Raw genomic sequence first — 72089 nt, 5'->3', positions numbered from 1 at the left:
CGGTATGTTACTTGCCCGAGATTCGATCGTCGGTATCTCAATACCTAGTTCAATCTCATTACCAGCAAGTCTCTTTACTCGTTTTGTAATGCAACATCCCGTAACTAACTCATTAGCTACATTGCTTGCAAGGCTTATAGTGATATACATTACCGAGAGGGCCCAGAGATACCTCTCCGACAATCGGACTGACAAATCCTTATCTTGATCCATGCTAACTCAACCAATACCATGGGAGACACCTGTAGAGCACCTTTATAATAACCCAGTTACGCTCTGACGTTTGGTAGCACACAAAGTGTTCCTCCGATATTCGGGAGTTGCATGATCTCATAGTCATAAGAACATCTATAGTTATGGAGAAAGCAATAGCAACAAACTAAACGATCATCGTGCTAAGCTAACGGATGGGTCAAGTCAATCACATCATTCTCTAATGGTGTGATCTCATTAATCAAATGACAACTCATGTCTATGGTTAGAAAACGTAACCATCATTGATTCAACGAGCTAGTCAAGTAGAGGCAAACTAGTGACACTCTGTTTGTCTATGTATTCACACATGTACTAAGTTTCCGGTTAATACAATTCTAGCATGAATAATAAACATTTATCATGATATAAGGAAATATAAATAACAACTTTATTATTGCCTCTAGGGCATATTTCCTTCAGTCTCCCACTTGCACTAGAGTCAATAATCTAGATTACATTGTAATGATTCTAACACCCATGGAGTCTTGGTGCTGATCATGTTTGGCTCGTGAGAGAGTCTTAGTCAACGGGTCTGCAACATTCAGATCTGTATGTATCTTGCAAATCTCTATGTCTCCCTCCTTGACTTGATCGCGGATGGAATTGAAGCGTCTCTTGATGTGCTTGGTTCTCTTGTGAAATCTGGATTCCTTTGCGAAGGCAATGGCACCAGTATTGTCACAAAAGATTTTCATTGGACCCGATGCACTAGGTATGACACCTAGATCGGATATGAACACCTTCATCCAGACTCCTTCATTTGCTGCTTCCGAAGCAGCTATGTATTCCGCTTCACACATAGATCCCGCCATGATGCTCTTCTTGGAACTGCACCAACTGACAGCTCCACCATTTAATAAAAACATGTATCCGGTTTGTGACTTAGAGTCATCCGGATCAGTGTTAAAGCTTGCATCGACGTAACCATTTACGACGAGCTCTTTGTCACCTCCATATAAGAGAAACATATCCTTAGTCCTTTTCAGGTATTTTAGGATGTTCTTGACCGCTGTCCAGTGATCCACTCCTGGATTACTTTGGTATCTCCCTGCTAAACTTATAGCAAGGCACACATCAGGTCTGGTACATAGCATTGCATACATGATAGAGCCTATGGCTGAAGCATAGGGAACACCTTTCATTTTCTCTCTATCTTCTGAAGTGGTCGGGCATTGAGTCTGACTCAACTTCACACCTTGTAATACATGCAAGAACCCTTTCTCTGCCTGATCCATTTTGAACTTCTTTAGAACTTTATCAAGGTATGTGCTTTGTGAAAGTCCAATTAAGCGTCGTGATCTATCTCTATAGATCTTGATGCCCGATATATAAGCAGCTTCACCGAGGTCTTCAATTGAAAAATTCTTATTCAAGTATCCTTTTATGCTATTCAGAAATCCAGTATCATTTCCGATCAACAATATGTCATCTACATATAATATCAGAAATGTTACGGAGCTCCCACTCACTTTCTTGTAAATACAGGCTTCTCCAAAAGTCTGTACAAAACCATATGCTTTGATCACACTATCAGAGCGTATATTCCAACTCCGGGAGGCTTGCACCAGTCCATAAATGGATCGCTGGAGCTTGCACACTTTGTTAGCAACTTTTCGATCGACAAAACCTTCTGGTTGCATCATATACAACTCTTCTTTAAGGTATCCATTAAGGAATTCACTTTTGACATCCATTTGCCAAATTTCATAATCATAAAATGCAGCAATTGCTAACATGATTCGGATGGACTTAAGCATCACTACCGGTGAGAATGTCTCATCATAGTCAACCACTTGAACTTGTCAAAAACCTTTTGCAACAAGTCGAGCATTGTAGACAGTAACATTACCGTCAGCGGAGTCTTCTTCTTGAAGATCCATTCATTCTCTATGGCCTGCCAATCATCAAGCAAGTCAATCAAAGTCCATACTTTGTTCTCATACATGGATCCTGATGTCTACTACACAACCTTCTTCTTGTAGACGTTGTTGGGCCTCCAAATGCAGAGGTTTGTAGGACAGTAGCAAATTTCCCTCAAGTGGATGACCTAAGGTTTATCAATCCGTGGGAGGCGTAGGATGAAGATGGTCTCTCTCAAACAACCCTGCAACCAAATAACAAAGAGTCTCTTGTGTCCCCAGCACACCCAATATAATGGTAAATTGTATAGGTGCACTAGTTCGGCGGAGAGATAGTGATACAATTGCAATATGGATGGTAGATATAAGTTTTTGTAATCTGAAAATATAAAAATAGCAAGGTAACTAATGATAAAAGTGAGCACAAACGGTATTGCAATGCGTTGAAACAAGGCCTAGGGTTCATACTTTCACTAGTGCAAGTTCTCTCAACAATAATAACATAATTGGATCATATAACTATCCCTCAACATGCAACAAAGAGTCACTCCAAAGTCAGTAATAGCGGAGAACAAACAAAGAGATTATTGTAGGGTATGAAACCACCTCAAAGTTATCCTTTCTGATCAATCTATTCAAGAGTTCGCAGTAAAATGACACAAAGCTATTCTTTCCATTCAATCTATCCTAGAGTTCGTACTAGAATAACACCTTAAGACACAAATCAACCAAAACCCTAATGTCACCTAGATACTCCAATGTCACCTCAAGTATCCGTTGGTATGATTATACGATATGCATCACACAATCTCAGATTCATCTATTCAAACAACACAAAGTACTTCAAAGAATGCCCCAAAGTTTCTACCGGAGAGTCAAGACGAAAACGTGCGCCAACCCCTATGCATAAGTTCATGAGGTCACGGAACTCGCAAGTTGATCACCAAAACATACATCAAGTGGATCACGTGATATCCCGTTGTCACCACAGATAAGCACATGCAAGACATACATCAAGTGTTCTCAAATCATTAAAGACTCAATCCGATAAGATAACTTCAAAGGGAAAACTCAATTCATCACAAGAGAGTATAGGGGGAGAAACATCATAAGATTCAACTATAATAGCAAATCTCGCGATACATCAAGATCGTACCACCTCAAGAACATGAGAGAGAGAGATCAAACACATAGCTGCTGGTACATACTCTCAGCCCCAAGGGTGAACTACTCCCTCCTCGTCATGGAGAGCGCCGGGATGATGAAGATGGCCACCGGAGAGGGATTCCCCCCTCCGGCAGGGTGCCAAAACGGGTCCAGATTGGTTTTCGGTGGCTACGGAGGCTTCTGGCAGCAGAACTCCCGATCTATACTGGTCCCTGATGTTTTTAGGGTATATTGATATATATAGGCGAAAGTAGTCAGTCAGGGGAGCCACGAGGGTGAGGGGTGCGCCCAAGGGGGGCAGGCGCGCCTCCCTGCCTCATGGCCACCTCGAAGCTTCCTTGACTTCAACTCCAAGTCTCCTAGATCACGTTCGTTCCAAAAATCATGCTCCCGAAGGTTTCATTCCGTTTGGACTCCGTTTGATATTCCTTTTTTGCGAAACACTGAAACAAAGGAAAAAACAAAAACTGGCACTGGGCTCTAGGTTAATAGGTTAGTCCCAAAAATAATACATAAAAGTGCATAATAAAGCCCATAAACATCCAAAATAGATAATATAATAGCATGGAACAATAAAAAATTATAGACACATTGGAGACGTATCAGCATCCCCAAGCTTAATTCCTGCTCGTCCTCGAGTAGGTAAATGATAAAAATAGATTTTTATGTGGAATGCTACCTAACATATTTCTCTTTATTGTGGCATGAATGTTCAGATCCATAAGATTCAAGACAAAAGTTTAATATTGACATAAAAATAATAATACTTCAAGCATACTAATAAAGCAATCATGTCTCCTCAAAATAACATGGCCCAAGAAAGCTATCCCTACAAAATCATATACACTAGTGCAGAACCGGGCAATAGCACCGGTTCGTAAGGGGCTTTAGTGCCGGTTCCGTAACAGGCACTAAAGTGTGGGCACTAAAGCCCCCCCCCTTTAGTACCGGTTCAGCACGAACTGGTGCTAAAGGGAAACCACGTGGCACGAGCCAGCTCCGGGGGCCGGGAGCCCTTTAGTACCGGTTGGTAACACCAACCGGTACTAAATGTTTGTGGGTTTTTGTTTTATTTTGTATTTTTCAATTAAATTTGTGTTATCAATTTAATTTAGGATTGTTTTACGTTATAATGAGTTGTAGTCGTCATCATCATCATCATCATCATCGCATATTAATAAATAAATAAACTCTAGCTAGCTAAAAATCATCGTAGTCGTCTAATTACCACTATTTAATCATCATAGTCATTACCGCTAGCTATCTAATCATCACCAACACTGGCTAGCTTAAAGAGGAAACATTCACTTTGTAACAGAAGCAAAGATATCATCGAGTTCAACATAATCATCACCAACATCGAAGTTCAGGACACGGACATGAGACACTAATTAAGTGCATGAACTAGTGTTGCTCCCTCTCAGGTAGAATAGCATAGAGCATGTATAGCTCTCCTGATTCATCATACTGGAGCATGCAGATGAATCTGTCTCCTAATCTTGGGTTGCGCTTCTCCTTGCTGCCCCCTAGTACTTCTCTGCGATCGTTAACAATTTTGCTCCAATCTTTCACTATTAAGCATTCTTCGCTTTCAGAAATCCTGAATGCACTCATGTGCACTGTAGGATATCTTGGCCGTAAGCTAACCATTGACATGTCACCTTTAGTCTCGATGCACTGAGGCACAACTGTCATCGGAAGTCCCTGTTGAAGAACATCGTATAGTAATTAATATACTAAGCAATGAAAGTTTAGCTTCAAAAATAATGTACGCAAAAGATGCACTAATTAAGGACAAATAGTTAAAATCTTACCATCTTTCGATTATAGATGTGACCGTAGTTCAATACGATCACCATTGGTCGCACGTTTTGAGTACTACCATTTCTAAGTTCAGGAAAAAAATTTGTCTTGACAGTATTAAGATTCTCAAGCCATGAAACATAATGACTTATCTCCTCACAGTTTAGTTGAGCCCCAGGGCAGTAGTAGGTCCTGTCTACCAAGCGCCGGACATGTTTGCTTGAACCGAAATAAGTTGACAATACAAATTAGTTGTCAACTATTTTTGAATAAACTGTATCAAAGACATAAACATATGCATGCATGGTTGAGAAAAACTCACATAATGGTAGAACTGGAGGCGTTTGCACATCGACCCAGATATCTATATTACCTTCAATATCATCTTCCGGACGAATATCAAAGGTGACAACCATACCAGGCTCAAATGCATAAGCCTTGCATAGTGCTTGCCAAGTTTTGCATTCAAAATGGGTGTATGTGTCTCCATTATATAATTTGACGTTGAAAGTATATCCATGCTCCGTCTTCAAGTAAACTCTCTTTACCTCCATATCATCTATAGCACTAAAACCTATCTTATCCAAGACAAAAAATCTTGCATGGAAGGGGATGCGCTAGTAGAATAGTGAAAATTTAAAATTATAAGTTGAAGCAAATGAAGCATAAGTTTTGCATTCAAATAATAATTGACAAAGTGACTTACTGTATCAACTTCGAATGTCTCATCCAGCTTGATGCTGAAGCGCCTACCATCAACAAGAAAATTTCTGTCGCACAGGCCGCGCTGGTCTTCACAGTGTTTGCACATAATGAAATCTTTTTTGTCGTCAGATGACATTTCCTATGTTCATATAGGTGAAACATTAAACACCTATTACTATCTAACATTAATTAATATCTATCCAAATATATATTCATCTAACATTTGACATTAATATATCTAACTATATTCATCTCTAACAATTGACATTACTATATATTTAACTTTTCTATCTAATTCATCTAACATTTGACATTAATCTAACATTTATATAAACTCAAAATATATAAAAAAATTAAATAAACAGAAAAACTCATTAACAAATAATATTTTAATTAGATCATCAAATCTCAGATACCTAAATTTTCTTACTAAAAATAAACTAGTTATATTAATTATTGAACTAGTTCAAATCTCATATACCTAAATAAACTAGTTATATTAATTATTGAACTAGTTCAAATCTCATATACCTAAATAAACTAGTTCGACAATTTTCTTACTAAAAATAAACTAGTTATATTAATTATTGAACTAGTTCAAATCTCATATACGTAAATAAACTAGTTCGATAATTTTCTTACTAAAAATAAACTAGTTATATTAATTATTCAACTAGTTCAAATCTCTAGTTCGACAATTTTCTATCTAGCTTATTCATCTAACATTCGACATTAATCAAACATTCGATCATTTAATTAACTTTTCTAAAAAACAGAAAATAAGTAAAAAAATGTGTGTGTGTGTATGTGTGTGTAGTGTGTACGTATATATGTGTGTGTATGTGTGTATGTGTGCGGCCCCGTACGCCGCCACCCCGTACGTACGGGCGGGGGCGCCGCCGTACGGGGCTGGGGCGGCGGCGTACGGGCCGGCGGCGCGGCGGGTATACGCGAGAGCGAGAGACGTACGGGACCGCGGCGGGACGAAGACGGACAGCGGCGCGCGGCGTTCGGGGCGGCGGTGCGAGACGGCGACGACGACGGGCGGCGGCGGGGACAGCGACGACGACGAGGACGACGGGCGGCGAGGACGGGTTCGAGCGGCGCGCGAGAGGTTGGAGACGAAAGAAGTGGGGAGATCTAACTGAATTTTCGTAAGTGTTGTATATATAGGAGAGGCCTTTAGTACCGGTTGGAGCCACCAACCGGTACTAAAGGCCAACTTTGGCCAGGCCAAGAGGCGGGAAGAGCAGGCCTTTAGTACCGGTTGGTGGTTCCAACCGGTACTAAAGGGTGGTCTTTAGTACCGGTTGGAGCCACCAACCGGTACTAAAGGCCTCGCGCTGCCACCCCAAAGTTTAGTCCCACCTCGCCGGGCGAAGGGCAGCCGCACTGGTTTATAAACCCAGCCGTGGCTACCTCTTCGAACCCCTCTATATAGCAGGCTTCTGGGCCTAATTAATTAGGGCGCGCTGCCCTGTGAGCTTGCTGGCCCTTCTGGACCTGCATTGGCACACCCTAGGTCTGGCAGGCCCACTGGGCAGTGCGCCAACAAAATTTTTATATAGTTTTTTCTTTTCTGCATTATTTATTTTCTTCTATTTATTTTTTAGTAGTTTTTTATATAGTTTTTTCTTTTCTGCATTATTTATTTTCTTCTATTTATTTATGAGTAATTTTTTTGTATAGTTTTTTTATTTTCTGCATTATTTCTTTTCTTCTATTTATTTTCTTCTAGAAATTGAATGCTGCATGCTGAACAATTAGGTAAATGACCGAAAACAACAAATGATGTCAGAACATGTTGGAAATTGATGACGTCGCTTTGAATGCTGCATACTGAACACAAAAGAAGTCCGGAGTTCAAATAAGTTTAAAAAACATTGAAGTGGCCGTGTAACAGATGAGTTCTCGTCCGAAACCCTGATACTCCGAAAGAGTATGTCCAGTTTGTACATGAAGTGCATCCAGTTTTTGCGGTGACCTCTCTACTCTTTCGCGTATGCTATGCGGGTGATATGATGATACCATGGCAAGTTTCAACATTTTCAGGATTCATTTTGTAGTGATTTTCAATTTCACGGTCATTTAGCTCTCTAAAACAATTAGGTAAATGACCGAAAAACAACAAATGATGTTAGAACATGTTGGAAATTGATGACGTTGCTTTGAATGCTACATACTGAACACAAAAGAAGTCCGGAGTTCAAATAAGTTTAAAAAACATTGAAGTGGCCGTGTAACAGATGAGTTCTTGTCCGAAACCCTGATACTCCGAAAGAGTATGTCCAGTTTGTACACGAAGGGCGTCCAGTTTTTGCCGTGACCCTCTCTACTCTTTCGCGCATGCTATGCGGGTGATATGATGATACCATGCCAAGTTTCAACATTTTCAGGATTCATTTTGTAGTGATTTTCAATTTCACGGTCATTTAGCTCTCTAAACAATTAGGTAAATGACCGAAAAACAACAAATGATGTCAGAATATGTTGGAAATTGATGACGTCGCTTTGAATGCTGCATACTGAACTCAAAAGAAGTCCGGAGTTCAAATAAGTTTAAAAAACATTGAAGTGGCCGTGTAACAGATGAGTTCTCGTCCGAAACCATGATACTCTGAAAGAGTTTGTCCAGTTTGTACACGAAGTGCGTCCAGTTTTTGCCGTGACCCTCTCTACTCTTTCGCGCATGCTATGCGGGTGATATGATGATACCATGCCAAGTTTCAACATTTTCAGGATTCATTTTGTAGTGATTTTCAATTTCACGGTCATTTAGCTCTCTAAATAATTAGGTAAATGACCGAAAAACAACAAATGATGTCAGAACATGTTGGAAATTGATGACGTCGCTTTGAATGCTGCATACTGAACACAAAAGAAGTCCGGAGTTCAAATAAGTTATTAAAAATAAAAAAGAGGTGCAATGCTGGTTAATTTGCTTCAAGCCATTCGGAATAGTGTAGACTGCACTGCACATAGCTCAGTGCAATCTATGCTATTCCGCAAGGCTTGAAGCTAATCAACATGTAGGTGAGCATTGCAACTCTTCGTCATTGTCTGTGCACTCATGGCTTATAAACCGCTCATACTGCCTCTCTCTTGGCGAGGTGGGACTAAAAATCAGCTTACAAAGAAACTCTAGTACCGGTTCATGGCATGAACCGGTACTAAAGGTCTTCATGGGGGCCCCAGACTGACCATAGCCTGACACAGCCTCATTAGTACCGGTTCGTGGCATGAACCGGTACTAAAGGTTACCCACGAACCGGTACTAATGATGCCCGCCCGCCTAGCCGCTGGAACCGGCACTAATGGTCACATTAGTGCCGGCTCAAATTCAAACCGGCACTAATGTGCTTCACATTTGACCCTTTTTCTACTTGTGATAGTCTGGCTATGCTCTATCTTCACCACACAAAATATTTAAATCATGCACAACCCCTATGACAAGCCAAGCAATTGTTTCATACTTTTGGTGTTCTCAAACTTTTTCAATCTTCACGCAATACATGAGCGTGAGCCATGGATATAGCACTATATGTGGAATAGAAGGGTGGTTGTGGAGAAGACAAAAAAGGAGAAGATAGTCTCACATCAACTAGGCGTATCAACGGGCTATGGAGATGCCCATCAATAGATATCAATGTGAGTGAGTAGGGATTGCCATGCAACGGATGCACTAGAGCTATAAGTGTATGAAAGCTCAACAAAAGAACTAAGTGGGTGTTCATCCAACTTGCTTGCTCATGAAGACCTAGGGCAATTTTGAGGAAGCCCATCATTGGAATATACAAGCCAAGTTCTATAATGTAAAATTCCCACTAGTGTATGAAAGTGATAACATAGGAGACTCTCTATCATGAAGATCATGGTGCTACTTTGAAGCACAAGTGTGGAAAAAGGATAGTAACATTGTCCCTTCTCTCTTTTGCTCTCATTTTTTGGGCCTTCTTTTTTTGGCCTTTTTTTTCAAGTCCGAAGTCTCTTCCCGACTTGTGGGGGAATCATAGTCTCCATCATCCTTTGCTCACTGGGACAATGCTCTAATAATGATGATCAACACACTTTAATTTACTTACAACTCAAGAATTACAACTCAATACTTAGAACAAAATATGACTCTATGTGAATGCCTCCGGCGGTGTACCGGGATGTGCAATGACTCATGAGTGACATGTATGAAAGGAATTACGAACGGTGGCTTTGCCAAAAATACGATGTCAACTACATGATCATGCATAGCAATATGACAATGATGAAGCGTGTCATAATAACGGAACGGTGGAAAGTTGCATGGTAATATATCTCGGAATGGCTATGGAAATGCCATAATAGGTAGGTATGGTGGCTGTTTTGAGGAAGGTATATGGTGGGTTTATGGTACCCGTGAAAGTTGCACGGTACTAGAGAGGCTAGCAATGGTGGAAGGGTGAGAGTGCGTATAATCCATGGACTCAACATTAGTCATAAAGAACTCACATACTTATTGCAAAAATCTATTAGTTATCTAAACAAAGTACTACGCGCATTCTCCTAGGGGGATAGATTGGTAGGAAAGACCATCGCTTGTCCCCGACCGCCACTCATAAGGAAGACAATCAATAAACAAATCATGCTCCGATTTCATCACATAATGGTTCACCATACGTGCATGCTATGGGAATCACAAACTTTAACACAAGTATCTCTCAAATTTACGACTACTCACTAGCATGACTCTAATATTACCATCCTCATATCTCAAAACAATCATCAAGTATCAAACTTCTCATAGTATCCAATGCACTTTATATGAAAGTTTTTATTATACCCATCTTGGATGCCCATCATATTAGGACTAGTTTCATAACCAAAGAAAATTACCATGCTGTTCTAAAGACTCTCAAAATTATATAAGTGAAGCACGAGAGTTCATCTATTTCTATAAAATAAAACCACCACCGTGCTCTAAAAAGATATAAGTGAAGCACTAGAGCAACAACAAACTACTCCGAAAGATATAAGTGAAGATCAATGAGTGGTCGAATAATTATGCAACTATATGAAGACTCTCTAACATTTAAGAATTTAAGATCTTGGTATTTTATTCAAACAGCAAGAAAAACAAAAGAAAATAAAATGACGCTCCAAGCAAAACACATATCATGTGGTGAATAAAAATATAGCTCCAAGTAAAGTTACCGATGAACGAAGACGAAAGAGGGGATGCCTTCCGGGGCATCCCCAAGCTTAGGCTCTTGGTTGTCCTTGAATATTACCTTGGGGTGCCTTGGGCATCCACAAGCTTAGGCTCTTGCCACTCCTTATTCCATAGTCCATTGAATCTTTACCCAAAACTTGAAAACTTCACAACACAAAACTTAACAGAAAACTCGTAAGCTCCGTTAGTATAAGAAAATAAATCACCACTTAGGTACTGTTGTGAACTCATTATAAATTCATAATGGTGTAATATATACTTTATTCCAACTTCTCTATGGTTCATACCCTCCGATACTACTCATAGATTCATCAAAATAAGCAAACAACACATAGAAAACAGAATCTATCAAAAACAGAACATGCTGTAGTAATCTGTAGGTTCCGAATTCTTCTGTAACTCCAACAATCCTGAGAAATTAGGAAGTCCTAGGCAATTTTTTTATTAATCTACTGCAAGTGGAATTCGTATTTTATCGCTCTCTGGTGAAAAATGAAAATTATTCTCATGAGCGCATAGTTTCTGTTTTTTACAACAAGATCAAATAACAATCACCCAAGAAGATCCTAAAGGCTTTACTTGGCACAAAAACTAATTAAAACATAAAAAACACAATCATAACAGAGGATAGATGATTTATTTATTACTAAAAAGGAACAAAAAGCAAGGAACAAAAATAAAATTGGGTTGCCCCCCAACAAGCGCTATCGTTTAACGCCCCTAGCTAGGCATGATGATTTCAATGATGCTCATATAAAAGATAAGAATTGAAACATAAAGAGAGCATCATGAAGAATATGACTAGCACATTTAAGCCTAACCCACTTCCTATGCATAGGGAGTTTGTGAGCAAACAACTTGTGGGAACAATAATCAACTAGCATAGGAAAGCAAAACAAGCATAACTTCAAGATTTTAAGCGCATAGAGAGGAAACTTGATATTATTGCAATTCCTACAAGCATATGTTCCTCCCTCATAATAATTTTCAGTAGCATCATGAATGAATTCAACAATATAACTATCACATAAAGCATTCTTTTCATGATCTACAAGCATAGAATTTTTATTACTCTCCGCGTAAGCAAATTTCTTCTCATGAATAGTAGTGGGAGCAAACTTAACAACATAACTATCATGTGAGGCATAATCCAATTGAAAGTTAAAATCATGATGACAAGTTTCATGGATATCATTATTCTTTATAGCATACGTGTCATCACAATAATCATCATAGATAGGAGGCATGCTTTCATCATAATAAATTTGCACATCTAAACTTGGGGGACTAAAAATATCATCTTCATCAAACATAGCATCCCCAAGCTTGTGGCTTTGCATATCATTAGCATCATGGATACTCAAAGAATTCATACTAAAAACATTACTATCATGCTCATCATCCAAAGATTTAGTGCCAAACATTCTAATGCATTCTTCTTCTAACACTTTGGCACAATTATCGGAATCCTTATTTTCATGAAAGATATTAAAAAGATGAAGCATATGAGGTACCCTTAGTTCCATTTTTTGTAGTTTTCTTTTATAAACTAAACTAGTGATAAAACAAGAAACTAATAGATTCGATTGCAAGATCTAAATATATACCTTCGAGCGCTAACCTCCCTGGCAACGGCGCCAGAAAAGAGCTTGATGTCTACTACACAACCTTCTTCTTGTAGATGTTGTTGGGCCTCCAAGTGCGGAGGTTTGTAGGACAGTAGCAAATTTCCCTCAAGTGGATGACCTAAGGGTTATCAATCCGTGGGAGGCGTAGGATGAAGATGGTCTCTCTCAAACAACCCTGCAACCAAATAACAAAGAGTCTCTTGTGTCCCCAACACACCCAATACAATGGTAAATTGTATAGGTGCACTAGTTCGGCAAAGAGATAGTGATACAAGTGTAATATGGATGGTAGATATAAGTTTTTGTAATCTGAAAATATGAAAACAGCAATGTAACTAATGATAAAAGTGAGCACAAACGGTATTGCAATGCGTTGAAACAAGGCCTAGGGTTCATACTTTCACTAGTGCAAGTTCTCTCAACAATAATAACATAATTGGATCATATAACTATCCCTCAACATGTAACAAAGAGTCACTCCAAAGTCACTAATAGCGGAGAACAAACAAAGAGATTATTGTAGGGTATGAAACCACCTCAAAGTTATCCTTTCTGATCGATATATTCAAGAGTTCGCAGTAAAATAACACGAAGCTATTCTTTCCGTTCAATCTATCCTAGAGTTCGTACTAGAATAACACCTTAAGACACAAATCAACCAAAACCCTAATGTCACCTAGATACTCCAATGTCACCTAAAGTATCTGTGGGTATGATTATACGATATGCATCACACAATCTCAGATTCATCTATTCAACCAACACAAAGTACTTCAAAGAGTGCCCCAAAGTTTCTACCGGAGAGTCAAGACGAAAACGTGCGCCAACCCCTATGCATAAGTTCATGAGGTCACGGAACTCACAAGTTGATCACCAAAACATACATCGAGTGAATCATTTGATATCCCATTGTCACCACAGATAAGCACATGCAAGACATACATCAAGTGGTCTCAAATCCTTAAAGACTCAATCCGATAAGATAACTTCAAAGGGAAAACTCAAATCATCACAAGAGAGTAGAGGGGAAGAAACATCATAAGATCCAACTATAATAGCAAAGCTCACGATACATCAAGATCATACCACCTCAAGAACACGAGAGAGAGAGAGATCAAACACATAGCTACTGGTACATACCCTCAGCCCCGAGGGTGAACTACTCCCTCCTCGTCATGGTGTAACGCCCGGGTAATTAAGCTACAGTAATCCCACGCTAATGGAGCCACGTTACCTACGTTACTGTTGCTAATCGGTCGTTAGATCAAAACCGGACCAAGATTCAAATTCAAACTTTGGTAAATAATAAAAGTTTTCAAACATTGAAATAAAAATGTTCGGTTTGTACTAAATATTACATAGATAATTATGGTGTAGGAGCCCCAGTTTTATAAAATGCATAAATATTTTAAACTGAATTGAGACACAAGAGAAAATAAATAAAAGAAAGAAAATACGAAAAGGGTCAAGGCAACAAAAAAAAAAGAGAAGAAGAGAAAAGCCCCCCCCCTCCCTGGGCCGTGGCCCAACTGAGCCAAGCCCACCTGGCCCAGCCGGCCAGCCCCTGGCCCGGCCCACCCCCTCACTCCCATAACCCCCCCCCCCCGCGGTCGGCGGAAACCCTAGCCGACCCCCATTCCCCCCCCGATCCCCTTCTCCTCCCTCCCCCGCCGATCTGGATCGGGATCCGCCCGATCCCGTCGCCCCCGACGCCGGCGCCCCACCCCACCGGCGCTCGTCCTCTATGTCCTAATGCAGGAGCGCAGAGTGATTGCTTATGCCTCTCGTCAATTGCGCCCTCACGAAGAAAACTACCCGGTTCACGACCTCGAGCTTGCTGCTGTCATTCATGCACTGAAGCAGTGGCGACATTACCTTCTCGGTAATCGTTGCGAGATCTTCACCGACCATCAAAGTCTGAAGTATCTGTTTACTCAGCCAGATTTGAATCTACGTCAGCAAAGATGGATGGAGACTGTTGCAGACTTTGACGTGGATATAACATATACCCCCGGCAGGGCTAATGTAATGGCTGATGCCCTGAGCCGCAAGTCTTACTGCAACCACCTCCAGGTCCACAAAGTTCAGCCCTCGCTTACCGAAGAATTTAGAAGGCTGAACCTCCATATTGTTCCTCCGGGATCACTCGCTCCCCCTCCCGAAGGTTTCCCCAAACAGAACCTCCATGTTGTTTCCAAGGGTTCTCTCAATACCCTGGTTGCGAAACCAGATCTTGTGGACACCATCAAATGGATACAGAAATGTGACGATGAAGTCCTCAAGATTAAGCGCGACCTCAAAAGGGGAAAGCCCTCATTCTTCACGATCGCCGACGATGGCGCCTTGTATTTCAAAGGCCGCTTAGTGGTACCATGTTCGAAGAAAACCCTAGATAAGACTAAAAGGGTTATGCAAGAAGCTCATGATACGCCTCTGTCCATCCATCCTGGTAGTACAAAGATGTATCAGGATATTCGTCAAAGATTCTGGTGGTCTAATATGAAGCAGGACATTGCTCGTTATGTTGCTGAGTGTGACATTTGTCGCCGAATCAAAGCAGAGCATCAAAGGCCTGCTGGGACTCTGCAACCTATCTCTATTCCTGAATGGAAATGGGACCATGTTGAAATGGACTTCGTCACTGGATTTCCCAAATCGCAGAAAGGTAATGATGCTATTCTTGTCGTCATTGACCGGCTTTCCAAAGTTGCCCATTTTCTGGCGGTCAAAGAGACAATCACTGCTAGTCAGCTTGCTACTCTCTACATGGCCAGAATTGTTTCACTTCACGGTATTCCACTGGTTATCAGTTCAGACCGTGGCAGTTTATTCACTTCAAGGTTTTGGGCGAGTTTCCAAGAAGCTATGGGGACTCATCTGTCATTCAGTACTGCGTTCCATCCTCAATCGCAAGGGCAAGTTGAACGTGTCAACCAAGTTCTCGAAGACATGCTTCGAGCTTGTGTAATCTCATTCGGCAAGAAATGGGAGGAATCTCTTCCATATGCCGAGTTCTCTTATAATAATAGCTATCAAGCTAGTCTGAAGATGTCCCCCTTCGAAGTGCTATATGGACGAAAGTGTCGAACCCCTCTGAACTGGTCAGAAACTGGGGAACGCCCATTCTTCGGTCCGGATATTATCCAACAGGCCGAAGAACAAGTTCGCATTATTCGCGAGAATCTCAAGACTGCTCAGTCACGTCAGAAAAGTCAGTATGACCGTCATCACCAAGACATGGTCTATCAACCTGGCGAAAAGGCTTATCTTCGAGTTACCCCAATGAAGGGTGCTCACCGCTTCGGGATCAAGGGCAAGCTAGCTCCTCGCTATATCGGTCCCTTCACTATTCTCGAAAGGCGTGGAAAGGTGGCATATCAACTGGAGCTTCCGCCGAACCTTTCTCAGGTTCACGATGTGTTCCATGTGTCACAACTCCGCCGTTGCTTCAAGGATCCAATCCGAGCGGTGGATCATGAAGTGCTCGAATTGCAGCAGGACCTCTCCTATAAAGAGCATCCGGTCCGCATTCTCGACCAAGCTGAACGCCGCACACGTCAGAAGGCGATCAAGTTCCTCAAAGTCCAGTGGTCGAATCACTCTGAAGACGAAGCCACTTGGGAACGCGAGGATCGCCTGCGTGAAGAATACCCCGCGTTGTTTCCTTCTACCTCCTAAATCTCGGGACGAGATTTCTTGTAGTGGAGGAGATTTGTAACGCCCGGGTAATTAAGCTACAGTAATCCCACGCTAATGGAGCCACGTTACCTACGTTACTGTTGCTAATCGGTCGTTAGATCAAAACCGGACCAAGATTCAAATTCAAACTTTGGTAAATAATAAAAGTTTTCAAACATTGAAATAAAAATGTTCGGTTTGTACTAAATATTACATAGATAATTGTGGTGTAGGAGCCCCAGTTTTATAAAATGCATAAATATTTTAAACTGAATTGAGACACAAGAGAAAATAAATAAAAGAAAGAAAATACGAAAAGGGTCAAGGCAACAAAAAAAAAGAGAAGAAGAGAAAAGCCCCCCCCCTCCCTGGGCCGTGGCCCAACTGAGCCAAGCCCACCTGGCCCAGCTGGCCAGCCCCTGGCCCGGCCCACCCCCTCACTCCCATAACCCCCCCCCGCGGTCGGCGGAAACCCTAGCCGACCCCCATTCCCCCCCCGATCCCCTTCTCCTCCCTCCCCCGCCGATCTGGATCGGGATCCGCCCGATCCCGTCGCCCCCGACGCCGGCGCCCCACCCCACCGGCGCTCGTCCTCCTCCCCTCCTCCCCGACCGGCCGCGCAGGACGCCCGAACCCCCCCCCCCTCGTCGCCTCGGGACCGTCCCCGACTCCCACCTCGCCGGATCCGCATCGCCGGACGGCCGCCGCCTCGACCTCCTCCCCGCCGGACGCCCCCGACCGCCCCGAGCCCGTTTCCGAGACCCCACGCGTCCCCCCCCCGTGAGCTCTTCCCTCCCCTGCTTCGCTCTGTAGCCGTAGGGGTCGATCCCCGCGCTCGGTCGCCATGGCCGGAGCTCGCTCCGGCGCCGCGCTCGTCGCGCTCCGGCTCGCGCCGGCTCACCGCGCCCCACGTACCCCCCTCCCCTCGCGCCTCCTCCGCTCGGTCAAGGCCCCCCCCTCCTCTTCCCCCTCGTTCCCCTCCGTACCCGAGCGCCCCCGTCGCGGATCTCGTCGCCGGCGCCCTTCCGGTGACCAAATGGTCACGGGGCCGAGCCCCTGGTGCTCAGCGCGTCGCGCAGCCCCCCTGGCCTTCCCGTTAGCCCCTAGCGCGATCCCGACGCGGTCCCGAATCCCACCGCCGCCTCCGCCGCTCGCCGGCGTCGTTTCCGGCCAAGTCCGGCCGTGCCTCTGCCACCGTTGGACGCGGCATCCCCTCCACGTTCGAACGCACCCGCCCGCGGCCATTTTTGCCGCCGGACGGCGAATCCCGGCGAGGTCCGGCGCCCCTCCGCCGCGGGAACGCTCCCCGGAGCTCCCCAACGCCGGCCGCCGATGTGGCCGACCTGCGGCCACCCCTGGGTCACTAACCCGTGGGCCCTAGGGGCCCGGCCGGCCTGTTGACCCGGTCAGCCTTGCTGACTGGACCGGCCATGCCACTGACCGCAGCCCCCCCCCAGAACGTTAAAAATAAAAATAAATGATAATTAAAATATTAATTAATTAATTAAGTAAATACTCAATTTAATTAATCCTGATTAATTAACCTAATGGCTAATTAACCTAATTAACTATTGTTAATTAACTAACAGAGTATGACGAACGGGACCCACCTGCCAGGTTGACCAAGTCAACCCTGTTGACTGCTGACGTCAGCATGACATCATGCTGACGTCATAAATTCATTTTTTGAATTAAATAATTAATTAATTAAATTCCAGAAATTAATAAAATCTTTAGAAAATCATATCTTTTAATCCGTAACTCGGATTAAAATATTTTCAACATGAAAGTTGCTCAGAACGACGAGACGAATCCGGTTTCGCAGTCCGTTCGTCCGCCACACACCCCTAACCTATCGAACCCGCAACCTTCCCCCTCCGGCTCCTCTGCCCGAAATCACGAAACACCGGGAATACTTTCCCGGATGTTTTTCCCCCTTAACCGGTACCACCTCATACCACGTTAGGGCACGCCTAGCATCGTTACTTGTCATGTCATGCTTCACTATGCATATGCTTGCATTATATTTATTGTTTCTTCCCCCTCGTCTCTCTCTAGACACCGAGACCGACGCCGCTGCTACCCCGTACGACTACGGTGTTGACGACCCCTCTCTCTTGCCAGAGCAACCAGGCAAGCCCCCCCCTTTGATCACCAGATATCGCCTACTCTTCTCTATACTGCTTGCATTAGAGTAGTGTAGCATGTTACTGCTTCCCGTTAATCCTATATTGATGCATAGCCTGTCCTTGCTACTACTGTTGTTACCTTTACCTGCAATCCTAATGCTTAGTATAGGATGCTAGTATTTTCATCAGTGGCCCTACATCCTTGTCCGTCTGCCATGCTATACTATCGGGCCGTGATCACTCGGGAGTTGATCACGGGTATATACTATATGCTTTATACATGATACATGTGGTGACTAAAGACGGGTCGGCTTGTGGAGCACCCGCGAGTGATTCACGGATTGGGGGCTGAAAGGACCTTTGTCCCAACGGCCCTCTGTGTGGATCTTTGAGGCGGAGCGACAGGGCAGGTTCCGACCACCTAGGAGAGAGGTGGGCCTGGCCCTGGTCGGCGTTCGCGGATACTTAACACGCTTAACGAGATCTGGGTATTTGATCTGAGTCTGGCCATTTGGTCTATACGCACTAACCATCTACGCGGGAGTAGTTATGGGTATCCCGGCGTCGTGGTATCAGCCGAAGCCTTCTTGACGTCAGCGACGGAGCGGCGCGCGCTGGATTGGACTGGAACGCCACTAGGCTAGGTCTGCTTCCGGCCGCCCACGCAACGTGCAGGTGTGCTAAGGGCGATGGGCCCAGACCCCTGGGCGCTTAGGTTTAGACCGGCGTGCTGACCTCTCTGTTGGTCTAGGTGGGGCTGCGACGTGTTGATCTTCCGAGGCCGGGCATGACCCAGGAAAGTGTGTCCGGCCAAATGGGATCGAGCGTGTTGGGGTATGTGGTGCACCCCTGCAGGGAAGTTAATCTATTCGAATAGCCGTGATCTTCGGTAACAGGACGACTTGGAGTTGTACCTTGACCTTATGACAACTAGAACCGGATACTTAATAAAACACACCCTTCCAAGTGCCAGATACAACCGGTGGTCGCTCTCTCACAGGGCGACGAGGGGAGGATCATCGGTTAGGATTATGCTATACGATGCTGCTTGGAGGACTTCAGTCTACTCTCTTCTACATGCTGCAAGACGGAGGCTGCCAGAAGCGTAGTCTTCGAAAGGACTAGCTATCCCCCCTCTTATTCCGGCTTTCTGCAGTCCAGCCCACATATAATAGCCTTATTCCAGTTGATACCAATGCATACATATGTAGTGTAGCTCCTTGCTTGCGAGTACTTTGGATGAGTACTCACGGTTGCTTTCTCCCCCTTTTTTCCCCTTTCCTTTCTTCCTGGTTGTCGCAACCAGATGATGGAGCCCAGGAGCCAGACGCCACCGTCGACGACGACTCCTACTACACCGGAGGTGCCTACTACTACGTGATGCCCGCTGACGACGACCAGGAGTAGTTAGGAGGATCCCAGGCAGGAGGCCTGCGCCTCTTTCGATCTGTATCCCAGTTTGTGCTAGCCTTCTTAAGGCAAACTTGTTTAACTTATGTCTGTACTCAGATATTGTTGCTTCCGCTGACTCGTCTATGATCGAGCTCTTGTATTCGAGCCCCCGAGGCCCCTGGCTTGTAATATGATGCTTGTATGACTTATTTTTATTTGTCGAGTTGTGTTGTGATATCTTCCCGTGAGTCCCTGATCTTGATCGTACACGTTTGCGTGTATGATTAGTGTATGATTGAATCGGGGGCGTCACAAGTTGGTATCAGAGCCGACTGCCTGTAGGAACTCCCCTTCCACACTCCTTGGCCGAAGTCGAGTCTAGACATTGTAAAAACTTTTACTAACTTGGCTGTGTGCCTTACGGGCCCACGTCGCCATCGGGTGGTACTAGGATCTTTTACTCCTCGACCTTTACTCTGGGACTCTGAACTCTCTTCTACTCGGGTTAAACGAATTTACTAACTCTGACACTAGGATCCCGTTACGACATTCACCCCAAAGTTGGATAAGCCCTAGTTATTCTTTAGGAATGTATTTGAACATTATCCACATTGTCATTTGACTCCAGTGAAAACATCTGTGTTTTCAGATGGAACCCACGAGGCAGGTCGTGCGCCACACGACGGCCATTGGTGCCTCAGGATCACCTGCTGTGTTGGCTGAGATGATGACCTATCTGGGTTATCGCTGGCACCCTGAGTACACCGTCTATGAGGAGTACCAGGACTTCAACCAGGAGCAGTACCGTGCCATCGTCCACCTCTACTCTCGAGAGTATGACTCCACTACCGTGCTGCACACTGCTCATGGTGTTGGAGTGACTATCGATATGGCGGTCCACGATGCTGCTTATGCTGCTCTGGCACGTCTCCGTGGCGAGTATCAGGAGTTGGACACCTCCCCCTTCAGGCACATTGCTATCGCATCCGATGATGGTGCGGAGGGATACTACACTGCTGCCTACTCCACTGTCACCCGAGAGCCCTTCTACCATCAGAACCTGGTTCTGCATGCTGATGGGCTGGATAGAGCTAACCGAGCTCTTCGCCACGAGTTGTACACCACTCGTCAGCACCTCTACCGTGCTCTGACACTGTTGCACCCCTCTGTCCGATCTGGTGATTTATCGCGCTCTGCGATCTACCCTGCCCGGACCGTGATGCCCCAGGGCGTCGGCTGGCCAGATGTGGGAGGCTACTCTCCTGCATTGGGCCCTCTCCTGCCACCTGCGCAACGGGTTCTGCACCAGAGTATCCGTGGACCCCAGGCTACTCGCGTGGAGGTCTTCCCTTCGCGTCACTACCAGCTGTCGGACTACACCTACCTCCGCAGTACCGCATGGGACTGACATAGACTTGCTTATTAGTGTTAGATGCATTCGCCGCGAGCCTGCGTGCCGCCTATGATGTCTTAGTCTATGTACTGAACACTGTGTAACGAACTCTATGCATGATCTCTTTTGTAAGATATGCCGACTACTATGTGGTATCTATCGTGCTGCTTTCGTTGTGCATGTTTCATCATGAATGATTCTTGTTTTTACAATTCCTCAATGCTGAACTACCCCTGTTAAATATTAGCAGGATGGTTAGACCAGGTGGTCGTGGTCGTGGTGGCAACGCCCCACCACCGCCTGAGTACATGGCTGGTATGATCCAACAGCTTGAGATGAATCGCCAGTTCATGGAGAATATGATGGCTCAGTTTCCTCGCCCCAATATGAACCAGCAGCCAACCCCAGTAACTCTGCAGGATTTCATGCGCCTGAACCCAACAGTGTACCGCAGCTCAACCCAGCCTCTGGATGCTGATGACTGGCTCCGTGACATCACCTATGAGATGGAGTCTGCTGATGTAGCCCCTGCCAGCTATGTCACCTTTGCTTCCTTCTTCCTGAAGGGACCCGCAGCTCAATGGTGGGACAGCCACAGGCGTACACTGCCAGCTGGAACAATCATCACCTGGCCAGACTTCCAAGCTGCCTTCCATGCTCGCTTCATTCCTCAGGGAGTTATGGACCGGAAGAAGCGTGAGTTCCGCAACCTCACCCAAGGCAATAAAACTGTGGAAGCTTACCAGCGGGAGTTTCTTGACTTGTCCCGCTATGCTGAAGAAGACATCGCAACTGATGCACGCAGACAGGAGAAGTTCCGGGATGGCCTTCAAGCTGACATCAAACTCGCACTTCTAGTGCATGATTTTGCTGATTTCGCCACTCTGGTGAACAAAGCCATCAATGTCGAAACTGGTCTGCAGGAATACCAGAGCTCTCACAGGCGCAACCATGACACGGGCTCATCTTCGGGCCCGTCCTCGCAGAAGCGCAAGATATGGATTCCCAATAGCTTGTACCAGCCGGATGCACCTATCCCAAGGCAGACCTATGCTGCACCTCGTCTGCCTACTCCTCCGACTAGGCGGCCAAGACTCCCAGCTCCACCACCACAAGCTCCTGTTCCCACTCCCAATAATGGATTGTGCTTCAGGTGTGGACAACCAGGGAATCGTGCTAGGGAATGCAACCAGAACCCGAATCAACTGGCCCTCCCAGCAACTGGCCGTGGAAGCAACCAGCCCCGCAGCAACAATGCCAAGTCTTATGGTCGTGTTCATGCCAACCACGTTGATCTGAGCGAAGCTCAAGACCAGCCTGCTACTGTGATGGGTACCCTCCTCGTAAATTCAGTACCAGCATCCGTTTTATTTGATACAGGTGCATCGCATTCATTCATGTCAGAAGGTTTTGCATGCTTGCACGACATTAAATGTGAGAACATGGATGCTTCACTATTAGTACACACCCCTGCGGGCCAATGTCGAACCTCCATGATTTGCAACGACGTCCCTGTAGAAATCGAAGGACTGGAATTCCTTGTCTCTCCCATCGTACTGAAGTCCTGTAGCATTGATCTCATTCTGGGAATGAATTGGTTAAAAGCGCATACTGCTTCTATAGTTTGCGCCACTAAGGTCGTCCATTTGCTACACCCTTCTGATGAAATAATAGCTTATCAAGCTCATCTAGTTCAGAACGCCGAGGCACGACTTTATGCCTTGAACGCGTTGAACGCTGCACCACTCGAGGGCATTGAAAACGTTCCCGTCGTTCGTGAATTCCAAGATGTATTCCCTGAAGAACTTCCAGGGATTCCCCCTGCTAGAGCTGTCGAATTCATCATCGACTTGAAACCCGGCACTACCCCTATAGCTAAGCGACCCTACAAGATGCCGCCGCATGAACTCCTTGAGCTTAAGGAGGAAATCGACAAATCTCTTGTCAAAGGTTTCATTCGCCCAAGTTGCTCTCCTTGGGGAGCACCTTCTCTCTTTGTTAGGAAGAAGGATGGAACAAACCGATTGGTCCAAGACTACCGTCCTATAAACCAAGCTACCATTCAGAATAAATACCCTCTTCCTCGGATCAATGATCTTTATGATCAACTGGCTGGTTCATCAGTGTTCTCCAAACTCGACTTGAGGTTGGGTTACCACCAGATCCGTGTTCGTGAAGAGGACATCCCAAAAACCGCCTTCGTGACTCGGTATGGATCATATGAGTACACAGTCATGTCATTTGGCTTAACGAATGCTCCCGCCACCTTCTCTCGTCTGATGAATTATATATTCATGGATTACCTCGACAAGTTCGTCGTGGTTTATCTGGACGATATCCTTGTATTTTCCAAGAACGAGGAAGAACATGCTGGACATCTGCGTCTTGTGCTAGAGAAGCTTCGAGAACATCAACTGTATGCTAAGTATTCCAAGTGTGAATTCTGGCTCCCCAAAGTAACCTATCTTGGGCATGTCATCTCCAAGGATGGTATTGCCGTCAACCCTGAACGAGTTCAAGCTATTCTCGATTGGACTCCTCCGAAGAACGTCAAGCAAGTCCGAAGTTTCCTCGGTCTCGCCAGCTACTGCCGTCGATTCGTCGAGAACTTCTCCAAGATTGCCAGGCCCCTGACTAATCTGTTGCATAAGGGTGTCAAGTTTGACTGGACAGACAAGTGTCAGGAAAGTTTCCAGGCGCTCAAAGACAAGTTGACTTCTGCCCCCGTGCTTGCACCACCTGATACTAAGAAGGACTTCGTCATTTACTGCGACGCTTCCCGCCAAGGATTAGGCTGTGTCCTAATGCAGGAGCGCAGAGTGATTGCTTATGCCTCTCGTCAATTGCGCCCTCACGAAGAAAACTACCCGGTTCACGACCTCGAGCTTGCTGCTGTCATTCATGCACTGAAGCAGTGGCGACATTACCTTCTCGGTAATCGTTGCGAGATCTTCACCGACCATCAAAGTCTGAAGTATCTGTTTACTCAGCCAGATTTGAATCTACGTCAGCAAAGATGGATGGAGACTGTTGCAGACTTTGACGTGGATATAACATATACCCCCGGCAGGGCTAATGTAATGGCTGATGCCCTGAGCCGCAAGTCTTACTGCAACCACCTCCAGGTCCACAAAGTTCAGCCCTCGCTTACCGAAGAATTTAGAAGGCTGAACCTCCATATTGTTCCTCCGGGATCACTCGCTCCCCCTCCCGAAGGTTTCCCCAAACAGAACCTCCATGTTGTTTCCAAGGGTTCTCTCAATACCCTGGTTGCGAAACCAGATCTTGTGGACACCATCAAATGGATACAGAAATGTGACGATGAAGTCCTCAAGATTAAGCGCGACCTCAAAAGGGGAAAGCCCTCATTCTTCACGATCGCCGACGATGGCGCCTTGTATTTCAAAGGCCGCTTAGTGGTACCATGTTCGAAGAAAACCCTAGATAAGACTAAAAGGGTTATGCAAGAAGCTCATGATACGCCTCTGTCCATCCATCCTGGTAGTACAAAGATGTATCAGGATATTCGTCAAAGATTCTGGTGGTCTAATATGAAGCAGGACATTGCTCGTTATGTTGCTGAGTGTGACATTTGTCGCCGAATCAAAGCAGAGCATCAAAGGCCTGCTGGGACTCTGCAACCTATCTCTATTCCTGAATGGAAATGGGACCATGTTGAAATGGACTTCGTCACTGGATTTCCCAAATCGCAGAAAGGTAATGATGCTATTCTTGTCGTCATTGACCGGCTTTCCAAAGTTGCCCATTTTCTGGCGGTCAAAGAGACAATCACTGCTAGTCAGCTTGCTACTCTCTACATGGCCAGAATTGTTTCACTTCACGGTATTCCACTGGTTATCAGTTCAGACCGTGGCAGTTTATTCACTTCAAGGTTTTGGGCGAGTTTCCAAGAAGCTATGGGGACTCATCTGTCATTCAGTACTGCGTTCCATCCTCAATCGCAAGGGCAAGTTGAACGTGTCAACCAAGTTCTCGAAGACATGCTTCGAGCTTGTGTAATCTCATTTGGCAAGAAATGGGAGGAATCTCTTCCATATGCCGAGTTCTCTTATAATAATAGCTATCAAGCTAGTCTGAAGATGTCCCCCTTCGAAGTGCTATATGGACGAAAGTGTCGAACCCCTCTGAACTGGTCAGAAACTGGGGAACGCCCATTCTTCGGTCCGGATATTATCCAACAGGCCGAAGAACAAGTTCGCATTATTCGCGAGAATCTCAAGACTGCTCAGTCACGTCAGAAAAGTCAGTATGACCGTCATCACCAAGACATGGTCTATCAACCTGGCGAAAAGGCTTATCTTCGAGTTACCCCAATGAAGGGTGCTCACCGCTTCGGGATCAAGGGCAAGCTAGCTCCTCGCTATATCGGTCCCTTCACTATTCTCGAAAGGCGTGGAAAGGTGGCATATCAACTGGAGCTTCCGCCGAACCTTTCTCAGGTTCACGATGTGTTCCATGTGTCACAACTCCGCCGTTGCTTCAAGGATCCAATCCGAGCGGTGGATCATGAAGTGCTCGAATTGCAGCAGGACCTCTCCTATAAAGAGCATCCGGTCCGCATTCTCGACCAAGCTGAACGCCGCACACGTCAGAAGGCGATCAAGTTCCTCAAAGTCCAGTGGTCGAATCACTCTGAAGACGAAGCCACTTGGGAACGCGAGGATCGCCTGCGTGAAGAATACCCCGCGTTGTTTCCTTCTACCTCCTAAATCTCGGGACGAGATTTCTTGTAGTGGAGGAGATTTGTAACGCCCGGGTAATTAAGCTACAGTAATCCCACGCTAATGGAGCCACGTTACCTACGTTACTGTTGCTAATCGGTCGTTAGATCAAAACCGGACCAAGATTCAAATTCAAACTTTGGTAAATAATAAAAGTTTTCAAACATTGAAATAAAAATGTTCGGTTTGTACTAAATATTACATAGATAATTGTGGTGTAGGAGCCCCAGTTTTATAAAATGCATAAATATTTTAAACTGAATTGAGACACAAGAGAAAATAAATAAAAGAAAGAAAATACGAAAAGGGTCAAGGCAACAAAAAAAAAGAGAAGAAGAGAAAAGCCCCCCCCCCTCCCTGGGCCGTGGCCCAACTGAGCCAAGCCCACCTGGCCCAGCCGGCCAGCCCCTGGCCCGGCCCACCCCCTCACTCCCATAACCCCCCCCGCGGTCGGCGGAAACCCTAGCCGACCCCCATTCCCCCCCCCGATCCCCTTCTCCTCCCTCCCCCGCCGATCTGGATCGGGATCCGCCCGATCCCGTCGCCCCCGACGCCGGCGCCCCACCCCACCGGCGCTCGTCCTCCTCCCCTCCTCCCCGACCGGCCGCGCAGGACGCCCGAACCCCCCCCCCCCCTCGTCGCCTCGGGACCGTCCCCGACTCCCACCTCGCCGGATCCGCATCGCCGGACGGCCGCCGCCTCGACCTCCTCCCCGCCGGACGCCCCCGACCGCCCCGAGCCCGTTTCCGAGACCCCACGCGTCCCCCCCCGTGAGCTCTTCCCTCCCCTGCTTCGCTCTGTAGCCGTAGGGGTCGACCCCCGCGCTCGGTCGCCATGGCCGGAGCTCGCTCCGGCGCCGCGCTCGTCGCGCTCCGGCTCGCGCCGGCTCACCGCGCCCCACGTACCCCCCTCCCCTCGCGCCTCCTCCGCTCGGTCAAGGCCCCCCCTCCTCTTCCCCCTCGTTCCCCTCCGTACCCGAGCGCCCCCGTCGCGGATCTCGTCGCCGGCGCCCTTCCGGTGACCAAATGGTCACGGGGCCGAGCCCCTGGTGCTCAGCGCGTCGCGCAGCCCCCCTGGCCTTCCCGTTAGCCCCTAGCGCGATCCCGACGCGGTCCCGAATCCCACCGCCGCCTCCGCCGCTCGCCGGCGTCGTTTCCGGCCAAGTCCGGCCGTGCCTCTGCCACCGTTGGATGCGGCATCCCCTCCACGTTCGAACGCACCCGCCCGCGGCCATTTTTGCCGCCGGACGGCGAATCCCGGCGAGGTCCGGCGCCCCTCCGCCGCGGGAACGCTCCCCGGAGCTCCCCAACGCCGGCCGCCGATGTGGCCGACCTGCGGCCACCCCTGGGTCACTAACCCGTGGGCCCTAGGGGCCCGGCCGGCCTGTTGACCCGGTCAGCCTTGCTGACTGGACCGGCCATGCCACTGACCGCAGCCCCCCCCCCCAGAACGTTAAAAATAAAAATAAATGATAATTAAAATATTAATTAATTAATTAAGTAAATACTCAATTTAATTAATCCTGATTAATTAACCTAATGGCTAATTAACCTAATTAACTATTGTTAATTAACTAACAGAGTATGACGAACGGGACCCACCTGCCAGGTTGACCAAGTCAACCCTGTTGACTGCTGACGTCAGCATGACATCATGCTGACGTCATAAATTCATTTTTTGAATTAAATAATTAATTAATTAAATTCCAGAAATTAATAAAATCTTTAGAAAATCATATCTTTTAATCCGTAACTCGGATTAAAATATTTTCAACATGAAAGTTGCTCAGAACGACGAGACGAATCCGGTTTCGCAGTCCGTTCGTCCGCCACACACCCCTAACCTATCGAACCCGCAACCTTCCCCCTCCGGCTCCTCTGCCCGAAATCACGAAACACCGGGAATACTTTCCCGGATGTTTTTCCCCCTTAACCGGTACCACCTCATACCACGTTAGGGCACGCCTAGCATCGTTACTTGTCATGTCATGCTTCACTATGCATATGCTTGCATTATATTTATTGTTTCTTCCCCCTCGTCTCTCTCTAGACACCGAGACCGACGCCGCTGCTACCCCGTACGACTACGGTGTTGACGACCCCTCTCTCTTGCCAGAGCAACCAGGCAAGCCCCCCCCTTTGATCACCAGATATCGCCTACTCTTCTCTATACTGCTTGCATTAGAGTAGTGTAGCATGTTACTGCTTCCCGTTAATCCTATATTGATGCATAGCCTGTCCTTGCTACTACTGTTGTTACCTTTACCTGCAATCCTAATGCTTAGTATAGGATGCTAGTATTTTCATCAGTGGCCCTACATCCTTGTCCGTCTGCCATGCTATACTATCGGGCCGTGATCACTCGGGAGTTGATCACGGGTATATACTATATGCTTTATACATGATACATGTGGTGACTAAAGACGGGTCGGCTTGTGGAGCACCCGCGAGTGATTCACGGATTGGGGGCTGAAAGGACCTTTGTCCCAACGGCCCTCTGTGTGGATCTTTGAGGCGGAGCGACAGGGCAGGTTCCGACCACCTAGGAGAGAGGTGGGCCTGGCCCTGGTCGGCGTTCGCGGATACTTAACACGCTTAACGAGATCTGGGTATTTGATCTGAGTCTGGCCATTTGGTCTATACGCACTAACCATCTACGCGGGAGTAGTTATGGGTATCCCGGCGTCGTGGTATCAGCCGAAGCCTTCTTGACGTCAGCGACGGAGCGGCGCGCGCTGGATTGGACTGGAACGCCACTAGGCTAGGTCTGCTTCCGGCCGCCCACGCAACGTGCAGGTGTGCTAAGGGCGATGGGCCCAGACCCCTGGGCGCTTAGGTTTAGACCGGCGTGCTGACCTCTCTGTTGGTCTAGGTGGGGCTGCGACGTGTTGATCTTCCGAGGCCGGGCATGACCCAGGAAAGTGTGTCCGGCCAAATGGGATCGAGCGTGTTGGGGTATGTGGTGCACCCCTGCAGGGAAGTTAATCTATTCGAATAGCCGTGATCTTCGGTAACAGGACGACTTGGAGTTGTACCTTGACCTTATGACAACTAGAACCGGATACTTAATAAAACACACCCTTCCAAGTGCCAGATACAACCGGTGGTCGCTCTCTCACAGGGCGACGAGGGGAGGATCATCGGTTAGGATTATGCTATACGATGCTGCTTGGAGGACTTCAGTCTACTCTCTTCTACATGCTGCAAGACGGAGGCTGCCAGAAGCGTAGTCTTCGAAAGGACTAGCTATCCCCCCTCTTATTCCGGCTTTCTGCAGTCCAGCCCACATATAATAGCCTTATTCCAGTTGATACCAATGCATACATATGTAGTGTAGCTCCTTGCTTGCGAGTACTTTGGATGAGTACTCACGGTTGCTTTCTCCCCCTTTTTTTCCCCTTTCCTTTCTTCCTGGTTGTCGCAACCAGATGATGGAGCCCAGGAGCCAGACGCCACCGTCGATGACGACTCCTACTACACCGGAGGTGCCTACTACTACGTGATGCCCGCTAACGACGACCAGGAGTAGTTAGGAGGATCCCAGGCAGGAGGCCTGCGCCTCTTTCGATCTGTATCCCAGTTTGTGCTAGCCTTCTTAAGGCAAACTTGTTTAACTTATGTCTGTACTCAGATATTGTTGCTTCCGCTGACTCGTCTATGATCGAGCTCTTGTATTCGAGCCCCCGAGGCCCCTGGCTTGTAATATGATGCTTGTATGACTTATTTTTATTTGTCGAGTTGTGTTGTGATATCTTCCCGTGAGTCCCTGATCTTGATCGTACACGTTTGCGTGTATGATTAGTGTACGATTGAATCGGGGGCGTCACACATGGAGAGCGCCGGGATGATGAAGGTGGCCACCGGAGAGGGATTCCCCCCTCCGACGGGGTTCCGGAATGGGACTAGATTGGTTTTCGGTGGCTACGGAGGCTTCTGGCGGCAAAACTCCCGATCTATTCTGGTCCCTGATGTTTTTAGGGTATATTGATATATATAGGCGAAAGAAGTCGGTCAAGGGAGCCACGAGGGGCCCACGAGGGTGGGGGCGCGCCCAGGGGGGCAGGCGTGCCTCCCTACCTCATGGCCTCCTCGAAGCTTCCTTGACTTCAACTCTAAGTCTCCTGGATCACGTTCGTTCCAAAAAATCACGCTCCCGAAGGTTTCATTCCGTTTGGACTCCGTTTGATATTCCTTTTTTGCGAAACATTGAAACAAAGGAAAAAACAGAAACTGGCACTGGGCTCTAGGTTAATAGGTAAATTCGAAAATAATATAGAAGTGCGTAATAAAGCCCATAAACATCCAAAACAGATAATATAATAGCATGGAAAAATCAAAAATTATAGATACGTTGGAGACGTATCAGATCCCATGTAAGATTTCATGGCCTCAAGCCATTTTGTGGAATCTGGGCTCATCATTGCTTCCTCATAGTTCGTAGGTTCGTCATTGTCAAGTATCATGACTTCCAGAACAGGATTACCGTACCACTCTGGTGCGGATCTTACTCTGGTTGACCTACGAGGTTCGGTAGTAACTTGATCAGAAGTTTCATGATCATCATCATTAGCTTCCTCACTTACTGGTGTAGGAATCACTGGAACTGATTTCAGTGATGAACTACTTTCCAATAAGGGAGAAGGTACAATTAGCTCGTCAAGTTCTACTTTCCTCCCACTCACTTCTTACAAGAGAAACTCCTTCTCTAGAAAGGATCCATTCTTAGCAACGAATATCTTGCCTTCGGATCTGTGATAAAAGGTGTACCCAACAGTCTCCTTTGGGTATCCTATGAAGACACATTTCTCCGATTTGGGTTCGAGCTTATCAGGTTGAAGCTTCTTCACATAAGCATCGCAGCCCCAAACTTTAAGAAACGACAACTTGGGTTTGTTGCCAAACCACAGTTCATAGGGTGTCGTCTCAACGGATCTAGATGGTGCCCTTTTTAACGTGAATGCAGCTGTATCTAAAGCGTAACCCCAAAACGATAGCGGTAAATTGATGAGAGACATCATAGATCGCACCATATCTAGTAAAGTATGATTACGACGTTCGGACACACCATTACGTTGTGGTGTTCCAGGTGGCGTGAGTTGCGAAACTATTCTGCATTGTTTCAAATGAAGTCCAAACTCATAACTCAAATATTCGCCTCCACGATCAGATCGTAGAAACTTGATTTTGTTGTTACGATGATTTTCCACTTCACTCTGAAATTCTTTGAACTTTTCAAATGTTACAGACTTATGTTTCATTAAGTAGATATACCCATATCTGCTCAAATCATCTGTGAAGGTGAGAAAATAACGATATCCACCGCGAGCTTCAATGTTCATCGGACCATATACATCAGTATGTATGATTTCCAATAACTCTGTTGCTCGCTCCATTGTTCCGGAGAACGGAGTTTTAGTCATCTTGCCCATGAGGCATGGTTCGCAAGTACCAAGTGATTCATAATCAAGTGATTCCAGAAGTCCATCAGAATGGAGTTTCTTCATGCGCTTTACACCAATATGACCTAAACGGCAGTGCCACAAATAAGTTGCACTATCATTATCAACTCTGCATCTTTTGGCTTCAATACTATGAAGTATGAACATGTGTATCACTACTATCAAGATTTAGTAAAAATAGACCACTCATCAGTGGTGCATGACCATAAAAGATATTACTCATATAAATAGAACAACCATTATTCTCTGATTTAAATGAATAACCATCTCGCATCAAACAAGATCCAGATATAATGTTCATGCTCAACGCTGGCACCAAATAACAATTATTTAGGTCTAATACTAATCCCGAAGGTAGATGTAGAGGTAGCGTGCTGACGGCGATCACATCGACTTTGGAACCATTTCCCATGCGCATCGTCACCTCGTCCTTAGCCAATCTTCGCTTAATCCGTAGCCCTTGTTTCGAGTTGCAAATGTTAGCAACTGAACCAGTATCAAATAGGCACTACTGCGAGCATTAGTAAGGTACACATCAATAACATGTATATCAAATATACCTTTCACTTTGCCATCCTTCTTCTCCGCCAAATACTTGGGGCAGTTCCGCTTCCAGTGACCAGTTCCTTTGCAGTAGAAGCACTCAGTCTCAGGCTTAGGTCCAGACTTGGGTTTCTTCACTTGAGTAGCAACTGGCTTGTTGTTCTTCTTGAAGTTCCCCTTCTTCCCTTTACCCTTTTTCTTGAAACTGGTGGTCTTGTTGACCATCAACACTTGATGCTCCTTCTTGATTTCTACCTCCGCAGCCTTTAGCATTGCGAAGAGCTCAGGAATCATCTTATCCATCCCTTGCATATTATAGTTCATCACGAAGCTCTTGGAGCTTGGTGGCAGTGATTGAAGAACTCTATCAATGACACTATCATCAGGAAGATTAAAGCATGACACCCTAAACTATTGAGTAGTCACCAGCTTTGCTCTGCCAGGTGTTCATAACATCTGGCATTGCTTCTGCAGCGGGTTTGTCACCTAGCGGTGCTTCCAGGATGTAATTCTTCTGTGCAGATTTGCAGATAATCCTCAAGTTACGGACCCAATCCGTGTAGTTCCTACCATCATCTTTCAACTTAGCTTTCTCTAGGAACGCATTAAAATTCAACAGAACAACAGCACGGGCCATCTATCTACAACAACATAGACATGCAAAATACTATCAGGTACTAAGTTCATGATAACTTAAAGTTCAATTAATCAAATTACTTAAGAACTCCCACTTAGATAGACATCTCTCTAATCATCTAAGTGATCACGTGATCCATATCAATTAAACCATGTCCGATCATCATGTGAGATGGAGTAGTTTTCAATGGTGAACATCACTATGTTGATCATATATACTATATGATTCACGCTCGGCCTTTTGGTCTCCAGTGTTCCGAGGCCATATCTGCATATGCTAGGCTCGTCAAGTTTAACCCGAGTATTCCGCGTGTGCAAAACTGGCTTGCAGCCATTGTATGTGAACGTAGAGCTTATCACACCCGATCATCACGTGGTGTCTCGGCACGATGAACTGTAGCAACGGTGCATACTCAGGGAGAACACTTATACCTTCAAATTTAGTGAGAGATCATCTTATAATGCTGCCGCCGAACTAAGCAAAATAAGATGCATAAAGGATAAACATCACATGCAATCAATATAAGTGATATGATATGGCCATCATCATCTTATGCCTTTGATCTCCATCTCCAAAGCACCGTCATGATCACCATCTTCACCGGCTTGACACCTTGATCTCCATCGAAACATCGTTGTCGTCTCGCCAACTATTGCTTCTACGCCTATCGCTACCGCTTAGTGATAAAGTAAAACAATTACATGTCGATTGCATTTCATACGATAAAGCGACAACCATATGGCTCCTGCCAATTGCCGATAACTGTGTTACAAAACATGATCATCTCATACAATAAAATTTAGCATCATGTCTTGACCATATCACATCACAACATGCCATGCAAAAACAAGTTATACGTCCTCTACTTTGTTCTGGCAAGTTTTACGTGGCTGCTATGGGCTGGGCAAGAACCGTTCTTACCCACGCATCAAAAAACCACAACGCGGTATAGTGATTGCTTTTTGATCTTCAGAAAGAACCCCGTTCATTGAATCTGATTCAACTAAAGTTGGAGAAACTGACACCCACCAGCCACCTGTGTGTGAAGCACGTCGGTAGAACCTGTCTCGCGTAAGCGTACGCGTAATGTCGGTCTGGGCCGCTGAATCAAGAATCAACTAGTGACGGCAAGCAATATGTATATACCCACGCCCACAACTCCTTTCTGTTCTACTCGTGCATATAACATCTACGCATACACCTGGCTCAGATGCCACTATTGGGGAACGCAGTAATTTCAAAAAAATCATACGCACACGCAAGATCATGGTGATGCATAGCAACGAGAGGTGAGAGTATTGTCTACGTACCCTCGTAGACCGTAAGCGGAAGCGTTATGACAACGCAGTTGATGTAGTCATACGTCTTCAGATCGACCGATCCCAGCACCAAAGGTACGTCACCTCCGTGATCTGCACACGTTCGGCTCGGTGACGTCCCGCGAACTCACGATCCAGTAGAGCTTCGAGGGAGAGCTTCGTCAGCACGACAGTGTAATGACGGCGATGATGTTGCTACCGGAACAGGGATTCACCTAAGCATCGCTATGATATGAACGAGGTGGATTATGGTGGAGTGGGGCACCGCACACGGCGTGGAACAATCAATTTGTGTGTCCTAGGGTTCCCCCCTGCCCCCATATATAAAGGAGCAAGGGGGGAGGCCGGCCGGCCCTAGTGGCGCCCAAGGAGAGGAGGAATCCTCCTCCTAGTAGGAGTAGGATTCATCCTTTCCTAGTCCTACTAGGAAGGAGGAAGGGGGAAGGAAAGAGAGGGAGAGGGAGAGGGAAAGAGGGGCCGCACCCCTCCCCTAGTCCTATTCGGACTCCCCTTAGGGGGGCGCGTCACCTCCTGGGCTGCTGCTCTCTCTCCCCTAAGGCCCACTAAGGCCCAATACTTCCCCGGGAGGTTCCGGTAACCCCTTCGGCACTCCGGTTTTCTCCGAAATCACCCGGAACACTTCTGGTGTCCGAATATAGCCGTCCTATATATCGATATTTATGTCTCGACCATTTCCAGACTCCTTGTCATGTCCGTGATCATTTCCAGGACTCCGAACTACTTTCGGTACATCAAAACACATAAACTCATAATACCAATCGTCACCGAACGTTAAGCGTGCGGACCCTACGGGTTCAAGAACTAAGTTGACATGACTGAGACTCATCTCCGGTCAATAACCAACAGCGGAACCTGGATGCTCATATTGGTTCCTACGTATTCTATGAAGATCTTTATCGGTCAAACCACATGACAATATACATTGTTCCCTTTGTCATCTGTATGTTACTTGCCAGAGATTCAATCGTCGGTATCTCAATACCTTGTTCAATCTCGTTACCGGCAAGTCTCTTTACTCGTTCCGTAATGCTACATCCCATAACTAACCCATTAGCTACATTGCTTGCAAGGCTTATAGTGATGTCCATTACCAAGAGGGCCCAGAGATACCTCTCCGACAATCGGAGTGACAAATCCTAATCTTGATCCATGCCAACTCAACCAATACCATCGGAGACACCTGTAGAGCACCTTTATAATCACTCAGTTACGTTGTGACGTTTGGTAGCACACAAAGTGTTCCTCTGGTATTCGGGAGTTGCATGATCTCATAGTCATAGGAACATGTATAGTTATGGAGAAAGGAATAACAACAAACTAAACGATCATCATGCTAAGCTAACGGATGGGTCAAGTCAATCACATCATTCTCTAAAGATGTGATCCCGTTAATAAAATGACAACTCATGTCTATGGTTAGGAAACGTAACCATCATTGATTCAACGAGCTAGTCAAGTAGAGGCAAACTAGTGACACTCCGTTTGTCTATGTATTCACACATGTACTATGTTTCCGGTTAATACAATTCTAGCATGAATAATAAACATTTATCATGATATAACGAAAGATAAATAACAAATTTATTATTGCCTCTAGGGAATATTTCCTTCAGCCCCCCGTTAGTTCAGATTGAGGCAATTCGCACACGATAGATCCTCGATGGGCGCCTTGCCGAGACCCGTGCGTGCCTTCAGGCCTCCACCTGTTCCTCTACTGAGGCCACCCCGAGCGCTCGGCCGCGTGCGGTGGCTGATCCCGCTGAGATCCGGGGCTGCACTCGCTCCTGCACTGCAGCCCTCCGCGCCCAGAACGCGTCCCGAGTCTTGGTGTCAAGCAGCCCCCCGATGATCTCGTGATGCAAACCCTCTTCTGGAACATCCGCGGCTTCGATGAAGATGGCCGGCGCCGCCAATTGATTGAGTACATGAGTAACAAGAGAATCGACATTCTGGCCATCCAAGAAACGATGCGTACGGAATTCTCCCTCTCGGAGCTCGAACATTTGAGCTCCGACCTATTTTCTTGGCATTGACTCCCATCTAGTGGCAGCACGGGCCACTCAGGTGGAATCCTTCTAGGTGTTAAGGATGCCACCTTTGAGGTAGGAAGCATGGACCGGGGCGAGTTCTTCGTTTGCATGGAGATTTTTGAGTGGGCCCTAAACTTCAAATGGGAGGTCATAGCGGTCTATGGACCGGCAGATCGCCGCCGCTATGAGGCCTTCCGCGCTGAGCTCTGTTGGAAAGTCGTGGTTGCCCAGCTGTCGGTGGTGGTGGGCGGCGACTTTAACCTCATCCGGTCGGAGGAAGATAAGAGCAATAATTTGGTCAACTTCCCCCAGATGCAGATGTTCAATGACTCCATCGCGGACATGGGGCTTCGCGAGCTAGATAGAGTTGGTGCCATGTTTACTTGGACCAATCGCCAATTGGATCCGACCCGCTCGGTCCTCGACCTGGTCTTCGTATCTATTGAGTGGGACATCCACTGTCCCCTAGCGTCGCTCCGGGTGATAACTCGGATTGGCTCCGATCACGTCCCCTTGTCCTCTCTTAGGATAATGAGCACCCCACAGCCACCCCGCTACCACTTCGAAACCTTCTGGCTGAATTAGCCAGGGTTTACTGCTGCGGTGGCCGCACGATGACACGAGGCTCGCGTGACCCCTCATCGCTCCCTCTTGGCCGTCGACTCCTGGCATTTCTGTGCCAAGTTGTTGCGACAATTCGTGAAAGGGTGGGATGCCAACCTGGGGCAGGACATTTGGGAGCGAAAGAAAGCTCTCTTGGTAGCCATCCAACCCTGGATCTCCGAGCAGACGCCACGGGCCTCTCGACCGAGGAATGGCTGCTTAGGTATGATCTGGAGGACGAGCTTACGGTTATTTACACGGACGAGGAGGCATAAGTGCGTCTGCGTGTTGGGAAACGTAGCATGCAATTTCAAAAAATTCCTACGCTCACGCAAGATCTATCTAGCAGATGCATACCAATGAGAGGGGGAGAGTGTGTCCACGTACCCTCGTAGACCGAAAGCGGAAGCGTTAGTTTAACATGGTTGATGTAGTCGAAGGTCTTCTCGATTCAACCGGTCAAGTACCAAACGTACGACACCTCTGAGTTCAGCACATGTTCAGCTCGATGATGTCCCTCGAACTCTTGATCCAGCAAAGTGTTGAGGGGAGAGTTTCGTCAGCACGACGGCGTGGTGATGGTGATGGTGAAGTGATCCACGCAGGGCTTCACCTAAGCACTACGACAATATGACTAGAGGAGCAAACGGTGGAGGGGGGCACCGCACAAGGCTAAGAACAATTGATGTGCTTAGAGGTGCCCCTTGCCCCCATATATAAAGGAGGGAGAGGGGAGGAGGCCGGCCTAGGGTGCACCAAGTGGGAGGAGTCCCACTTGGACCCCTAGTCCAATTCGGCCCTCTTTCCTTTTACCAAAAGAGGAAAGGGGGAAGGAGAGGGAGGAGAAGTAAAGGGGGTCCGCGCCCCCTCCCCTAGTCCAATTCGGACTCCCCATGGGGGGGCACCACCCCCTTGTGGGCTGCCTTGCCTCCCTCCTATGGCCCATATCTTTCCCCCGGGGGTTCCTGTAACCCCTCCGGTACTCCGATATGTACCCGATACATTCCGAAACACTTCCGGTGTCCGAATACTATCGTCCAATATATAAATCTTTACCTCTCAACCACTTCGAGACTCCTTTTCATGCCCGTGATCTCATTCGGGACTCCGAACAATCTTCAGTTACCAAAACACATAACTCATAATGCAAATCGTCAGCAAACGTTAAGCGTGCGGACCCTACGGGTTCAAGAACTATGTAGACATGACCGAGACACATCTCTAGTCAATAACCAACAATGGAACCTGGATGCTCATATTGGTTCCTACATATTCTACGAAGATCTTTATCGGTCAAACCGCAATGACAACATACGTAATTCCCTTTGTCATCGGCATGTTACTTGCCCGAGATTCGACCGTCAGTATCTTCATACCTAGTTCAATCTCGTTACCGGAAACTCTCTTTTCTCGTTCCATAATACATCATTCCGCAACTAACTCATTAGTCACATTGCTTGCAAGGCTTATCATGATGTGGATTACCGAGAGGGCCCGGAGATACCTCTCCGATACCCGGAGTGACAAATCCTAATCTCGATCTATGACAACCCAACAAACACCTTAGGAGACACATGTAGGGCATCTTTGTTATCACCCAGTTACGTTATGATGTTTGATAGCACACAATGTGTTCCTCCGGTATTTGGGAGTTGCATAATCTCATAGTCAAAGGAATATGTATAAGTCATGAAGAAAGCAATAGCAATAAAACTTAACGATCATTATGCTAAGCTAACGGATGGCTCTTGTCCATCACATCATTCTCCTAATGATGTGATCATGTTCATCAAATGACAACACATGTCTATGGTCAGGAAACTTAACCATCTTTGATTAACGAGCTAGTCTAGTAGAGGCATACTAGGGACACTATGTTTTGTCTACCTATTCACACATGTATCGAGTTTCCGGTTAATACAATTCTAGCATGAATAATAAACATTTATCATGATATAAGGAAATATAAATAACAATTTTATTATTGCCTCTAGGGCATATTTCCTTCAGTCTCCCACTTGCACTAGAGTCAATAATCTAGATTACATTGTAATGATTCTAACACCCATGAAGTCTTGGTGCTGATGATGTTTTGCTCATGGAAGAGGCTTAGTCAACGGGTCTGCCACATTCAGATCCGTATGTATTTTGTAAATCACTATGTCTCCCTCCGAGACTTAATCACGGATGGAGTTGAAGCGTCTCTTCATGTGTTTGGTTCTCTTGTGAAATATGGATTCCTTCGTAGGGCTTCACACACTTCATGAATCTACTTGAGAAGCCGTTCACATGCCCCGTGGCTAGTGGAGAAGGAGAAGGTAGGGAGGATGTGGAAGCAGCTCCGAACGAATAGGAGGAGGAACATAGTACCACCCTGAGCTGTACGCTCGTCCCCTTTGACTTTTTCCATAATCTCATAACTAGGGTTTTGCTAGACTTTGATGATAAGCTTGTGTCCTAGAGTAGTAGTGGATCTACACGACAAGTCAATGTAATGAGTTCATGTTAGACTCAATGGAAAGTATATGCCACTTTTTTGAGGATCAAATATATGCCACTTTAGTGAAGGATTTTGTAAATGTTTTGTTCGTGTCAATCACTTTGCCACTTCAGGAAGGCCTATTCTCCAGAAGCTCTTCAAGTTTGGGTCGAACACCATCTCTAAGTTAGACATTTTCTAGAATACATCTCTAAGTTAGACTTTTTTCTAGAATACATCTCTAAGATAGACTAGCTTTCCTTCATAATTAGAAATGTTCGGAGTTGCCATGTGTTTTTTTGAAATAAAACTTCAACTTTATTAATTAGAAATAATTGTTACATCATCCATAAGAAGAGGTATAATATCCTTCATCGGCTCCTCAAACCAATCCCTAGTGGCTGAAAATTTTGCTAACCTAGCTATTTCATGGGCCACTCTAGTTGCTTCCCTATTACAGTGTTCAAATTTAACTCTAGGAAAATCACAAGCCAAAAAGTAACAAGCATCAAAAACTGCAGCTGCCGCTCCCGCCGAGTGTCCTCCATTCTTGATTATGTTGATCACTTCCATGTTATCTGAGTTTACAACAAGGCGATTGCAGCCCGCCTTCTGTGCTAGGAATAAACTAAATTGAAGAGCCAGAACTTCAGCTGTTAATATACTATCACACCAGTCAATCCTCCAGTTTCCTCCAATGATGAACCTTCCCTTATCATCTCTTAGGACCGCACCAGTTGTACCTTGAAGGAGATCATGATCGAAAGAGGCATCAACATTCAGCTTCACAAATCCCCTAGGAGGGATACTCCATGCCCCTATTTTACGGTTGCCTTGTGTCCGTGCCACACGTGTGGCACTTATCAGACTCGTTCTACGGTTTCGGGTAACAAAAAAAGAATATTCTCTCATGTGAGGCAACACAAATTTCTTTCCATAAGTTCTTTTGTTTCTGTCTTTTGATATGTTTCAAATAGTACATGATCCAATGTATAGCATGTACATAAGAGCATCTCCAGCCGCACCCCAACAGGCCCCAGGCCATTTTTAGCGCCGGCGCCCAAAAAACGGCCCAGTCACGTCCTCAGGAGCCCATTTTTCGCCGGTTTGGGCCGAAACTGGCGCCGACGGACCCAGGCCAAACCCAGCGCGCTGGGGAAACTGATTTTGGCACGAACAGGAATGGGCCCGCCGAGTCAGCGACACGCCGCTTCATCGTCCTCATCACCTCGGTTCCCGCGGGAATAAATGCCTAGGATGTCATGCCGGTCAGCCTCCCATTGATGCCTCACGGGCGGCACAGTGAAGGCGCCGCGCCGCGCGTCCCGCCCGCTTCCGCCACGCGGCACCCGGCGAGCAGGTTCTCACCACCCCGCTTCGGCTATAAAAGCTGACCTCCCCACCGGTGAATGCCACAATCGCCACACCTCACCTCTTCTCTCGTCTCTTCTCGCCACAGAAGCCACTTGATACGTCTCCAACGTATCTATAATTTATGAAGTATTCATGCTATTTTATTATCAACCTTGGATGTTTTATATGCATTTATATGCTATTTTATATGGTTTTTGGGACGAACCTATTAACCTAGAGCCCAGTGCCACTTTCTGTTTTTTCCTTGTTTTTGAGTTTTACAGAAAAGGAATATCAAACGGAGTCCAATTGACGTGCCAATTTTTGACATTTTTTATGGACCAAAAGAAGACCCCGGAGTAAAAGAGTTGGGCCAGAAGAGTCCCGGGCTGTCCATGAGGGTGGGGGCGCGCCCACCCCCTGGGCGTGGGCCCCTGCCTCATGGACGCCTCGGGCAGCTCCTTGACGTGAGACCGACGCCAAAAATTCCAATAAATACAGAAACCTTGGAAAATTAACCTAGATCGGGAGTTCCGCCGCCAGAAGCCTCCGTAGCCACCTAAAACCAATCCAGGCCCTCTCTGGCGCCCTGCCGGAGGGGGCCATCATCACCGGAGGGCATGGAGGAGGATCCCAAAGGGGCCATCATCACCATGAAGGCCAAGGACCAGAGGGGGAACCTCTCTCCATCCAGGGGAGGCCATGGAGGAGGAAGCACAAGGGGGAGAACCTCTCCTCCTCTCTCTCGGTGGCACCGGAGTGCCATTCGGAGGGGAATTATCGCCGCGGTGATCGTCTTCATCAACATCACCATCATCATCACCATCCTCATCTCTTTTATGCGGTCCACTCTCCCGCACCCCGCTATAATCCCTACTTGAACATGGTGCTTTATGCCACATATTATGATCCAATGATGTGTTGCCATCCTATGATGTTTTGAGTAGATATCTTTTGTCTTTGGGTTGATTGATGATCTAGATTGGTATGAGTTGTATGTTTTACTTTGATGTTGCCCTATGGCGCCCGCCGTGTCGCGCAAGCGTGAGGGGTTCTCGCTGTAGGGTGTCGCAATACGTTCATGATTCGCTTATAGTGGGTTGGTGAGTGACTGAAACACAAACCCGACTAAGGGGGTTGTTGCCTATGGGAATAAAGAGGACTTGATGCTTTAATGCTATGGTTGGGTTTTACCTTAATGACCTTTAGTAGTTGCGGATGGTTGCTAGAGTTCCAATCATAAGTGCATATGATCCAAGTAGAGAAAGTATGTTAGCTTATGCCTCTCCCTCATATGAAACTGCAATAGTGATTACCGGTCTTGTTAACGATTGCCTAGGACAATTCCACACACCGATCCACCATTATTACACACTCGCTATTTATAATATTTACTAATATATTCTAACTTCATGATAACAACACCTACTTTTATATTTTAGCTCTCCGATATCATACAAATTTATCCTCTTCATACCCACAACCTAGTTTTATTTCTCGTTGCTAGTTGGAAGCAAACGTTCGGTGTATGTAGAGTCGTATCAGTGGCAGATAGGGCTTGAGAGAATATTGATCTTACCTTTAGCTCCTTGTGGGTTCGACACTCCATACTTATCACTTCCACCTTTGGAAATTGCTATGATGATTCCTTGCACATGGGGATTATCACCACTCTCCCCCCTCTTCTCCCCGCTGATGAGCAATGGTCAAGCGCTACCAAGGCGACGCCGCGGTGGTGAACTGCTTCGGCCGACGCCATCTTCGCGAGGATGAGGCGCGCCTCCTCTACGAGGCCGACTACCCAACACCCCCATACATGCGGGTGTCGTGCTTGTGGAGGCTGAGCGCTGGTGACGTCCAGGTGCCCCGGGTGCCCACCGGGGCTGAACGACGCGCCGAGATTGCCTGCATCCATTTGTCGTTGTCAAAGGCGCAGCAGAACGAGCCGAGGTACGCCGCCGACAGCCACATGCTGTGGACGATGTACTTCGACCGCCGCCACGAAGACCAGGTCGCCTCCACTAACGACACCATCTCCCGCGGCCGCCTCAACACCGACCGGCGGCGCAAATGGTGGGGCATGCCCGGCCGCACCCCTGAGGCCGTCCTTGACCACATTGAGACCGACAACACAGTGCGCCTCGAGTACCCGGCGCCCCCGCCCTTCTCTCACCGCCGCGGTAGTTCCTAGATGCCACGGCAAATGGAGGCGGCGACCTCCTCGTCGTTGGGTTCCGGTTCGCTCTCCTCCGGGTCGCCGATGCTCTGCCCCATCAAGTCGGAGCCGCAGGAGACGCCGCTTGGGTGCCACACCCGCAGTGGCGCCCTCGTCATCAATGAGGGCGGCCGCCCGTCCCCTCATTCCCTCCGCCTCGTTCGGCCAAAGACTGAGCCGGTGTTGCTCCCCGTCAAGAAGGAGCACACGGAGATGGCCGCCGCCGACGAGACCGCCCTCAAGTGGGCGACGGCGGACTACGTTCGCGAGTAGGTGGAGCGCCAGCACCAGGCCTACGAGGAGATCAAGGCCCGGCGCCGCGGACGTGACGAGGACGGTGTCGTCGTCCTCGACAGCGACGATGAGGATGCGCCCGGGTCATCCAACCCCGTGCGCGTCAGCAACCCTAGTCAGGGGTGCAACAGGGACGGTGGATGCTCCGGCGGGCTGCAGGGCGGTGACGACGATGACGACGACGGCGGCGACTACACCAGGTTCTACAAACTCCTCGGGATGTAGAAGGCGGGCGGCGGCAGCGGCGTAGTAGGCGTAGTTTGTTTTCTGTTTTTTTGTACAAATTTGAATGAAACCACCAAGTTTGTGCCGTGTTTGTACAAATTTGAATCAAATTGCCGAGTTTGTGCCGATTTGGGGGCGACCTGGGGGAGGCGACTGGGAATGCAATCACCCCCATGCCGAAATAAACGCTGGTTCGACCATAGACGTCGCTTTTTCGGCGTCCTGGGGGGGGGGGACGGCTGGAGATGCCCTAAGATTATAGGTTGAACGTATAGCTATGACAAGGTTGGCCTCCTATAAAACGACAACTTGAAGCTAGCAGAGATCGAGATGACGCCTCGAAGGATGCTCTCCATCAATTGTGGTTGCATCCCACTACAACGAGTAGGATGCCTGGTACAGTACGCAAGCGCACAACATGTGGTGGCTAGGTGCGTCTACATGGGATGAGGACGGTTGAGGGCTTGGTCCCCGTATCCACACACACAAAACGTTGCAACACCTTATTGAGCTGGTCCATGACCAGGTGGTGGCGAGGTGTGACTAGTAACCAATAATGTCAAATGACTTTAAAGAATTGATAGAGCGATTACCATGTCACGTCAAACTACACATGTATCATCCGAACTCCGAAATAAACAGTTCTTATTGCGCTAGAAAATCTAAGTCCACACTCGCTCTAATCCTTGCTCTCCCTCTAATCACCAAAATGATGCATACATACGTCAGTAGCTAGGTTCAACCGATTCCACATGACACATATGTGGTGAGCAACCTACAAGTTTTTTGGCAGTATAGTGATATGGCATATGTGGTGAGCAAGTTCAAAATAACCAACCGATCCAACTCTCAAAACATAGAAGGGGCATGCCACGTGCCACCGGCCGATCAGGTGGTGAGAAGATGGAGTCCACAAGTCATTGACCTGGATTTTTTTCATCTTCCCAAAGGGATCTAAAATAACGGCAAGACAACATGTAGGTGTCGTAAAATTAAGAGCGATAGCATGCATATCATGGGAATATGCGGGAGCAACTAGCCCTCAGTCGATGAAGAATTAACTAACTAAAGTTGTTCATAAATAACTAAAAACACATTCAGCAATATAAGAAATTGTTCATCTAGTGCAAAAACAAATTGTAGTGTTTATTTTTAGAGTTAAGAATTAAAATCTTCTAGGAATTTCAATGTTGGATCAAATGGTACTTGGTGTCAAATGATTTACTAAACCTTCACCATGCCATTGTGAAAACTCTAAACCAACGGACTATTACGGGATGTGTTCGTTAACTAGAGGCTGATTGGTTTGTTACCAATATTTGGCAAGCAACATTTGGCAAAATCAGAAGTTTTCAACATTTGACAACCTTTTGTGTGATTGGCAATGAAAATTGGTATGCAATAGATCTCTAGCCAACATTTAATAGTTGTCAAAATTTGACATGCCAATTTTTGGCATTAAACCAATTAGCCTCCTAATCGCCCCCTGAATTTTTGGCATCAAACTAATTAGACTCCTAATCTCCACCCCCTCCCCCCAACCTTTTGTGTGATTGGCAACGAAAATTGTTATGCAACCATCTCTAAACATTTAACACTTGCCAAAATTTGGCATGCTAATTTTGGGCATCAAACTAATTAGCCTCCTAATCTTCACCCCTAAGTTTTTGTGTGATTGACAACGAAAATTGGTATGCAACCATTCTCTTGCCAACATTTAACAGTTGCCAAAATTTGGCATGTCAATTTTTTGGCATCAAACCAATTAGCCTCCTAATCTCTGCCCCCAACCTGTTGTGTGATTGGCAACGAAAATGGGTATGCAACCAATCTCTAGCCAACATTTAACAATTGCCAAAATTTGGCATTACCCTCCTAATCTTCACCTCTAACTTTTTGTGTGATTGGCAACGAAAATTGGTATGCAACCATTCTCTTGCCAACATTTAACAGTTGCCAAAATTTGGCATGCCAATTTTTGGCATCAAACCAATTAGCCTCCTAATCTCCACCCAACCTGTTGTATGATTGACAACGAAAATGGGTATGCAACCAATCTCTAGCCAACATTTAACAATTGCCAAAATTTGGCATTCCAATTTTTGGCATCAAACCAATTAGCATCCTAATCTCTACCCCAAATTGTTTGTGTGGTTGACAATGAAAATTAATATGAAACGAATCTGTAACCAACATTTAATAGTTGCCAAAATTTGACACTATCAATTTTTGACATCAAACCAATTAGCTTCCTAATCTCCACCCGCCTCCCAATTTTCAGGGGGGATATGGGCCCCTCGTCATTCTTTCTTCCAATCAATGGCTTCCAATCATAAGGTCCTTGCCAGTCACTTTATAAACCCCCGACGACCGTCCACGAGCAGCAGCACCTCGTCAGTGAGCGAGCTAGCTAAACCTCCGGCCAAGACGATGGATATCTCACTACCCCTCCTCCTCCTAGCTGGCATCCTCATCCCCGTCGTCTCGTACCTGCTGGTGACGAAGCGCATCACCGAGGAAGGGCGGCTGAAGCTGCCGCCGGGCCCGAAGCGGGTGCCGGTGCTCGGCAACCTGCACCAACTGGGCCCTCTACCGCATCGCAACCTGCGCGACCTGGCCGGGCGGCACGGCCCCGTCATGCTACTCCGCCTCGGCGCGATGACGACGGTGGTGGTCTCGTCCGCGGCTGCGGCGCGCGACGTCATGAAGGCCCACGACGCCGACTGTTGCAACCGCCCCGCGTCTCCGGGACCCGCGCGGCTCTCCTACGGGCGCAAGAGCATCTCCTTCTCGCCATACGGCGCCTACTGGCGCGACATGCGCGGACTCTTCGCCGCGGAGCTCCTCGGCGCGCGCGGCGTCGGAGCCGCCTGGGCTGCACGGCGGGAGCAGGTGGACAGGCTCATGGCCGCCCTGGGCGACGCTGCAGGGCCGGTGTCGTTGGACGAGCACGTGTTCCGTGTCGCCGACGGCGTGATCGCCACGGTGGCGTACGGGAGCGTGTACGGCGCGGAGGCGTTCGGGGGCAAGTACGAGCGGTTCCAGCACGTGCTACAGGAGGCCGTGGACATGTCGGCCAGCTTCTCCGCCGAGGACTTCTTCCCCAACACCGCCGGCCGCCTCCTTGACCGGCTCGCCGGCATCGTCGCGCGCCGGGAGAGGATCTTTAGAGACCTTGATGACTTCTTTGAGGAAGTGCTGGAGCAGCATCAAGACCCCGCGCGCCCCAGGCCGGAGAGCGGCGGCGGCGACCTGGTGGATGCCCTCGTCAGAATCTGCGAGGAGCACGGCTTCACGAGGGACCACGTCAAGGCTGTCCTCCTAGACGCGTTCATCGGCGGCGTCGACACGAGCTCTGTGACGATCCTGTGGGCGATGTCGGAGCTGATCCGGAAGCCGCAGGTGCTGAAGAAAGCGCAGGAGGAGATCAGGGCCGTGGTCGCCGGCAACGAGCAGCGGGTGCAGCCGGACGACCTGCCGAAGCTGACCTACCTGAAGATGGTCGTCAAAGAGACCCTGCGGCTGCACCCGCCGATTACGCTGCTTCTGCCGCGGGAGACGCTGCAGAGGGTGGAGATCGGCGGCTACGATGTGCCGGCGGGGTCGCGGGTTCTCGTGAACGCGTGGGCCATCGGGAGGGACCCCGTGAGCTGGGGGCAGGACGCGGAGGAGTTCAAGCCGGAGAGGTTCGAGGCCGGCGGGAGGCACGGCAAGGTGGACTTCCGTGGCGCTCACTTGGAACTGATGCCATTCGGCGCCGGCCGGCGAATCTGCCCCGCACTGGTCATGGGGGTGGCGAACGTGGAGTTCACGTTGGCCAACATGCTGTACGGCTTTGAGTGGGAGCTGCCGGAGGGGACGTTGGCCGAGGAGGTGAGCTTGGAGGAGGCCGGTAGGCTGACCTTCCACCGCAAGACACCGCTGGTGCTCGTGCCTACCCCATACGTAGTGTGACAAGCTCTGCTGCTCTGGTAGTGGTATATCGAGTTATACATCAAATATATCTTGACTGAAGTTAGTTGAACAAATGAATAAAATTGATACATGCGCGTGTCTTGGGCTGGTAACATGAATCACTCTTTTTTATGTTTTGAGTTCCAGCACAAATTTGCTCCGAGTTTATACATCGGGTCTTGTGACATTATGGCCAGAACTTGACCTTACACCGTCATTTGGGAGAAAAATTGAAGTGATAATTACACTGTCATTACAGTGTACTAACGATGATATCTTGAGAGTTACAGTCTAGATACATACAATTCAGAGTTAAAATTAGCACTGAAACTTCTAAAATTACAGTGTATTTTACATACGTACTATTTGTAAATTACACTTATAGATAATCTGTGATTACAGTGTATTTACGCAGAACTTACACTGATACTGTGTAAATATTAGAGTGGCATTACTGGACTTCCAAAAAATACAGTGAAAATATTACAATGGCCAAACCGATTGCACTCATGACCCACTTCCAAAACAACAAAACAGTGGTACATGAAAACAAAGTAGATCAACTGTAGAACAAAAATGGCACTGTGATTACATGAGTACGCTTTCAAATTATGAAAAAACTGCTGCATATTAGCACGGTAAGAACTGCAGATTGCCACTGTAAAAGAACTGTAGAGTACCACTGTAAATTAGTGTAATTTTGTCAAGCCTTATTTGTAATTTATAGTAGTACATTTACAGTTTTACGGTGGAATTACAGTGTAAATGTGCAGTTGAATTATGCTGTAAATCTGTAGGTTTGCAGTTTTCACACTAAGAGAGTGCTATCACCTAACTTTGACAAACCCCAAAACTATATAGAAAAATGATGTTACCCAACAAAGACAAACCAACCTAACAAAAAACAAAATTGCCCTGAAAAATACGTTGTAACTGCTGCGACTTACAGTGAGTTGCACAAGAATCACAGTGTAATTTCCTTGTGATTTACACAATAATCCCCCCGCGAATTACACTCAATGTTGCACATGAATTACAGTAGTAATTTCCCTAAATTTATACAGTAAAATCGCTCAAACCACAGTGCAAATACACTGAAATTACACTTAATTTCCATTGGCATTGACTTGAATTTACAGTGTTGATTGACCCTAAAACTATACATATAATGAAATTGCAAGTTAAGCAATAACTACGAAAATGTTCTAGAAATGAATGGTATATACATCAAACATAGCAGCAATCAACTTGACAAACCTAAGAGGGACCTCAGTTCTGAAAAAATTAAGAACACAATCCATCCCATATCTCTGAATAACATTCTTATACCAGGAGACAAACCATCAACAAAAGCAGGCAAGAACTTCCCAGAATATCCAGTAAAGGTTGAACAAAAAAAATCACTATTTCTTTTGACTCTACATGAAACAAAACACTATTTTCGGCAACGGTCCTCATTGGAATTAGTGGACTTGATGGAACCCGCGAGCTGCTCCTGCGACCCCGACGGTGCCGCGCCGCCCGCACCCTTGTCCCCGGCAGCCCTGGCTCCGACGTGCCCCGCCTCGGCCGCGGCCGCCACTAACGCCTTGCCCGGCGGCCTCCTCCCGCCCTACGCGGCCTCCCCGGTGGCTCCGGCGTTGCGTTGGGCCGACGTTGCAGAGGACGACGATGTCGATGCTGGCCGGCCAGTCGTCCGCCGGGAGCCCCGGGGCGCTAGGCCGTGACCTGCGCGGAGAAAGGGCTGTCACCCCGGCGTGGCTGCCCGGCCCTCCAGCAGTCGCGCCGGCGGGCCGCGGCACCCCTCCCGCCGACGCCACGCCAAAAGGCCGCCTTGGGATCGAGGGCCGCTCGCCGTCGCCGCGCTCAGGGTGGGGCATCGCGGGGCGGTCCGACCAAGGTTGTGCCCGCCGTTCATGGCGCTCCGCCGCCCCCTCCGCTGGTGTCATCACGCCTTGCGCGCCGCCCCAGCCGCCGGCCATGGCGCCGGCATGCCCTCTGGTCTCTCTCCGCCGCTCCCCCTTCCGTCCATTCATCGCCACGTTCGGTTCCTCCGCCCTGCAATTCTCACCCAGCGGCCCCTCGCGCCGCTCCTGGCTCGCCGTGGCATCCGCGCCGGCGCCGGCACCGGCCGCAGCGGTGGTCACGGCGTCAGGGGAAACCCTGACCGCTGGTTCCCCGCCCCGCTGGCTGGGCCGTGCGCCCGTGGGCGGCGCTCTCGTGAGCCGCGTGCTGTCTGGGCCTTGGCCACTCCCACAGGCCGTGCCATCTGCAAGCCAGCCTAGTCCGGGGAGGCCACTTTCTGGGCCGGCCCGTCCTTCCGGTCGACCGATTTGGCCTCCTCCATCGAGTCCTCTCCTCCCCAATCCAACCCTTACCCTCGTTCGCTCCTCCCTCCCCACTTCCAACTCCCTCTGTTCCCTCCCTGCGCCGCTGCCCCTGGCCGGCATGCCGTGCGAATGTGGCGATGCGGGGGCCCGCCCGAAATGTCGCGCCGACGACCGGCGTGACCCTGCCGGCAACTCTCATCCCGCGATGGCCGCCGGTCCACTCCTCGCGACGACCGTCGCTCTCCGCCGTGCCGGTCTCCTGGTCGCGCGGACCACAGGGGGCGTTCTCGCTCCCGCTCCCCGCTCCCGGCGACGGACTGGCGCAGCCAGTGCCGCCGCTCCCCTGCTCGCGGTGGCCGCTCCCGGTCCCCTCCTCGACCCCAGCAACAGCCCATAGAGCGCGCCCCTTGCGCCATCCCGCCAGTATCAGCCCCCGCGTGGCGAACCGAGCTTCCCCTCCTCCGACATGGTGCGGGTCGGGGCCGTTAGGGGGCCATGTGGAAGAAGAAGAGAGGGCTGGGCCGCGACAATGGCTCGACCCTGCCCGCTGGTCCTCCTCGTGATCCGGAAGCCTCTGCTTCGACCGCAATGCTCCCCGAAGACCACTCCTCCGACCTCGCGAAATGCTTCAACTACGGCATCGCCGAGCACTCTCAGGTGGCATGTACGCGTCCTCAGTGCTGCTACATGTGCTCGGACCCGGTCATCTGGCGTTCCTATGCCCAGATGGCCCGGTGTCGGAAGAGTTGATGATGTATGGGCATGGGATCGATGGCCTCGGCTACTTCCACATCGAGGTGCCTGACATCCCTCCACCCTCCCCTTCGCTCCTGGCGATGGTCACCATGCGTGATGGGGTGGCTTCTCCGGAGATGATCGAGGCAGAGTTCAACCACCTCTACCACTGCACCTGGGATTGGCAGGTCACCCTGTTGGCTGGCAACTAGTTCTCGGTGGTGTTCCCCAATGCGGTTAGCCATGGCTATGGCACCCGTAGCGGCGACATCACCCTAGCTCTCAACAAGCTAGTGGTGGACATCTCTGTGCCTATCCGGGACCCCTTGGCGGTAGCCGTGCTGGACACGGCATGGATCCTCATCGCGGCCTCCCCGGCATTGCTCGTTCGGAGAGGGTCATTCGGAACATGTCCCGCATTATCGGCAAGGTGGTCGTGGTCGACGAGCTCTCTCTCCGCAAGGAGGAGGAGGAGGTGCGAGTAAAGGTAAAATCCCTTGACTCGTCCAAGCTGCGAGCCACGGTTCGAGTGTTCTTCAACGACCAGGGTTTCGACCTCCGGATCTTCCCCGAGCCGCCCAACCACATTGGCCGCCCCCGCATCCCCGATGACAGCTTCTTGGGGGGGGGGGGTGGCCCCGATGGTGGTGGCATGGGGGGCCATCGCAGTGACTGAGACCCCCGCCACGGCCACAACTACAGCTCGGAGGAGGACGATGATGATTCCGAGGACAGTCGCCACCACGACTAGCCTACCGCCTCGGCTGCCAGGGTTGGTGCAGGGGCCAGCCGATCCCACTCCTCGGCCCCTCCGCCTCCCACTGACGGCAGCGACGCGTCTGATGCGAGCCTTCAGGTCTTCCCGGCATCGTCCCCTCGCTCCCCCGACGGTACCCCCTCCGGCATCCTCGCTACTCTCTCCGTCGAGGCCAACTCGACCCTTGCTGCCCAGCTCCCGCCCACAGCGGCCGCGCCCTCTGGGGTGGTGGGGATTGACTTGGACCTGCTCCTCTCGGCTCCTCTCGATGAGCCGGTCCCGCCGGACCTGGGGGTGACCGATCCCCCTGGTGCCACCATGACCCCGACTCTGCTGGCTCTCGTCGCAGTCCGGATCATGTCTGCACCGGTCCTGCCCCTGGCCTCCTCGTGCATCGCCTCCGGTGGGTCGTCGGCAGTGGTGACCACTCCTATGGCCGCCCCCACTTCCTCCTCGGACTGCGGCATACTCCAGGCAGGGCAGATCAACCTCGACTCCGGTGATGTCCTCTCGCCGCAGTGCACTGATCAAGGTGGCCAGGCCGGAGGGCAGCCCAACTCTGCCTATCCCCGAGTGGGCAGAGCTCCGGGCCGCTGCCCGAAACATGGAGCCAGGTACTCCGTCCATCCCGGGTACTGCCGCTACTTGGTCGTTTCTGCTCTAGAGTCGGCACCGCTGGGCCACCTCGCAAAGGTGGATGTGGACTTGGCCATCATGTTCAGGGGAGAGATTAGCCCCTCGTTAGTTCAGACTGAGGCAATTCACGCACGACAAATCCTTGATGGGCGCCTTGCCGAGACCCGTGCACGCCTTCAGGCCCACACCTGTTCCTCTACCGAGGCCACCCCGAGCACTCAGCCACGTGCAGTGGCCGATCCTGCTGAGATCCGGGGCCGCACCCGCTCCTGCACCGCAGCTCTCCGCGCCTAGAGCGCGTCCGGAGTCTTGGGTCAAGAGCCCCCCTGATGATCTCGTGATGTGAACCCTCTTCTGGAACATCCGCGGCTTTGATCAAGATGACCGGCGCCGCCAATTGATCGAGTACATGAGTAACAAGCGAATCGATATTTTGGCCATCCAAGAAATGATGCATACAGAATTCTCCCTCTCGGAGCTCGAACATTTGAGCTCTAACCTATTTGCTTGGCATTGACTCCCATCTAGTGGGAGCACGGGCCACTCGGGTGGAATCCTTCTAGGTGTTAAGGATGCCACCTTTGAGGTAGGAAGCATGGACCGGGGTGAGTTCTTCGTTAGCATGGAGATTTTTGAGCGGGCCCTAAACTTCAAATGGGAGGTCATAGCGGTCTATGGACCAGCGGATCACCGCCGCTATGAGGCCTTCCGCACTGAGCTCTGTAGGAAGGTCACGACTGCCCAGCTGTCGGTGGTGGTGGGCAGCGACTTTAACCTCATCTGGTCGGAGGAAGATAAGAGCAATAATTTGGTCAACTTCCCCCGGATGCAGATGTTGAATGACTCCATCGCGGATATGGGGCTTCGCGAGCTAGATAGAGTTGGTGCCATGTTTACTTGGACCAATCGCCAAGTGGATCCGACCCGCTCGGTCCTCGACCGGGTCTTCATATCTCCTGAGTGGGACATCCACTACCCCCTAGTGTCACTTCGGGTGATAACTCGGATTGGCTCCCATCACGTCCCCCTCATCCTCTCTTGGGAGAATGAGCGCCCCCAGCCACCCCTCTTCCGCTTTGAAACCTTCTGGCTGAATTAGCCGGGGTTTACTCTCGCGGTGGCCGCACGATGGCACGAGGCTCGAGTGACCCCTCATCGCTCCCTCTCGGTCGTCGACTCCTGGCATTTCTATGCCAAGTTCTTGCGACAATTCATGAAAGGGTGGGATGCCAACCTGGGGCAGGACATTTGGGAGCGAAAGAAAGCTCTCCTCATAGCCATCCAGCCCTGGATCTCCGAGCAGACGCCACGGGCCTGTCGGCCGAGGAATGGCTGCTTAGGTAAGATCTGGAGGACCAGCTTACAGTTATTTACACGGACGAGGAGGCATACTGGCGTCTGCGTGTTTGGAAACGTAACATGCAATTTCAAAAAATTTCCTACGCTCACACAAGATCTATCTAGGAGATGCATAGCAATGAGAGGGGGAGAGTGTGTCCACGTACCCTCATAGACTGAAAGCGGAAGCGTTAGTTTAACGCGGTTGATGTAGTCGAAGGTCTTCTCGATTCAACCGATCAAGTACCGAACGTACGACACCTCTGAGTTCAGCACATGTTTAGCTCGATGATGTCCCTCGAACTCTTGATCCAGAAAAGTGTTGAGGAGAGAGTTTCATCAGCACGACGACGTGGTGACGGTGATGGTGAAGTGATCCGCACAGGGCTTCGCCTAAGCACTAGGACAATATGACCGGAGGAGTAAACGATGGAGGGGGGCACCGCACACGGCTAAGAACAATTGATGGGCTTAGAGGTGCCCCCTACTCCCGTATATAAAGGAGGGAGAGGGGTGGAAGCCGGCCTAGGGCGCGCCAAGTGGGAGGAGTCCCAATTGGACCCCTAGTCCAATTCGGCCCCCGTTCCTTTTACCGGAAGGGGAGAGGGGGAAGGAGAGGGAGGAGGAGAAGGAAAGGGGGGACATGCCCCTCCCCTAGTCCAATTCAGACTCCCCATGGGGGGGCACCACCCCCTTGTGGGCTGCCTTGCCTCCCTCCTATGGCCCATATCTTTCCCCCGGGGGTTCGTGTAACCCCTCTGGTACTCCGATATGTACCCGATACATTCCGAAACATTTCTGGTGTCTAAATACTATCGTCCAATATATCAATATTTACCTCTCTACCATTTCGAGACTCCTCGTCATGTCCGTGATCTCATTCAGGACTCCGAACAATCTTCAGTCACCAAAACACATAACTCATAATGCAAATCGTCATCAAACATTAAGCGTGCGGACCCAACGGGTTCGAGAACTATGTAGACATGACCGAGACACATCTCTGGTCAATAACCAATAGCAGAACTTGGATGCTCATATTGGTTCCTACATATTCTATGAAGATCTTTATCGGTCAAACTGCAATGACAACATACGTAATTCCCTTTGTCATCGGTATGTTACTTGCCTGAGATTCGATCATCAGTATCTTCATACCTAGTTCAATCTCGTTACCGGTAAGTCTCTTTTCTCGTTTCGTAATACCTCATTCCAAAACTAAATCATTAGTCACATTGCTTGCAATGCTTATCATGATGTGGATTACCGAGAGGGCCCAGAGATACCTCTCCGATACTCGGAGTGACAAATCCTAATCTCGATATATGCCAACCCAACAAACACCTTTGGAGACACCTGTAGAGCATCTTTATAATCACCCAATTATGTTGTGACGTTTGATAGCACACAATGTGTTCCTCTGGTATTCGGGAGTTGCATAATCTCATAGTCAATGGAATATGTATAAGTCATGAAGAAAGCAATAGCAATAAAACTTAACGATCATTATGCTGAGCTAACGGATGGGTCTTGTCCATCACATTATTTTCCTAATGATGTGATCACGTTCATCAAATAACAACACATGTCTATGGTAAGGAAACTTAACCATCTTTGTTTAACAAGCTAGTCTAGTAGAGGCATACTAGGGACACTATGTTTTGTCTATCTATTCACACATGTATCGAGTTTCCGGTTAATACAATTCTAGCATGAATAATAAACATTTATCATGATAGAAAGAAATATATATAACAATTTTATTATTGCCTCTAGGGCATATTTCCTTCAGTCTCCCACTTGCACTAGAGTCAATAATCTTGATTACATTGTAATGATTCTAACACCCATGAAGTCTTGGTGCTGATGATGTTTTGCTTGTGGAAGAGGCTTATGTCGGATTTCGGGTTCCGGCAAAACCCTTGAGATTCGAACACTTGGGTGTGCACGAAGATCTCTCCTCCCCCAAGCTCTCACCCTCAGCACAATCTCAAGCCTTAGCGTGTCGAACTCGTAGAACAAAGGAACACAAGATTTATACTGGTTTGGGCCACCGATGTGGTGTAATACCCTACTCCAGTGTGGTGTGGTTGATTGCCTCTTGGGCTGGGGATGAACAGTTACAAGGGAAGATCAGCCTCCCGAGGAGAGGTGCTCTTGTGCTTGATGATCTTGATGTGGTCGAGGATCCTTCTTTTTCCCCCTCCTAAGGTGGCAGCTAACCCTATTTATAGAGGCCCGGGTCCTCTTCCCAAATATTAGGCGGGAAGGGATCCCACAACGGTCAGTTTGAAGGGGGACAACTAGTACAGGCTATCCTGACAAAAGATGGTCTTCGCCTGCCAAAGGCTCTGGTGATGACGTCGTCTTGGGCTCCACGGTGACCTCCGTCATGCCGTCCTGCTGGTCTTGGTCTCGTTGCACCAATATGGAAACCTTTGTTTGATGCCTCGGGACTCCGCGCCTGCGCTTTCTTCTTTAGCACCAAAGAGCAAACGAGGACACTACGCGCGCTGGCGCCCGCCTGGTGCCTGCTTGGCCTTGGTCGTCATGGCTTGCGTCACAGGGACCTCGCAAGGTGCCCCTTGCCTTGATCTCTCCGCCCCTTGCGAGCCAGCCTGGTGAGGCCGCCCCCGAGGAGGTCTTGCGTTGTCCGCCTCACGAGGCTTGGCCCCTCGCGAGGGTCTTGAGTGTTTGCTGGTGAAGATGGGCTGTACAGGGCCGCTGGTGGAGCCACGCCGTGGGCTGCAGGCAGGCAAGTCTGGGGACCCCCATTCCCAGGACGTCGACAGTAGCCCCCGGGCCCAAGGCGCGCTCGGGCTTGGCTTCGAGGCAAAGCCAAGGGGCAAGTGAGGAGCGCTGTGGGCCCCAACAGCCTACGGCCTCGTTTGACGCATCGCGATTGATTGGACGTGGGCATCTCCGCTTCCCCATGCTGCCTCGACAACTGCCTGACTTGACGAGTCACTGCCGCATGCAGAAAAAGGTCATTATTACCTTAGACCGTGGAGGCCGGCGGTTGGCCTCCTCTTGGCTATAAAGGGGAAGGGGGAGTGATACGCCTCCAACCTATCTATAATTTTTGATTGTTCCATGCTATTATATTATCTGTTTTGGATGTTTAATGGGCTTTAATATATCTTTTTATATTATTTTTGGGACTAACCTACTAACCAAAGGCCCAGTGCAAATTGCTATTTTTTGCCTATTTCAGTGTTTCACAGAAAATGAATATCAAACGGAATGAAACCTTCGGGAGAGTTATTTTTGGAACAAACATGATCCAGGAGACTTGGAGTGGCCGTCAAGAAAGAAGCGAGGAGGCCACGAGGCAGGGGGCGCGCCCAGGGGGGCAGGCACGCCCCCACCCTCGTGGGCCCCTCACAGCTCCACCGCCGTACTTCTTCCTCCTATATATATATATATCCATATACCCTGAAAACATCCAAGAGCACCACGAAACCCCATTTCCACCACCGCAACCTTCTGTACCCAAGAGATCCCTTCTTGGGGCCTTTTTTGGAGCTCCGCCGGAGGGGGAATCGATCATCGAGGGCTTCTACATCAACACCATAGCCTCTCTGATGATGTGTGAGTAGTTTACCACAGACCTTCGGGTCCATAGTTATTAGCTAGATGGCTTCTTCTCTCTCTTTGGATCTCAATACAAAGTTCTCCTCGATCTTCTTGGAGATCTATTCGATGTAATTCTTTTTGTGGTGTGTTTATCGAGATCCGATGAATTGTGGGTTTATGATCAAGATTATATATGAACAATATTTGATTCTTCTCTGAAATCTTTTATGTATGATTTGTTATCTTTGCAAGTCGCTTCGAATTATCAGTGTGGTTTGGCCTACTATATTGATCTTTATTGCAATGGGAGAAGTGCTTAGCTTTGGGTTCAATTTTGCAGTCTCCTTTCCAAGTGACAGCAGGGGCAGCAAGGCACGTATTTTATTGTTGCCATCGAGGATAAGAAGATGGGGTTTATATCATATTGCTTGAGTTTATCCCTCTACATCATGTCATCTTGCCTAATGCGTTACTTTGTTCTTATGAACTTAATACTCTAGATGCATGCTGGATAGCGGTCGATGTGTGGAGTAATAGTAGTAGATGCAGAATCGTTTCGGTCTACTTGTCGCGGACCTGATGCCTATATACATGATCATGCCTAGATATTCTCATAATTATGCACTTTTCTATCAATTGCTCGACAGTAATTTGTTTACCCACCATAATACTTATGCTACCTTGAGAGAAGCCACTAGTGAAACCTATGGCCCCCGGGTCTATTTTCCATCATATAAGTTTCCAATCTATTTTACTTTGCAATCTTTACTTTCAATCTATATCATAAAAATACCAAAAATATTTATCTTATTATCTCTATCAGATCTCACTTTTGCAAGTGGCCGTGAAGGGATTGACAACCCCTTTCTCGTATTGGTTGCAAGGTTCTTATTTGTTTGTGTGGGTGCGAGGTGACTTGCGTGTAGTCTCCTACCTGATTGATACCTTGGTTCTCAAAAACTAAGGGAAATACTTACGCTACTTTGCTACATCACCCTTTCCCCTTCAAGGGAAAACCAACGCAGTGCTCAAGAGGTAGCAAGAAGGATTTCTGGTGCCGTTGCCGGGGAGATCTACGCACAAGTCAAGACATGCCAAGTACCCATCACAAACTCTTATCCCTCGCATTACATTATTTTCCATTTGCCTCTCATTTTCCTCCCCCCACTTCACCCTTGCCGTTTTACTCATCTCTTTTTTGTTCGCCTCTTTTTGCTTGCCTCTTGCTGCCATCATGTCTAAAATTGGGGAGGTTATCATTGATAAGGATAGTGGTAATAACATGGAAAACTTGGATGCTTTTGTTGATCCTCATGAAGAACCTACTGTTTTACACACTAAATTTTTTTGGATTGGTAGTGGTAATATTATTGGAAAAAGAGTTATCCAACATTTCTTTACTTGTGCCGGTGCTTTGCCCACCATGAGCGGGTCTATTCTTCATAAAACTAGTAGTCTTGTGGATGCTATATCGTTGCTTGTTGTTGAACTTGAAAGACAATTTACCCATATGCATCCTTTCATACAGAGGATCTTTCTAGAATTTTCTAATATTGAGCATTCTTCTGTTAAGCGAGCAGCTACCATCTTTTTAGCTCATGAGTTCAGATTTATGATAAAAGAGGCCAATGAAATTTTTGCGCATTATAGGGTGGATGCTGGCCCTCCTCCCATAGAAGCAATCCTTTTTTATCAAGAGGACATAATGCGCTTACGATCTTTAGATCACGTTGCTTTTAACGAAAACATTAGAAAGAAGGTTCCTACCGATGTTCTTGTTGACAGGATCTCTGAAATTAATGTTAATTTTGCTATCCAAAACAATGGGTTAGGTTTTTCCCTTGAACAAAGGCTCATGACTTTTTGCCAAAAGAATGCTTATAATGATGAATTGGTTGTGCAATATGAGGGGCCAAAGGAGGAATCAATACCTCCCGAGCTTGATGTTGGGGACTTTTGTCCTATTAAATTTAGCCCTTTTGATTACTTTTACTTGCTACAAAGGAAACTTTCCGCTGAATGTAGGGAGTATGATATAAGTTTACGCGATTTGCCTTATCATTATCATGACAATACCTAGATCTATTTTTTATGCCTAGCTAGGGGCGTTAAATGATAGCGCTTGTTGGGAGGCAACCCAATTTTATTTTTGTTTCTTGCTTTTTGGTTCAGTTTAGTAATAAATAATTCATCCAGTTTCTGTCTAGATGTGCTTTTATGCTTTTAATTAGTGTTTGTGCCAAGTAGAACCTTTGGGAAGACTTGGGGGAAGTTTTTGCGATCATGCTGTAAAAAACAGAAACTTTAGCGCTCACGAGATTTCCTGCCATTTTTTACTAGAGAGTGCGATTGCTACCTCTTGAGCACTGGGTTGGTTTTCACCGAAGAGGAAGGGATGATGCAGCAAAGTAGCGTAAGTATTTCCCTCAATTTTTGAGAACCAAGGTATCAATCCAGTAGGAGGCTACGTGCGAGTCCCTCGTACCTGCAGAAAAACAAATAAATCCTCGCAACCAACGCAAATAGGGGCTGTCAATACCTATAAGGCCACTTACGAGAGTGAGATCTGATAGGTATGATAAGATAATATTTTTGGTATTTTTATGATAAAGATGCAAAGTAAAATAAAGGCAAAGTAGATAGCAAAGGAAATAACTAAGTAGTAGGAGATCAATATGATAAAGATAGACCCGGGGGCCATAGGTTTCACTAGTGGCTTCTCTCGAGAGCATAAGTATTCAACGGTGGGTGAACAAATTACTGTTGAGCAATTGAGAGAATTAAGTATAGTTATGAGAATATCTAGGTATGATCATGTATATAGGCATCACGTCCATGACAAGTAGACCGACTCCTGCCTGCATCTACTACTATTACTCCACTCATCGACCGCTATCCAGCATGCATCTAGAGTATTTAGTTAAAAACAGAGTAACGCCTTAAGCAAGATGGCATGATGTAGAGGGATAGACTCATGCAATATGAAGAAAACCCCATCTTGTTATCCTCGATGGCAACAATACAATACGTGCCTTGCTGCCCCTACTGTCACTTGGAAAGGACACCAGAAGATTGAACCCAAAGCTAAGCACTTCTCCCATTGCAAGAAAGATCAATCTAGTAGGCCAAACCAAACTGATAATTCGAAGAGACGTGCAAAGATAGCCAATCATACATAAAAGAATTCAGAGAAGATTCAAATATTATTCATAGATAGACATGATCATAAACCCACAATTCATCGGTCTCAACAAACACACCGCAAAAAGAAGAATACATCGAATAGTTCTCCACAAGAGAGGGGGAGAACGTTGTATTGAGATCCAAAAAGAGAGAAGAAGCCATCTAGCCACTAACTATGACCCGTAGGTCTGAGGTAAACTACTCACACTTCATAGGAGAGGCTATGGTGTTGATGTAGAAGCCCTCCGTGATCGATGCCCCCTACGGCGAAGCTCCGGAACAGGCCCCAAGATGGGATCTCATGGATACAGAAAGTTACGGCGGTGGAATTATGGTTTTGGCTCCGTATCTGGTCGTTTGGGAGTACATAGGTATATATAGGAGGATGGAGTACGTCGGTGGAGCAACATGGGGCCCACGAGGGTGGAGGGCGCGCCTGGTGGGGGTGGGCACCCCCCTACCTCGTGGCCTCCTGTTTTATTTCTTGACGTAGGGTCCAAGTCTCTCTGGTCTTATTCGTTGAGAAAATCATGTTCTCGAAGGTTTCATTCCGTTTGACTCCGTTTGATATTCCTTTTCTTCGAAACCCTAAAACATGCAAAAACAACAATTCTGGGCTGGGCCTCCGGTTAATAGGTTAGTCCCAAAAATAATATAAAAGTGGATAATAAAGCACAATAATGTCCAAAACAGTAGATAATATAGCATGGAGCAATCAAAAATTATAGATACGTTGGAGACGTATCAAGCATCCCCAAGCTTAATTCCTGCTCATCCTCGAGTAGGTAAATGATAAAAACAGAATTTTTGATGCGGAGTGCTACTTGGCATAATTTTAATGTAATTCTTATTAATTGTGGAAGGAATATTCAGATCCGAAAGATTCAAGACAAAAGTTCATATTGACATAAAAATAATAATAGTTCTAGCATACTAACAAAGCAATTATGTCTTCTCAAAATAACATGGCTAAAGAAAGTTATCCCTACAAAATCATATAGTCTGGCTATGCTCTATCTTCACCACACAAAATATTTAAATCATGCACAACCCCCAATGACAAGCCAAGCAATTGTTTCATACTTTTGACATTCTCAAAACTTTTTCAATCTTCACGCAATACATGAGTGTGAGCCATGGATATAGCACTATAGGTGGAATAGAGTGGTGGTTGTGGAGAAGACAAAAAGGGAGAAGACAGTCTCACATCAACTAGGCGTATCAACGGGCTATGGAGATGCCCATCAATAGATATCAATGTGAGTGAGTAGGGATTGCCATGCAATAGATGCACTAGAGCTATAAGTATATGAAAGCTCAAAAAGAAACTAAGTGGGTGTGCATCCAACTTGCTTGCTCATGAAGACCTAGGGCATTTTGAGGAAGCCCATCATTGGAATATACAAGCCAAGTTCTATAATGAAAAATTCCCACTAGTATATGAAAGTGATAACATGAGAGACTCTCTACTATGAAGATCATGGTGCTACTTTGAAGCACAAGTGTGGTAAAAGGATAGTAACATTGTCCCTTCTCTCTTTTTCTCTCATTTTTTTATTTGGGCGTTTTCTCTTTTTTTATGGCCTCTTTTCTTTTTCTCCTTTTTTTATTTTTCTTCCGGAGTCTCATCCCGACTTGTGGGGGAATCATAGTCTCCATCATCCTTTCCTCACTGGGACAATGCTCTAATAATGATGATCATCGCACTTTTATTTTTCTTACAACTCAACAATTACAACTCGATACTTAGAACAAAATATGACTCTATATGAATGCCTCCGGCGGTGTACCGGGATATGCAATGACTCACGAGTGACATGTATGAAAGAATTATGAATGGTGGCTTTGCCACACACACAATGTCAACTACATGATCATGCTAAGCAATATGACAATGATGGGGTGTGTCATAATAAACGGAACGGTGGAAAGTTGCATGGCAATATATCTCGGAATGGCTATGGAAATGCCATAATAGGTAGGTATGGTGGCTGTTTTGAGGAAGATATATGGTGGGTGTATGATACCGGCAAAAGGTGCGCGGTATTAGAGAGACTAGCAAAGGTGGAAGGCTGAGAGTGCGTATAGTCCATGGACTCAACATTAGTCATAAAGAACTCATATACCTATTGCAAAAATCTACAAGTTATCAGAGCAAAGTATTACGTGCATGCTCCTAGGGGGATAGATTGGTAGGAAAAGATGATCGCTCGGCCCCGACCGCCACTCATAAGGAAGGCAATCAAAAAATAAATCATGCTCCGACTTCATCACATAACGGTTCAACTTACGTGCATGCTACGGGAATCACAAACTTCAACACAAGTATTTCTCAAATTCACAACTACTCAACTAGCACAACTTTAATATCACCATCTTTATATCTCAAAACAACTATCAAGTATCAAACTTATCATAGTATTCAACACACTCATAAGAGAATTTTTATTCTTGAATACCTAGCATATTAGGATTTAAACAAAATTACCATGCTATTTAAGACTCTCAAAATAATCTAAGTGAAGCATGAGAGACCAATATTTTCTATAAAACAAATCCACCACCGTGCTCTAAAAGATATAAGTGAAGCACTAGAGCAAAATTATATAACTCAAAAGATATAAGCGAAGCACATAGAGTATTCTAACAAATTCTAAATCATGTATGGCTCTCTCAAAAGGTGTGGACAGAAAGGATGATTGTGGTAAACTAATAAATAAAGACTCAAATAATACAAGACGCTCCAAGCAAAACACATATCATGTGGCGAATAAAAATATAGCTCCAAGTAAAGTTACCGATAGAAGTAGACAAAAGAGGGGATGCCTTCTGGGGCATCCCCAAGCTTTGGCTTTTAGGTGTCCTTAGATTATCTTGGGGGGTGCCATGGGCATCCCCAAGCTTAGGCTCTTGCCACTCCTGTTCCATAATCCATCAAATCTTTACCCAAAACTTGAAAACTTCACAACACAAAACTTAAAGTAGAAAATCTCGTGAGCTCCGTTAGCGAAAGATAATAAAAGACCACTTCAACATACTGTAATGAACTCACTCTTGATTTATATTGGTGTTATACCTACTGTATTCCAACTTCTCTATGGTTTATAAACTATTTTACTAGCCATAGATTCATCAAAATAAGCAAACAACACACGAAAAACAGAATCTGTCAAAAACAGAACAGTCTGTAGTAATCTGTAGCTAGCGCAAGATCTGGAACCCCAAAAATTCTAAAATAAATTGCTGAACGTGAGGAATTTATCTATTAGTAATCTTCAAAAATAATTAACTAAATATCACTTTCCAAATAAAAATGGCAGCAGTTCTCGTGAGCGCTAAAGTTTCTGTTTTTTACAGCAAGTTCAACAAGACTTTCCCCAAGTCTTCCCAACGGTTCTACTTGGCACAAACACTAATTAAACACAAAAAACACAACCAAAACAGAGGCTAGATAAATTATTTATTACTAAACAGGAGCAAAAAGCAAGGAAAAAAATAAAATTGGGTTGCCTCCCAACAAGCGCTATCGTTTAACGCCCCTAGCTAGGCATAACAAGCAAGAATAGATCTAGGTATTGCCATCTTTGGTAGGCAATCCATAAGTGGCTCTCATAATAGATTCATAAGGTAATTTAATTTTATTTCTAGGAAAGTGTTCCATGCCTTTCCTTAATGGAAATTGGAATCTAATATTTCCTTCCTTCATATCAATAATTGCACCAATCGTTCTAAGGAAAGGTCTGCCAAGAATAATAGGACATGAAGGATTTCAATCTATGTCAAGAACAATAAAATCTATGAGCACATAATTCATATTTGCAAAAATAATAACATCATTAATTCTTCCCATAGGTTTCTTAATAGTGGAATCCGCAAGGTGCAAGTTTAGAGAGCAATCATCAAAATCACGGAAACCTAACAAATCACACAAAGTCTTTGGAATCGTGGAAACAATAGCACCCAAATCACATAAAGAATAGAATTCATGATCTTTAATTTTAATTTTAATAGTTGGTTCCCACTAATCATAATGTTTTCTAGGGATAGAAACTTCCAATTCAAGTTTTTCTTCATAAGATTGCATCAAGGCATCAACGATATGTTTAGTAAACGCTTTATTTTGACTATAAGCGTGAGGAGAATTTAGCACGGATTGTAAGAATGAAATACAATCAATCAAAGAGCAATTTTCATAGTTAAATTCCTTGAAATCCATAATAGTGGGTTTAGCAACATCTAGGGTTTTAATTTCTTCAATCCCACTTTTATCAAATTTAGCATCAAGATCAACAAATTCCGAATTCTTGGAACGTCTTCTAGGTAAAGGTGGATCATATTCAGTCCCATCATTATCAAGATTCATATTGCAAAACAAAGATTTAATAGGGGACACATCAATAACTTTTAGATCTTCATCTTTATTTTCATAGGAACTAGAAGAACACGCTCTTATAAAGGCATCTTTCTTAGCACGCATCCTAGCGGTTCTTTCTTTGCACTCATCAATGGAAATTCTCATGGCTTTGAGAGACTCATTGATATCATACTTAGGAGGAATAGATCTAAGTTTCAAAGAATCAACATCAAGAGCAATTCTATCAACGTTCCTAGCCAAATCATCAATCTTAAGCAATTTTTCTTCAATCATAGCATTAAAATTCTTTTGTGAAGTAATAAATTCTTTAATATTAGATTCAAAATCAGAGGGCATCTTATTATAATTTCCATAAGAATTGTTGTAGGAATTACCATAATTATTAGAGGAATTACTAGGATATGGCCTAGGATTGAAATTTCCTCTATACGCATTATTACCAAAATTGTTCCTACCAACAAAATTCACATCCATAGATTCATTATTATTCTCAATCAAAGCAGAAAAGGGCATATCATTAGGATCAGAAGAAACACTCTTATTAGCAAATAATTTCATAAGTTCATCCATCTTTCCACTCAAAACATTAATTTCTTCTTTCGCATGCACCTTTTTATTAGTAGATCTTTCAGTATGCCATTGAGAATAATTAACCATAATATTATCTAGGAGTTTAGTAGCTTCTCCTAAAGTGATTTCCATAAAAGTGCTTCCCGCGGCCGAATCTAAAAGATTTCTAGAAGCAAAATTCAATCCGGCATCAAAATTTTGTATAATCATCCACAAATTGAAACCATGAGTAGGGCAATTACGTATCATTAGTTTCATTCTATCCCAAGCTTGTGCAACATGTTAATGATCAAGTTGCTTAAAATTCATAATATAGTTTCTAAGAGAGATGATCTTAGCGGGAGGAAAATACTTAGAGATAAAAGCATCTTTGCACTTATTCCATGAATTAATACTATTTTTAGGCAAAGACAAAAACCAAGCTTTAGCACGATCTCTAAGCGAAAAAGGAAATAGCTTCAATTTAACAATATCATTATCCACATCTTTCTTCTTTTGCATGTCACACAAATCAATGAAGCTATTTAGATGGGTAGCGGCATCTTCACTAGGAAGGCCGGAAAACGGATCTTTCATGACAAGATTCAGCAAAGAAGTATTAATTTCACAAGATTCACCATCGGTAAGAGGAGCAATCGGAGTGCTAATAAAATCATTGTTGTTGGTATTGGTGAAGTCACACAATTTAGTATTATCTTGAGCCATTGTGACAAGCAAAGAAACTAATACACAAGCAAACAAAAAGCAAGCGGGCAAAAAGAGGCAAATAGAGAAAGAGAGGGAGGATAGAGAGAGAGGGCGAATAAAACGGCAAGGGTGAAGTGGGGGAGAGGAAAACGAGAGGGAAATGGCAAATAATGTAATGCGGGAGATAAGGGTATGTGATGGGTACTTGGTATGTTGACTTTTGCGTAGACCTCCCCAGCAACGGCGCCAGAAATCCTTCTTGCTACCTCTTGAGCACTGCGTTGGTTTTCCCCGAAGAGGAAGGGATGATGCAGCAAAGTAGCGTAAGTATTTCCCTCAGTTTTTGAGAACCAAGGTACCAATCCAGTAGGAGGATGCGCGCGAGTCCCTCGTACTTGCACAAAACAAATAAATCCTCGCAACCAACGCAAATAGGGGTTGTCAATCCCTATAAGGCCACTTACGAGAGTGAGATCTGATAGGTATGATAAGATAATATTTTTGGTATTTTTATGATAAAGATGCAAAGTAAAATAAAGGCAAAGTAAATAGCAAAGGAAATAACTAAGTAGCAGGAGATCAATATGATAAAGATAGACCCGGGGGCCATAGGTTTCACTAGTGGCTTCTCTCGAGAGCATAAGTATTCTACGGTGGGTGAACAAATTACTGTTGAGCAATTGACAGAATTGAGCATAGTTATGAGAAAATATCTAGGTATGATCATGTATATAGGCATCACGTCCGAGACAAGTAGACCGACTCCTTCCTGCATCTACTACTATTACTCCACTCATCAACCGCTTTCGAGCGTGCATCTAGAGTATTAAGTTAAAAACAGTGTAACGCCTTAAGCAAGATGACATGATGTAGAGGGATAGACTCATGCAATATGAAGAAAACCCCATCTTGTTATCCTCGATGGCAACAATACAATACGTGCCTTGCTGCCCCTACTGTCACTGGGAAAGGACACCGCAAGATTAAACCCAAAGCTAAGCACTTCTCCCATTGCAAGAAAGATCAATCTAGTAGGCCAAACCAAACTGATAATTCGAAGAGACTTGCAAAGATAACCGATCATACATAAAAGAATTCAGAGAAGATTCAAATATTATTCATAGATAGACTTGATCATAAACCCACAATTCATCGGTCTCAACAAACACACCGTAAAAAGAAGATTACATCGAATAGTTCTCCACAAGAGAGGGGGAGAACATTGTACTGAGATCCAAAAAGAGAGAAGAAGCCATCTAGCTAATAACTATGGACCCGTAGGTCTGAGGTAAACTACTCACACTTCATCGGAAGGGCTATGGTGTTGATGTAGAAGCCCTCCGTGATCAATGCCCCCTCCGGCGGAGCTCCGGAACAGGCCCCAAGATGGGATCTCATGGATACAGAAAGTTATGGCGGTGGAATTAGGGTTTTGGCTCCGTATCTGATCGTTTGGGGGTACGTAGGTATATATAGGAGGAAAGAGTACGTCGGTGGAGCAACAGGGGGCCTACGAGGGTGGAGGGCGCGCCTGGGGTAGGCAGGCGCCCCCCTACCTTGTGGCCTCCACTTTTCCTTCTTGACGTAGGGTCCAAGTCTCCGGGGTCTTGTTCGTTGAGAAAATCACTGTCCTGAAGGTTTCATTCCGTTTGGACTCCGTTTGATATTCCTTTTCTTCGAAACCCTAAAACAAGCAAAAAACAACAATTCTGGGCTGGGCCTCCGGTTAATAGGTTAGTCCCAAAAACAATGTAAAAGTGGATAATAAAGCCCAATAATGTCCAAAACAGTAGATAATATAGCATGGAGCAATCAAAAATTGTAGATACGTTGGAGACGTATCAGCGATTAGGTTGATTCTTTTTGAAGATGATTAATAGACAAATTCCTCATGTCCACCAATTTATTTTAGAATTTTTGGGGTTATAGAAGTATTCGAAACCTACAGATTACTACAGACTATTTTGTTTTTGACAGATTCCGTTTTTCGTGTGTTGTTTGCTTATTTTGATGAAACTATGGCTAGTATCGGGGGGTATGAACCATAGAGAAGTTGGAATACAGTAGGTTTAACACCAATATAAATAAAGAATTAGTTCATTACAGTACCTTAAGTGGTGGTTTGTTTTCTTATACTAACGGAGCTCATGAGATTTTCTGTTGAGTTTTATGTTGTGAAGTTTTAAAGTTTTGGGTAAAGATTTGATGGATTATGGAATAAGGAGTGGCAAGAGCCTAAGCTTGGGGATGCCCAAGGCACCCGAAGGTAAAATTCAATGACAACCAAAATCCTAAGCTTGGGGATGCCCTGGAAGGCATCCCGTCTTTCATCTTCATCCATCGGTAACTTTACTTGATGCTAAATTTTTATTCACCACATGATATGTGTTTTGCTTGGAGCGTTGACGGTGTCAAAACCGGCGGATCTCGGGTAGGGGGTCCCGAACTGTGCGTCTAGGCGGATGGTAACAGGAGGCGGGGGACACGATGTTTTACCTAGGTTTGGGCCCTCTTGATGGAGGTAAAACCCTATGTCCTGCTTGATTTATTCTTGATGATATGGGTATTCCAAGAGCTGATCCACCACGAGATCTGAGAGGCAAAACGCTAGAAGCTAGCCTATGGTATGATTGTATGTCGTCCTACGGACTAAAACCCTCCGGTTTATATAGACACCGGAAATGGCTAGGGTTACACAAGGTCGGTTACAAAGGTGGAAATATCCATATCCGTAGTGCCTAGCTTGCCTTCCACGCCAAGTAGAGTCCCATCCGGACACGAGACGAAGTCTTCAATTTAGTATCTTCATAGTCCAATAGTCCGGTCGAAGGATAGAGTCCGGCTGTCCGAAGACCCCCTAATCCCGGACTCCCACAGTAGCCCCTGAACCAGGCTTCAATGACGATGAGTCCGGCGCGCAGTATTGTGTTCGGCATTGCAAGGCGGGTTCCTCCTCCAAATACATCACGGAAGAATTTGAATACAAGGATAGTGTCCGACCCTGCAAAATAATTTCCACATATCACCGTAGAGAGAATAATATTTCCACAAATCTAATTTGCCGACACGTTTTGGCAACATGACATTATGCCATAGCCCGGTGATTATTCGAACCGTTTCCTTTGACTAGCCCCGCTCATAACGCGAGGCAGTTTCTTGACACGTCTTATCAAAGCAGAGATCGTGTTCCCCTTATTACGGGATTTTGATCAATATGGGCGTGGGTAACCCAACCGCACCATCGATTACGGCGCTTGGGGGATAAGCGAGTTTTACCAGGCTAGTGGGGGCGCATAGTTTCGGCCGCCCTTATAAAGGGACAAGGTTTAACCTTTTTCTACCCACGCCTTCTTCCTCCCTGCCCATCCTCTCTTGCACACTCGAGCTCCAACGCCCAAGCCTACATCCTTCCCCTCAACCTTCTCCAATCATGTCCGGAGCGGGAGGCAAATGGATGGCTTCCTCTATTACGGAGGGACACATCAAGAAGCTGCGCGGGGCCGGATACTTGGCCGCGAACATCGCGCATCGGCTGCCCGCTGCTGGGTAGATCGTTCCTACCCCTGAACCTCACGAGAGGGTAGTCTTCCTCCACCACTTCCTCCGCGGACTGGGGTTTCCCCTCCATCCATTCGTCCGTGGTCTCATGTTCTACTACGGGCTAGACTTCCATGATCTGTCCCCGAACTTCGTCCTCAATATTTCGGCATTCATCGTCGTGTGTGAGGCTTTCCTCCGCATCCAGCCCCACTTCGGGCTGTGGCTAAAGACCTTTAATATCAAGCCGAAGGTGGTGGGCGGCCAACAAGCAGAATGCGGCAGAGCCATGGTGGGCAAGATGCCCAACGTTATATGGCTTGAAGGCTCCTTCGTGGAGACCATAAAGGGGTGGCAATCGGCGTGGTTCTACATAACCGAGCCGCGCGACACCAAATGGGTAGCTGCCCCCAAGTTTCGATCCGGATTCCCTACACGGCTCACTTCCTGGAAAAGAGAAAGGCTTGCCGTGGGGTTCATCGGTGGAGCTGGACGGACTCCAGAAATGTATCCTAAACATGACAAGCAAGAAGCTCAAGCTTGTCAACATAGTCCAGGTCATGCTCATCCGCCGGATCCTCCCGTGCCAACAACGAGACTTCAACTTGTGGGAGTTCGACCCGGCCCAGCACCAGACTCTGAGCGAGCTCTTCGACACGATGCACAAGGACGTCTGGAAGGTGCTGTTCAAGGGCGCCGAGGTCCCTCCCTCTCTCACCGAGGACCGCGGGCTAAGCGTGAGGCGCCGAGCGCATTCGGTGAGTTCTATACATCAGGTAGGATATTTATTACCCCTAGCTTAACCATGTGCGGGGTCTGATCTCCATGCCTTTGACAAGACTGGGTGGAGACGTCGAGGCAGATTAACTGTCCGGCCCCTCTGCCCGAAGACACTGCGGACGCTCTCCTGACAGAGATGCTGACTCCGGCTCCTTACAAGGTGCCGGAGAAGACCAAGAAGGCCAAGGGAACCCGAAAGAGCTCCCGGCGCCAGGTGTTATCGGACTCGTCGTCCGATAACTCCGCGATGCACTCCTCCCCCGAAGACGAGGAGGAAGATGAAGATGTTCCCCCTCCAGTCGGGGGAGACAAGAAAAGGAAGGCCGCCCCTACTGGGGAGGGGGGGCTAAGGGTCCAAGAAGGGAAGGACTCTCCTTCCGGACTACCCCTACACCGCCGCCAAAGGTGAAGACGAGTGGCTGCTCAGGGCCAAGCCCCTGGCGAAGTCGTAAGTATTTGGATACCAGAGTAACTCATAGAATTCCTTTGTCGCATTGCTTCTCCTAACGCCAAATTATGATTGTGTAGACCGCCCCGAACCCGTATCGATGTATCCTCGTCGGACGACTCCCTGGGCTCGTCGGATATGGATAGCGATCCACTTCCGACCGCCATCTCCCCTTGCCCTACGGACAACGCCGAGGTGTTGTCTCAAGAGGCACTGGGTCGAGGGGAGACAGTCCCGAAGGTGCCTCATAGCGACCTTCCGGACTCTGGGAGCAGGGGGAGCAAAGCCCCCGAGGGCTCCGAGTTCGGCCCTCAGCTGAACACCACGGCGGAACCTCCAGTGGTTCCGGACTCGGGCAGGCGGCCTCCTTCCAAGAGGGGCAAGACGCATGTGCTGGTGTCCTCTGCCCATCCAGAGGCACCGGACAATCTGCTGGGAGCGCTTCGCGGCGCTTCCATTGTCGAAGAGCACCGCACTATTATGAGTGCGGTGGTCCAGAAGGTTTACTCCGTGAAGAGCGGACTGACTGAAGCCTGTGCCAGCCTTCTAACAGGCTTTGAGGTAAGTTTTTGAAATATGGGGAAAAATATTACCGCATAGACAGTAACCCCTGATGCTCTGTTTGTGTTCACAAAGAAAAGTCGAACAGAGGATCAAACAATATCGCAGGAGTCTAATATAAGCATGTCAATATGCATATGCAGGCTTCGCTGCTGGCATCTGCCGCACTGACTGCGGAGGTCGCCGCACTGAAGCAGGACCTTAAAGGGTCCAAGGACGAGCTCGGCCTTGCCAAGAGGCAACTCGAGGAGAACAAAGGTAAGTAGCACCTAGTCTATGGATATGTATAAAAATAATGCAATTGCAAAATGACAGGATCATCATAAATTTGCCAGGGGCCATGACCGAGGTGGCGACCCTGAAGCAAGCGCCATCCGAGGCCAAAAACAAAGCGGCCAAGGAGCGCAACGAGCGGAAAAGGCATGAGGCACGGGTGGGCGAGGTGCAGCAAGAGCTCCACGCTCTCGTGACGAAGCACGAGGCATTGGAGCTTGACTTGAAGACGCGAGAGTTTGAGCTTGCCGCGGCCCTCGAGAGCGCAAAGAGTGCCAAGGCCGAAGCCCAAAAGGCCCTCCAGGAGATTGATGCGATGAAGAAGATAGCAGCGGGTAAGGCATTCTATATGCAAAGCAAGCATGTGAAAGTAAATTACTTGTTACTTACCCGAATCCGGAGCTCTCCAGGAGCATTCGCAGATTTGCCCCACAGCGTGTCGGATGCCGCAACGTTTTACTAGGCCGAGGAGGGAAGCTCAACGGAGAAGTTGTTCTGGGCCCAATATACTGGGACCGAACACCCGGTGCCTATGAGTGACCAGCTAAAGCAGCTGGTCGAGCTACACAAGGCGGCCGAACAGGCCATGAAGGGCTTTATAGTCCAGCTGTGGCCTGGCGACGCCCTTTCGAATAGCTACCTCGGCCTGGTGAGGCGGCTTGTGGATGCCTGCCCACGGCTGGAAGTCGTCAAGCGGTCCGTCTGCATCGAAGGTGCACGCCGGGCTTCGCTCATGTGAAGGTGCAATGGGCCAAGCTGGACGCCGTGAAGCTGATTAAGGAAGGGCCGCCGGAGGGCAAGGAGCATCGCCACCCCGAGATGTACTATGAGGGTGTCCTGAAGGGTGCTCGTCTCGTAGCGGATGAGTGTACGAAAGATATAATATTCGAGTGAACTCGCTCATGTAATCCTGTAGTTATGAAAACTTGTTCATATGCGCTATGCAACGCTTGTTTGAATTTAAAATATTACCATCTGTTCGGCTGTTTATCAAATCTGAGAGATGGCTAGTCGTTGGCTTCTGCCCCCACGCCACGAGTGCTGGGGTGTTTGGGATAAACCCGAGCACTCTTGTTCCCATTGTTGGGTCCTTCGAGGGAGGTGCTCAGCAGAACGAACAAGGCAATCGGACTATAATGCATTATCACTCTCACTTAGCCATAGAATTCTATAATTTTAAATTTCGGTGAAGCCCCTAGTGTTCGGAAGGCCGAACTT

General features: G+C 47.2%; 1 protein-coding gene and 1 pseudogene across 1 annotated transcript; both read left to right on the top strand.

Annotated features, from left to right (window-relative positions):
- Positions 1 to 45515: 45515 nt before the first annotated feature.
- Positions 45516 to 47198, top strand: LOC125556349 (4-hydroxyphenylacetaldehyde oxime monooxygenase-like). The gene has a single exon (XM_048719099.2). It carries the CDS (start codon positions 45562 to 45564, stop codon positions 47083 to 47085), a length of 1524 nt encoding a protein of 507 aa, XP_048575056.1. The 5' UTR covers positions 45516 to 45561; the 3' UTR covers positions 47086 to 47198.
- A 2966-nt stretch (positions 47199 to 50164) lies between these two features.
- Positions 50165 to 51837, top strand: LOC147972138 (uncharacterized; annotated as a pseudogene).
- Positions 51838 to 72089: the final 20252 nt, after the last annotated feature.

This window comes from Triticum urartu, chromosome 5A (genome assembly GCF_056163025.1).
Source record: "Triticum urartu cultivar PI428250 chromosome 5A, HENAU_Tu73, whole genome shotgun sequence".
Taxonomy (NCBI): domain Eukaryota; kingdom Viridiplantae; phylum Streptophyta; class Magnoliopsida; order Poales; family Poaceae; genus Triticum; species Triticum urartu.
This window is presented reverse-complemented; position numbering and strand designations above follow the sequence as displayed.

Excerpts from the sequence above, each read along its gene's own strand:
- LOC125556349 (XM_048719099.2), top strand. The coding sequence starts at position 45,562 with ATGGATATCTCACTACCCCTCCTCCTCCTAGCTGGCATCCTCATCCCC.